Genomic DNA, 72,089 nt, shown 5'->3' on the forward strand with positions numbered 1-72,089 from the left:
AGAATGACTATAAATAAAACGATAAGGTAGAAAGCAGACTTCTGAGCTTTTTTCTCTCTACTGCATGCGCTTGCAAAAGATATTCAAGATTTTCTCTGGCCCTCAAGATATGTTTCAGAGGTATGCTGAAAACATCAGAAACAAAGAATGGTATTACCAGAGAGAGAGGGGGACACACACACACACAGAGGAAGCTGACCCCTCCCTCAGTTGCAGTCTCCATTTGGCTGCATGCACTTCAGGTGAATTATGAACATGAACCGCGGTGTGTACAAACACATCTTACTCCCCGGTGCTTTAATCAAGCAGGAGGCAAGGTAGTGATCAATTCTTTCAGCTTCATGAGTTTTCAGAGTACAAGCTCCTCCTTATTGATGGCATTTCTTTCACCTTTGCGATGCTAAAAAACTAGCGGTTTTAACAGGTGCTTCCCCTGCCCCTCCCTGAATGTTCACCGAATCAGGACCACCTCAGTGCCACCATCTTGGCAAGAAGCCCCAGGGCTGAATTCAGCTCTCCATCCGGTTCCATCACAGGCAGAAGAAATGGTTATCAAGGCTGTATTCACTGAGCAAGTTAAGCTGGCTTCCTGGCATTAAAACCCTGCAGGCTTGGGCAACAGAAAGGTTCTCCACATCTCTCTGTGTGTGAGCATTTGCCGTAAGGATGGCAGAGGCCTCCTCTTTCACACCCTTAGGAGGATTGGAGAGGGGAGTGGGCAACAGTGTGCCACTGGCTAAAAAACAACAACTTTTAATTATTTGCACAGTATAAATTACACTGCTTGGCAGATATTCTGTGGGTTGGTAGAAAGAAAGAAAGAAAGAAAGAAAGAAAGAAAGAAAGAAAGAAAGAAAGAAAGAAAGAAAGAAAGAAAGAAAGAAAGAAAGAAAGAAAGAAGCTTCTCCCCCGCTTCTCTTCCTCGCAGGTGCTCCTCTTTCCCCTTCAGTGCAGGCAGCTTCGCTCGCTCGCTCGGAGACCGAGAGGGGAGGGAAGGGAGGAGGCGTCGCCCTTCGCCGCTGCCTCTTTCCCAGCCGCCGAGTGGCGGTGCCAGAGGCTGCTGGCACAGAGAGAGGCGCGGCGCCTCGAAAGCTACAGAAGGGCGCCCGGAGCTCTCCAAAACTTGACGGGACTTTGCTGTGCCTCGCCATGCCCCGCGCACCTGCCGCGCCTCTCCCGCCGAGCGCGGGCGGCAAAAGCAACAGCGCCGCTCCCCAACCAGAGCCGGGGGCTACTGGACCCGGGACCTGCAAGCGCTCCGAGGCATCCGGAGCCCCGCCGAGCTGAAGCCGGAGCCCCAAGACTCTGGGGATCCGACGGGGCCCACGGCGCACTCTGCGCTCGCCAGCGGGAGCGTCCCCGACCTCTTGTTGGGCCAGCTGGCCAAACGGAGCCGCCGCGCTGAGCAAGGAGGAGCGACCCTACAAGGGAGTCCCAGGAGGCGCCAACCTGAGCCCGAGGAGGAGCCCGGCAGCCCTCCGGCCCTACCGCGGGGCTTCCCGCCGGCTCCCTTCTTCTCCTTCCCTCGCCCGCCCCCCCAAACCATGAACTTTGGCCGGGGGGGCCCGTCGGTGGTGGTGTTGAATGTGGGGGGGACGCGCTACTCCTTCGCGCGGGAGGTGCTGAAGGACTTTCCCTTGCGCCGGGTGAGCCGCCTGCACGGCTGCCTGTCCGACCAAGACGTCCTGGAGGTCTGCGACGACTACGACCGCGAGCGGAACGAGTACTTCTTCGACCGGCACTCGGAAGCCTTCGGCTTCATCATGCTCTACGTGCGCTACGGGCACCTGCGCTTCGTGCCCCACATGTGCGAGCTCTCCTTCTACAACGAGATGATCTACTGGGGCCTCGAGTGCTCCCACCTCGACTACTGCTGCCAGCGCCGCCTCGACGACCGCATGTCCGACACCTACACCTTCTACTCGGCGGAGGATCTCCAGGCCGAGCCGACGGGAGGCTGGAGCAGCAGCAGTAGTAGCAGCAAGAGTAGTTGCCACCCACCCTGCCGAGGCGACGGAGCCGGCAAGGGCGGCAGCAGCGCAGCGCCCCCGCCCGGCGGCGAAAAGAAGTGGCTGGAGCGGATGAGGAGGACATTCGAAGAGCCGACCTCCTCCTTGGCCGCCCAGATCCTGGCCTCCGTCTCCGTCGTCTTTGTCATTGTGTCCATGGTGGTGCTGTGCGCCAGCACGATGCCCGAGTGGCGGGCGGTGGAGAACCGAAGCATGGAGGAGCAGAGCAGGTACACGGCAGACTCAGTGAGGGAGCCCTCAGGGTAGGAGGAATCGCTTATTTTCCCCCACCCCCAGTGTCCCGTCCAGTGTGTCCGGTCTCAATGTGTCTTCCGCTGCCCTTTCGTCGTCGGCACCGTGGTTGCATTGCACTGGGGTTTCTTCACGGTTACTGCACATCCCGTACCTGACTCAGCCCACGTTAGGCAGGCTAGCTGACAGAAGTACATCACACCAGCATCTGCCCAGAAAGTATGGGGTCTTCTCCTGAAAGCAAGACTGGAGGGGCAAAAAATTCACATCAGAATAAAATGGGAGCAAATATTTAGGAGGTGGGGTCAAAGTTATCTGTGCCAAATTTGCCAGTGCCAAACATTTTGTAGGTACCTGTGATAATGCGTGGTCAAATCCCAAGAGTTTTCCTGGGACCCAGCTAAGGTTACAATCCTAAGCATTTTATCTGGAAGTGTGTCCCCAAGGCATCTCTACTAGGAACTGTATCCCACTTAAACAAGTAAAAGGGACTTGCTTAAGAGTAAAGAATGCACTGCGTGAGCTTTGTGCAGTGGTCAGTTTGGGTTGCCACACTGCCAATTTCAAAACCAGTATCAGTTTTGCACTGCTAAATCTACACAAGCTTGTGAGTTTTTTGAATACTTTAAAAACCACATTTGATGGATCTGAGACGGTTCTTCTAAAACAAGAAGCACGTTCTTTGGTATCATGGAAGAATATACTGTCCTTTTTCTTGGAAGTTTTTCAAGAGCTAAGATAAGCATCTACTGGGAAATCTTTATGTGTTGGTTGTCCAGCTCTATGTGGAGGAACTCTATTGCTCCTTCAGAGCTTACCAGATGCTCTTTAATTAAACTAATAGTTAAGTAGCTTTCCTGTAAGACAGATACTGATCTTGCGTGGTGTAGTGGTTAAGAGTGATGGACTCTAATCTGGAGAGGTGGGTTTGATTCCCTGCTCTTCTACATGAGCAGTAGACTCCAATCTGGTGAATCAGGTTTCCCCACAACTCCACATGAAGCCTGCTGGGTGACCTTGGGCTAGTTACAGTTCTCTTAAGTCTCTCAGGTCCATCTACCTCACAAAGGTGTCTGTTGTGGGGAGGGGATTGGCACGCTATTTTGAGACTCCTTAAAGGTAGAGAACAGTGGCGTTTAAAAACCAGCTGTTCTACACAGTTATAGAAGTGTGTTCATGATGATCTAGAGTACACGAGGAGTTTGTACAAATATCTAATACCTGCCCAGCACCCTGTTTGACTATGTACCTTATGTAGCCACAGTGGTGGGATTCAGCAGGTTCACACCATTTCGGCAGAACCAGTTGTTAAAAAGGTTGTTGTTAAATTATTTGAATCCCACCACTGTGTAGCCAGTGTCCTATGCAAATACACAGAGGATCTGTAGCAGTCATGTAAAAATTCTTCTGTATATGAACTACTGTGGGAGGATTTTGTGAAAGCAGAAAGTTTCCTTTTAAAAAAATTCTTTATATATGGTTATACCTCAGGTTACATTAGATTCACTGACAGTGTGATCCAAAGCAGAGTTACGTCATTCTATGCCTGTTACTTTCAAAGGGTATGCCTTTGCTTAGGATTGCACTGATTCTTTTTTAAATTGTAACCCATAGATATGCCCGTACTTTCAAATTATTTCAGCTGGCAGAAATGTTTCCTGACCATTCATCCTCAGTCCTTTTAATTTGGAGGCACTTTAAAGTACACTGTACAGATCTCAAGGTTTCAATCTGGAAATCCTACTTTGAAGCTTGTGATTTTATAGCTGAGAAAGCTTCCTGCTGAAACCTGACCTTTAGTCTAGCTTTTTGGCTTAGAACAAATTTCTCACATAATACCAGCTACCCTAGTAAATACTTTCTTGACACTTTCAGAAAAAAATTAAGGGACTAGTTTTATAATGTTCCTGTTCCATGATATAATGTCTCTCCTCCTAAATTAATATTTTTTGCTAGCTGGTCCCATGGTACAAAAAGTACTTTATATTGTCGATGTAAGAATGTTTAGTCTGTGGAGAGGCCACATTCTTCATTCTGGTCGATAAAGGGGTCTGTGAAAATTGCTTGTTCCTATCATCAAACGGCTATCACCTTAATTATTTTGAATCCCAACTGGGGTGGGGGTGGGGGGAGGATGCCAGATTTGCTTGCTTAAGATGACTGCCTATTACCACACAAACATTGCAAAATAGAAAAGATTCCCTTTATCTCAGAAACTAATGCTCTTCTGAATTTTTGATGTTGTAGAATTCCCCCATAGTTGAAGTCAGCTAAGTATTATTTTTACAGGTCTGTTTACTTGCACAGGTCTGTTTACTTATAGTTCAAAGGCAGTAGATGTCTTCTATAACTAGACTCAGTAGCTGTTTGTGTGTGTGTGTGTGTTTTCCCTCTTTCCACATCACCAAAGTAATTGGAGACTCATACAATCACTTTTATAAAATAATATTTTATTTTGCCTACATAATCCTCCCACATCCTGAGATACAAACTAATTAGGTAGCTGCAAAGTTTGGCATTTTAGAGAAAACTTGCTAAGGATATTCTTTTTTTGTTTGTTTTAAACTTATAAGCAAGTTTTGGAATCTTGACTCAGCTGGAAAAAAAAGGATGTGTGTTCTCATTTGGGTCCCCCTGAAGCAGGGGCATGGGGGTGGGAATGGTGCCCAGGGCAAAATGGTGCCCAGGCCCTGCCTCTGTGGGCTCTTGTCCCCTTGAGGAGCCCCCCCCCCACAGAGCCCCCTGCCCCCTTACTTTATTTCAGCCAGCAGCCATCTGAAAAAATAACCTGCTCCGGCTGCCGAGGCCTGGCTGGTGGGGCAGGGCAAGGGGAAGGGGAAGGGGGGAATGGGGAAGGGGCACTTCCCTGTGGAGCCCTCCCTGTGGAGCCCTGCCCCCACCCACTTACTTCATTTCAGTTGGTACCTGGCTGAAAAAAACAGCATGCTCTGGCCACTGAGGCCTGGCTGGTGGGGCAGGGTGAGAGGGTGAGGGGTGTGGAGGGTGATTTCCACCCCACGTGACCCCAATGTTGTGCGCCTGAGGCAGGATACCCCACTCCTCCCTGTTATCCCTACGCCATTGCCCTGAAGTAAATGGGAAGAAATTCTCTCATATTTTTGAGAAAACTGCCATACTCAGGGCGTTTCCCCACTTACCTTTGCTGCGCGCTACTCTCAGCGCGCGGCATCTCTGGTGCACGCTCAGGCGTCCCCACAACCCCGCGCTCTGCGTGGGGTCATCAAAAGGCGCTGTTTTGAGGAGCTGCAGGGATGCTGTGCGCTGACGGGGCGCGAGAGCAGCAGCGTCGAGGCGGCTGCGTTGTCGCCACCCCTGTAGTGAGGAGTGCCGGGGGACCCCGCGCTACTTGAGGAGAGTAGCGCGGGGCTTAAGGTAAGTGGGGAAAGGGCCTCAGACTCAATTCTCAGACTTTTATAACATGCTTTCCTTGGTACCAGCAATACGCACTGCTGGAAATATCCCTCTTTAGTTAATAATTTTATTCAAAGTAGTAAGATTACTGGAATGATCCTGCAACATAAATAATTCCAGAGTTGTTGCCATGTTAGTCTGCTGTAGCAAAATAGAGCAAGAGTTCAGTGGCATCTTGAAGACTAACAAATTTTTATTTTATCATGAGTCAGAGGCCACATCATTCTGACAGCTAAAGATAGAAAAAAATGTTAGTTTTTAATTTTGTTAGGGTTAGGGACTTCTGTTTTATGTTGCAATAGGAACAGTTAACCCTGGGAAGAGCCCCACAGCAGAAGTGGTAAACTGCAGTACTGCAGTCAAAGTTCTCTGCTCACAACCTGAGTTCAATCCCAATAGAAGTCCGTTTCAGGTAGCCAACTCAAGGTTGACTCAACCTTCCATTTTCCCCAGGTTGATAAAAGGAGTACCCAGCTTACTGGGGGTAAAGTGTAGACAACTGTGGAAGGCAGTGGCAAACTACCTTGTAAATGTAGTAAATGTCAGGTAAACAAGATAATGTGATGTCACTCCATGGGTCAGTAATATATTGTACAAATATATTGTAATATATTTAAGCCTACGTCATGAACATATTTAGTTTCAGAAAAACATTCTTCAAGCCATTGCCAGGTAACCTTTATGAAAGAAATACAAGCAAAGTATCATCATGACATGTCATCATGTACAGTAGCAAAAATCCTTAGGCTAGGAGAAATGTAATGTCCCCTTAGCCTTGGCCCTTATTGGAAGATAGGATCTACCACCTGGATCCTGAAGCTGCTGTCCTCAATATTAGGTTTCATTGTTGAACTTGACTGTGACTCACTTGCAGTTTACGGTAATGTAATGTGCCCGACAGAGTTTTCAGTGGTGAGGGAAGAGGCACATATCCCACCCTGAGCTTCTTCAACCAAGGAAATATAAAACGTGATATACTTTAAGGAGCCCTTGTGGATGCTACAGAGTAATTGAACGGATAAAAGTTATCTTAAAACTCAAGATTGTGATTTTTGTTGTCGTTGTATCTTGAACAGCTAATTTCAGGCTAATTCACGTTACAGTACAAATGATTATACAGTCAAAATTTAGGACCCAGGATTAGGCAATGTTTTTGGGAAATGCTCCCATACAACTTCTACTGTGAACATAAATACTATAAAAATAAATTCAGATATCAGCAAACAAAGCCTTAAGGAAAGACATGGGTTATAAATAGACATAATGGGAGCAGCGCTACCAGTGCCACAGATGTTTGCCTCAGTCCCTTGGATAGAGAACCAGCTGTGTAGACCAAGCAAAATGGTCTGGTGCTGTTTGCACATACGCCAGGAACTAACTACCCTGGCATATTCCCTGAAAGAGCCAACTAGCCATTCTTTTTTATGTCATCTATACCCCATGAAGAGCCACAATTGGTTTTAATACTATGTCTGCTGTATCCATGAAACGAAAGGCAAGTAGATACCTTCCAGACAAAGCATAAATGTAGGGTCTTTTTTTTTAAGTGCTCGTATCCATCACATCATATTAAATGGCCTTTAACCACATTTAATGGATTATAAGCGCAAGAAAAAAGGTTGTTTAAAGAGGAAAAAAGTAAAGTTCTCATTTTGAAGGGAGAAAATTCATCTAATGTCCATTGCCACTTTGGTGTAGAAGATAATATCTTTCCTGTCTGGAGACCGTTACACTTATTTATAAGCCTGCTAGATCTGAGAGGAAAGGCAAGGTATAAATATTTTAAATAAAATAGAATAAATAAAAGATAAAGGAAAAATTCTGACTGCATATTAATAAGTTTCCCTCTTCCCCCTTCTTTCCAGATTAAATTACCCTGTGTCTCTTTTTTAGTACTACCCAAAATCATGAATTTTTTCCATACTCATTTTGAGAATTCATCTATGAGACACAAAGAGACTATCTACAACTGAGTTTTTACGTAGCTCAAAATTGTGCTCCCTCGTTGGTGGGAAAATGCAGCTGTCTCCCTCCCCAAACAGCACTCCTACCGCCAGTGCATGCTTCACTATTGTAAGTGCCTCATTTAATCTTAGAGTGCAAATGTATCAGGCCTCATTGGCTAATGCCTTTGACATCACTGTAAATTAGTTCACTGTCTACACTATTTCTGGCATTTAACTTTTTTGTTAGGATTATCAGTATTCTATTTTGCTACTTTAAGGACTAATATCTCAATCCTTTGCACATGTCACTGGGAATAAGCTCTATTGAATACAGGGGACTTACTTCTGAGTAAACCTGCATAGGTTGGTATTGTAAATACCCTGTAAGCAGAGGTGGGATCCAGCAGGTTCTCACAGGTTCCCGAGAGTAGGTTACTAATTATTTGTGTGTGCTGAGAGCGGGTTACTAATTGGTGATTTTGCCACGTGATTTTTGCCTTAGTTACGCCCCTCCTCTCAGCAGCAGTACTCTGAAGCAGTCTAGCAGGAGGTGCACCAGCGTGCGTGGCAGCCTGCGCCTGTGTGCATTCGTTTCCTGCCCAAGGACCGGCGCAATGGCTGCGTCCTTGCCACAGCCCCGCCCAGGAATGTCCCGCCCCCAAAATGCCCGGCCACGCCCCCATCGTGCCCCACCCAGCCCCATTGGCGCTACGCCACAGTTTGAATCCCACCACCATGGGAACCTGTTACTAAAATTTTTTGATCCCACCACTGCCTTTAAGAACACTTTATTTCATATCTTTCAAATAATTGTGTGATGGTTCCATATAACCAGACCTTAAATAAACTGGTGAACCAGCACATCTATTCCTTCTGTCTTACTTTTAACCATTCCTTTTATTGCTTTAGTACAATTCATCAAACTTGTTAAGATGCTGAACCTTATCACTGGGCAGCCTGTAACAATGGCCTGCCTACTTAGACTTCTAATGTTTTATTTAGTTATTTGAAAGCTGCTTACCCTTGCCCCCTATTCCAGTATGAAGGTACACATTTACCCAACTTATTTTTCAGAAGTAAGTTTCTGACCCAAACTTTGTTCTCCACTGATCCAGAGTACATGGTATCCTTGCACAGTAAGCAAAACATCATCAATGGTGAATTAGCCACGATTTCAACGGGTGTAATCTAACTCTGCATAGGATTGCACTGCTAATCCCAGACCCCAGTAACTCCCATTCTCTCTTAGTTTGCACTTCAGCAGTTTTATGCTTACAAACTGAACTTGCCCCCCATCACATTTAGCACCTTGTGCATAGCTACTCTACTCCAAACAATCTTGTATTCATTAAACTTCTTGAAACTAAGCACTTAAGATGCAAGAGGTAGATTTTGTGTACATGGATTTGCAAAGGAGCAGTGGGATTAAGGTCTTTTTCTCAACTCTGCATGTTTATTTGATAACATTTTTGATGTGAAGAAGAGGCATCTTGTCTCTGCAGACACAAATTTCAATTTTGAAAATTGCAAAACCAAACATCTGTAATAATATCTTGTAGATAGAAAAATAGGCAAAATAGTCTTACAGAAACCTCTGGAAGAGTATGGCATCGTGAATTGATTAATGGAATTCACTTACCAAAAAAATTAAACATTGCAGGAATATCCAGCCTCATGCTACATAATTAAAAACTAATCTTTATTTCATGATGAATACTTCTTGAACTATAATGTATTTTAAATCAAACACTTTTAAAATACCGGTAGATTTTTCCTCAAAAAGCATTTTATTTTTTGAAAATCAGACTTAAATTAAAAAATTGATTTAAATCAAAGAATCTGTTTTTTTAACCCTCCCTGTGCTAAATCCTATAACCTTTTGATTATGTTACTGTAGCCATGGACAAGTTTTATTTAACACCTTTCTGACCACGTAAACATCTCAAATAGCCTGGCTTTGCCCATGCTCACCAGAGGCTGAGAGTTGAGCAGAGGTTTCCATAGTCAACATTTTGATTGAAGACCTCCAAGAATAACTGGGGTTGCTATGCAGAGGAAGACAATTTCAAGCCATCTCTGCTCATCTCTTGTCTGGAACTCCCCATGGACAGGGTAGCCTTAAGTTGGTTGTGCCTCAGTGGCCTGTTCTTCTGAACATGTTGGCTAAAACATAGATTCTATTCTTATAACTCATGTCTGTTGCAGTCACTGACAAGGGCCGTTTCCGCACGGCCCATTTATGACGGCCTGGGGGCGCCAAAAAAGGCGCCCCCAGGCCGCCGTTTGCACAGGCGCCGCTGTTGCAACGCAGCAGCGGCGACCTGACTCTTCTTCCCTCCCCCCAGGGCGCAAGGCTGTCGCCTCTAAACAACAACCCTTTAAAGGGTTGTTGTTGGGAGGGAGCTGCCTTTCCTGCGCGCTGTCTCTTCGCTCGCCCTACTCCATCGGTAGTCCTCGCCGCTTGCGGGCGCCGAGAGCTCCTCGCCACACTGTCCCTCCCACCTCCAGGGGCTCGGAGGGCAGCGTGGGCGGGTTGCAACGCTTCCGCAGGCTTAATGCAGGACACCGTGGAGTGGGCGGGAGGGTGCAGAGGCTGCCCGCGGCGGAGCCGCCTGCCGTCCGCCGCCTCCCGCTCGCTGCTGCATCAAGGAGGCCGTGCGGAAACGACCAAGGATTGATACCCTCCATTGTAACACCAGTGCCCAGGACAACTTCTTAAGGGGCTAATCATATAAAGAGTGAGGGACTTCATTACATTCTCCCCTTCAGCTATTCTAAGCATTGATCTAAGCATTCGAACTGTGATCCCCAACTTTTCTGAGCCTGTGAACACTGTTAGAATTTTGAGAGGCCATAGTGAACACCACTCAGAAATCATTGCCACAGAGCCAAATTGCTGGAAAGCATAAGGGGAGAAAGGGGAACACAGTATCAAGATTAAAAGAAGTTTAAGGAAATCAGTGATAAGAAAATAAGGGAGATTGAGGAAAATATTGCAGGATCTTAAAGGGTTTAAGTTGAAAAAATAGCAGAGGCATGAGATTATACTCCACCATCCATATATAAATGAATGGCTGAAAATAGAAAAAAAAATCTGAAAATGAAGTGACATGGGATAACTCTTTGAAAGATTTTTAGAGTCCCTGAATTCAGAGGGACTCTAACAAGTCCCTAGAAAAATGTATAACTCATACCATTCTAGAGGCAACAATAATAACTTTTTGCCAACTAGAGGTGGTCAGAGAGGCAGGAAACAATAGTAAATTTATCCTTAAGAATTCTGATAGAAAATGAAACTTCTCCTTTAAACTTGGGTATCTTTTGTGCCTACCTCCAGGGGCGAATCTAGGAAAACTGGAGCCCGGGGACAAAATCTGAGTTTGGTGCCTTCCCACCCCAGGTATGGATCTCCACCACCTCCCCACAATGATTTTTTTGCACCAGCACACAAAACACCTCCCTCCCCCCGCAACACACACATGGCTTTCCCCCCACCAACTCTCTTTCCTAATTGTGTCCTCACACCAACCCTATGAGGTAGGTTGTTAGCCTGAGAAACAGCTCCAAGCCAGTGCAAGTGGGAATTAACTTTTAAGCATGTAAATCTCTCACAAGTCACCCCCCATCTGAAGGTTTACCAAGCAAACATCAGCATCATCTCTCACAAATCACCTCCTACCCCCCCAGCAAACACGCATGGCTCTCTCCCCACCACTTTCCTAATTGTGTCCTCACTCCAACCCTGTGAGGTAGGCTAGGCCTGAGAAACAGCTCCAAGCCAGTGCAAGGGGAATTAACTCTCACAAATCACCCCACATCTGAAGGTTTACTAGCAAACGTCAGCATCATCTTCAGTTCTGCTGCTGCTTCTGGGCTCCCTGCTCAGCTTGCCTTTTCCTGTGCCTGCTGCTGCTGGGGAGAAGGCTTCTGAGAAATGCCACACTTAATTTAAGGCGAATAAGGCATGCTGGGTTAGAGGGAGGGGAGGCGGAGCTCCCCAGTCCTGCTCCTGGGAGCCCAGTGGGACTTCTCCCCCGCCCCCTGGACACTCCAGGCCACCGTACAGAGTGGGCGGGGCTACGACAGGCACTGGAAGCAGTCGGCTGCTTCAGTGCCTGCTTTCTAGGGCTTGCTCAATCCCTCGCTCTGTAGGAGGATGTTTTGGCGCCCCCCACGTGACCTCAATCGATGCGCCCGGGGACAAGGGGTACCCCATGTCCCTAGGCAGGAACGCCAGTGCCTACCTCACACTACAGTAGATTCAATATTATACTGTGTCCCACTGAAAGATCTCAGGAGATTTGTGACTTGATCTGCCATTTCCTGAACATGTTCTAGAGTGCTCCGCTGGTGTCCTAGTTCTGTCCCAAGGCACTGGGACTCAAGAACAGCATTCTAGAACATAGACCAGGGGTCAGGAACCTTTTACACTCAAAGAGCCATTTGGACCAGTTTTCCACGGAAAAGAAAACACTTGGAGCTGCAAATACTTTTTGACATTTAAAATGAAGATAACACTGTATATATTGGTTTTTTTTAACCAATTATAGTGTGTTGCTTATGAAATCCATCCTCCCCATGGTTTTTGTGCACTGAGTTCATGCAAAATAAATATATTTTGTAAATATGAAATAAATACCATATATACTCGCAGATAAGTCAACCCGCATATAAGTCGAGGCACCTAATTTTACCACAAAAAAACTGGGAAAACTTATTGACTCGTATAAGTCGAGGATGGGAAATGCAGCATACTGGTAAATTTCAAAATAAAAATAGATACCGGTACCAATAAAATTACATTAATTGAGGCATCGGGTAGGTTTTCCCAGGAGATGAAATGAAACAAATGCATCTGGAGAGTTGAAACATATTGTGGGTGATTACAGGGTATAAACTAGGAATGCAAGACCAATCAGGTGACCTAATTAGATGCTGCTGCCAAGGCGTGTATAGGAGAAAGCATCTCCTCAGCCATCAAATGAAGGAGGAGTCTGGTAAACCTATGGAATAAAGGCTGCACTTCTTTGCATGCTTACCTAGGAGTAAGCCCTCACAATACAGCAGAACTTACTTGGAAGTGAAAATGGAGGGATTCAACTGCACAACACATCAGTCCTTTCCCTCAGTTCTTTCCTGCCGTGGAGCTGAAGGTTCTACACTACAGTTTAAAACCAGTGACTTGGAAATAACCCCTGAATTTAGTTGAAATTTATTCACATGAAAGAGTACACAAGAATGTAGCCTATGGGTACTTTTTAAAATGCATTTTAAAAAATCAGATTTTAAAAATCCAGAACAGAGTTTAAAATGCTTATAAGCCATTGAAATCAAATGTTCTTTGCTTGATTGCAGCTCTGGCTTGAAGATCTTTTACCATACAGATCTTTTGAACAAAGCATTACTGTAAATATATTTAAATACTTCTTACTAAGAGATGGTGTGAATGTGCTGTAACATCCAGGATAATGATTTTAATCAATAGTGATTGCAAAAACAGAAACAGGGAGGTGGTATTTACAGCAGATAAATTATGCTCAAGTATGATATGGTTTACGTCTCTTTTGAGGCACATCATGCTTCCTGTTAGCATGCCCATGCTCTGCAATACTTTCCCATCTTTTTCTGCAGTCTTTCAACAGGCTCGCTTTGCCAGTGAGTAGGAAAGAGCACCCCAACTTCACTGACAACATAGGAACTGGATGAGCGGACTTTTTCAAGGCTTCAAAATGAGTGAGAAAAACCCCACCCAGACAACAACAGAGCGGAGCAAAGTGAAGGGAACCAGCCATTCCCTTAGAAGCGGCCAAACCAAACACATTTAAACCCAGCACAAACAAACTTATAAATGCCTTTAGATGCCTAACTCAGCAAATGAATAAGACAAGGAGTTACATTCTTCTGTCTATTGTTTTAGGACTATTATAGTTAAGGAAGAGGCAATAATTGCAACGGTTAAAACTGGGGGAAAACCAGCAAGACGTTTACTTTGCTTTTTGAGAGGAGATAAAATATAGCAGGGCTATAAACGACTTAAAGAATTTCCTTACCTCAATAAAACTTTAAATTAGACACCCCTTTATGGTATTGCTCACAAGGAGCTCTGATAGGAGCACTTTAAGAGAAGAGCACAGAGAAAAGTGGAAATAGTTGGATAGAGTACGGAGAGCTGTAAACAGCAAGTTAGGAGGAGAAAGAAACGAAACTGAAACCATAGATAAGAGAGACTAAATTAGACGCTCTGGAACGTTACAACAATAAGCTCCCCTAAGTAATCAGTTGGTTTTTCACAATACACATTCTTTTGAAATGAAAATGCCACGCTAAAAGCAAAGAAGACGGCAACAATGAGGGAGGAGACGGAGAACCCAAGGGTCACGGCTGGGCAGCCTCCTCCGTGCAAGCTTGCCTGCCTTGCTGGAGTCTAGCTAGGAGAGGGAGCCAGGGCAGCGGGGCATTGGCCACAGGTTGCTGGTGACTTCCTCCCACTCTCAGCCCGCAGCTCTCTCCTGTCTTCGTTCTCTCCCTGCCTTCTGCTCTGCCTTTTCCCCTCTCGGCCACTTTCTCCTCTTCCCTTCCCTGCACGCCTCCTGTCTTTTGCTCTGTCTCTGCCTTCCACCCTTCAGCCGCTTTCTCAGCTCCCTTCCCCGCGCCGGCTCTTCTCTGTCTTCCTCTGCCTTCTCTGCCCCTTTCAACCGCTTTCTCTGTCTCTTTCACAGCTTCCTTCCCTCTCTTATCCCTCTTCTGCCTCCCTTCCTCTGCCTCAAGAATCCCTAGGTCCCGCTCCTTCCCTCTCCCCAGACCCCTGCACCACCCCCCCGGGCCATAGCCTCCCAAAGGCCTCTGAGGCTACCTTTTTTCCTCACCCCTGTCTTGTGACAGTGCCACGCCAAGCCGGCTGCAGCACGATCGCCAGGCTCTCCCCGCCAAGTTAAGCTGCTCTGCTCTCACTGGGGCCAGGGCCAGGGAGGCGACGCGCGGCGGCGTGATCACCACTCACCCCGCCCCCTGCTAAGCTGCTTTGCTCCTGCCACAGCCGTGGCCAACGTGTGTGTTTTGGCCGGCGTTTCCTCGCGGGGCAGCACGGTGGAGCCACTAAGTCCGGGGCGGGGCCTCCTGGCCGCCCCCAAACAAGCATTCTTTCGGCACAGAGGAGAGGAGGGGAGGAGCCGAGACAAGCCTCGCTAGCCAGCTGGAGCTTGCGAGGCCCCAGGAAGGGGCAGCCATGCCGGGAGCCGCACTCCAAGCAGGAAGGAGCCGCTTGCGGCTCGTGAGCCGCGGGTTCCCGACCCCTGACATAGACAGTCTAGGAAATGGCAAGTTATCCTGCGCTGTATCCCAGTACTGGGGGAGTGTGTCAGTGGCTGCATGACAGTGTGTAGTCAACCCACATGGTCAGCGCAAGAACGAGACGAGACGCGGAGATAACATCTGGTGGAGATCGCCAGCAGCGGGAGCGCGGAGGTCCGTGTTCCTAGCGAATCTCCCGCGTGCTGGTTCCTGGCACCTTTTATTGTGATTCTATCGGGCGGTAGAAGGAGGAACGGAGGGAGTTCAGAGCTGAGGTCGGAGATCATCATGTGATGCATGATCTCACCTGGCTACGCGGAGAGAGGAGCGTAAGCCGCTTGCCTCAATCCTCACCTGGGGGCAAGACCATTGTCCCTGCGCCCGGTGACTGAGCCAGATAGTCTGCGACCCGTGACTCACGGGGTTGAGGAGTGGGCGCGGTGCAACCAGAGCCGTGAGGGTCCGCTGGTGTGCTAACGTTTCATCACGTGCTGCTGGGTCAGCAGTGCATTACTACATCTCCTCCTTTTTTACATTTTAGAAAAGGGGACCAAATTGCTAAGGGGCTGCATTTAGGGGACGCGAATCTCCTCGTTTGGTCGAGTTGACCGAGCTGCTTGTGCAACATTAGAACTTGCTGCGGGCAGGGGAAAGTCGAGGGCTTCTTACACATGTTACAGGCAATATTAGATATACATTGAACGAAACAAGACCCGGACGGCGAGGCATACAATCAAAACCAATGCAGAGCTGTATGATAGCACTCAACTATCTCTCCGCAGCCAGCCTCAGAGGGCTGGACCACCAATTGGGCAATACATCATACTTTAGACTGGATACAACCTTTTGCAATTCACGCACTTTCATATGAATCAATTGGGAGTTATCAGAAAGATTAAAACAACACATTAATGCATTACCCTCACAACCTTGGTGATGTAATAACAATAAGTAATCACTAGCGCACGATTATCTAGGGCCTGGATCTGTTCCTGCACCGGAGGCCAGAGCATCCAGAGCAATGGAGGTAGAGCTGATGGACCCTCAGGCGGGCACAGGCCAGCCGGCCAATAGTCTTAGTATTGTAAGAAGCGAGTCCGGGACTCACTCAGGGAAGGCGAGGGAGACTAACTCCGCTTCGAGAGGGCAACCGTGATCAAGCTCCGCAAGAGGGGTCGAGGGGCAGAGTGGGCGGCGCGGCGCCTGGCTCTTGGGTGGAGCCTGAGGCAGGACGATGGTGAGGCTTAATTAAGGCAACAGAGAGTCCCGCAGAGAGCCGAAAGCAGGATGTAGCTGAAAGTTCTCTCCCCAGTCCAGGAACCAACTCCCTCGAGCAAGATGTTCTAACACGCGGGAATGTCCTCGTGTGCGCAGTTCCAGTTGGGTCAACCGTGAATGGGCCCGGTCGGTTCTCGGCTCGGGCTGCCGAGATGCGGGCGAGGTGTTGGACTCGTAATTGGGGCTTACAGTCTTGGTGACAAGGGAGAGAGCCGCCGGGAGGGTTTGGACGACGGTCCCAGTCAGCCATAGAGTACTGGATGGATGAAGCATTCATAAAGGGGCTTGCCAGACTCCGCTAGGAGTCTCCGGGCTTTGCAAACGGGGAGCAGGCAGGGAGCTGCAGGCTCCCACTCCTGTGTACTGGCCCAGGCAGAAAGATGAGATCGTTGGCAGCGGCAGCAAACTGCTCCCCAGAGATGTTGGTCTGGTGAAAGCTCGCCAGGGGCGGCCGATTGCCACCGGTGGAGGCAGCAGAGCAGGCAAAGGATGGTGGCCGCCAAGTTGGCGTGATGATCGCAAGAGAGCTGCACAGAGGTTCTCGGGTGTTCTCGGGTGGTTTCCTTGCTGCGAGCAGCTCTTGAGCTGGCTGGCGGTCGCCTTGACGCCTCCCCAGGTCATTCGCCTTGGGCGCGGCGACGGGCGTTCTGTTGAGACCGGCTGGGCTGGATCCTTTAGGAGGATGTGTTCCATCTCGATGGGGTTGTTTCTTCCCTGGCCGGCCCATGGGCTGGCCCGCCATGGCGAAGTCGGAGTCCACAGGACCTGTAGGAAGAAGGATTCTCGAAACACACCCCTTCCCCCAGGTTAAGTGGTCATCCCGCCAGGCTCGGTTCTAGAGCGGATGGCGGAGATCAAGATCGAAGCGGTTTGGAGTTGGGGGTTTAGAGTTTAATATGGGAAGAAGGCTTGTTTTGCAGCCCGCGCGGAAGGTTGCTTCTTTTAATGCAATCCTACCGGGGCCTCTACCCTCTTTCTTTAATTGTTTGGACAGGGAGTGGCAGGAGGTAGGCTACCCTGGTGGGAATTGGCTTCAGTGAGCCATCAGGGTGCTGCCAAGGCGAACCGAGCCCTCGAGGGGAGGGACAGGCGGGTCCTGGGGACGTGGGTATGCATGCTAATCAGCAACACAAAAGGGCTTTTGAAGCTTTTGGGGGGGATGGGTATCCGGGGAATGAAGCAATTCAGGCGACAGGAGGCAGATTCCCAAAAAAGGGGTTTCTTTTGCAAGGGAGTTGCACTCCTACCGTGACCTTGGTGGCTAATGCAGGAAGGCCGAGGGAGCCAAATTTCCAGATCTAATTATCTTTGGAGATAGCCGCCTCACCAAAACCACTCTCTTAAGGGCGTTTCGCCAAGCTGCCTTTGTAGGCGATGATGGTGCTATGATACCATCACCACTGGAGGTTTCAAACTGGTTTGTGGGTGAATTTGCGCAGCCCCCTTTTAAACTGGGGCCTGTCCTGGCAGTGCTGCGGTATCAGGATCGCCCAGATTTTAATCTGTGAGGGCCAGTCAGTTAATGGCCTCCGCCTACTGGTCGAAAGACAGAAGGAGAAGAGAAGGGGAGAGGGAAACAGTTTCCACGGAAATTAGAAAGTGAATTTCTCGAAGGCACAATTGGGATCAATGATCTGTGATGCGGCTTTACCATCCCAGACCAAAGTCGCTTTTGACCTGACTCATGGTGTCCCTTCCCAGAGATTGGCTATGGATGTCTAAAAACAATGGGGCGGACTGTGAGCTGCCGCCGAGTCCTGGGCTGTTGACCGTGAGCGGCGGATGCTCCGGCTCAAGGGTTTGTCTCCCCCCACAGATGCGGCAGCCTCGGTCGCCACTGGTCGGGCTACCGCCGCTCTGATGACGGTAACATCAGCTGCCAGGTCCACCAGGCCCTTGAACATACATCCTCTATGGCTGAAGCCCAGGTATGGGCGGAGCTCCCGATAGGGCGCCTCCACCGCGATGGTGGTGGGCTGCGCCATGTTGGTTGCCGTGGGCTTGCAGCCTTTATTGGGTCGGCAAGGCAACGATGGGCAAGTGAGAATCAACTGAGCTGGCTCCGCAGGCAATTCCTGTGGGATTTGTCCAGACCCAGATGGATGGGTCCTGGTGCGCGGAGTCGATCACTCCGGGACGCGAACAGTCCTGTTCAGCGGCAGGCCTTTTGGCAGCACTAGCCCAATAGCCCGGGTAGGGATGGGCTCGTCATACTGGGTTGGGGCGACAAGAACCCTCGTGGGGAACTTAAAGGAGATAGGCTGGGTGCATGCGAGCCAGATGCCACGAGAGGGGGGGGTGGTTTTGGCAGGCCTTGGTGTTTGGGTCTGCTCTAGTACTCTCCCTCCTGGTCCTGCTGGGAGATGCCCGGCGGGAGTTTCCCCGACGGGCAGTCGCTTTCCAGTGGGAAGCCTTTCTGGCATCAGCACCGGCCTTCAGTGGCCTTCCTCCTGGGAGGACCTCCATCGGGCTAGGCCCCCCACTGGCTGCCTACACTCCTTCTCGAAGCGTCCGGTTCGCCGCAGTTAAAGCAGTCATCTTGAGGCTGCTCGCCGTGGAGAGTAAAGGCGGGCGAGGGAGGCTAGCTTGGTGGGCTGAAGATCCGGGATGTCCCGGCAAGCCTTAAGCATGTCGGGCCAGTTCAGGATCTTTGCCCAGGCCTGTGATTGCTCGCGGCACCGTGGGAGGCTGCCTTCAGCGCAGGCGATGAGGAGCCTGCTTTTAGCCTTCGCCATCTACTCCGCCTCCTTGAGCTTCCTGAGCCTGTTCACAAACTCGCATAGGGGCCTCTTGGGGCTTTTGTCGGATGGTGAGAAACTCTGGGTTGGCTACCGCATTGGGACTTTGATAAATGCCTTATAGGCGCATTCCAGAGGCTACCGTAAGGCGACTCCCAGGCAGGACAATCTGATCGCTGGGCGTGCCACCTAAAACCGCAGTTGAGCGGCGTTGTGTAGGGCGCCACCGAGGGCGCTCCTGCTGATGCAATGCTGGCGGAACTCGCCCCAGATCACAAATTGTGCAGGGCTCAGGAGCACGCGAAGCAGCAATTTCCAGTCGTCCGAACCATTAGGTGATTCCTGATTGCCTCCAGCATGCCTCTCTCACGTAGGGGCTAGTGATTCCACGCCCCGCATGGCTTTGGCGGAGCCGGGTGAGGATAATATTATAGCCTGGCTGCATCGGCAACTACCAATCCATGCCACCCTCCCCTCGGTATCTGTGAAATGGACGGGCACAATGCGAGATATCGGCATCGCTCTCCGCCAGGGTTTTCTTTCCTTTGCAGATCGCGGGACACACGCCGGCGAGAGTTTTGAAACCCGCCATTACGCGGGTGCTGGACGAGGTGCGTAATGGCACGAAGGCGGAGCAGAGGGCGGCTGGAGCCGCTGAGAATTCTGAAATGGGCGGTTGGAGCAGGGCAGAAGGAGGCAGCGCCCAATTTAGCGGATAGAGAAAAATTCGGGTTGAAATTGAAGGTGAAAGATCGAAAGGAGGCGCTCTACAGCAAGGAGCCATAGGTCTGCAGGCTGATGGCGACAAAACATTGTCTCCACGCCAGTAGCAGTGGACATCGGCGCTACGAGGCTCTGTGCTTAAGAGGCGCCCGGCGTTTTCCCCAGTCCCGGCGATTCAATGTCCCCTCTGGGTACCATGGACACTGAGCTCAATCTCAACCAATTTGGCGAGCTCCCTCTTTACGGGGACTCTACGATTTCACTACACACTTTCAGTTCGCCAACTGCTTGTCATAAGCCCCGCGAACATACCACCGGTGTTCCGGCCGGACGCAGAGAGTAACTTAGGACGCTGCAGTTCTGGATGCGCCTGACCAGGACAGGCGACAACAAACGCGGTCCCTGGATGCCGGATCCAGCGACTTCGGTATCGCTGCCCTTTCCCCAGGCTTACGTGAGCAGGTGGAGGTTCGAGGGATTCCGGTTCTCGCACCAGCTGTAGTCGCACTCCACGTGGTCAGCTTAAAGAACGGTAGACGAGACGCTGAGATAACATCTGGTGGAGATCGCCAGCAGCCGGAGCTGGAGGCCCCTGTTCCTAGCTTAATCTCCCCGCTGCGGTTGTTCCGCACCTGTTGCATTCATCAAAGTGTAGAAGGGAGGAACGGAGGGAGTTCCGGGAGAGCCGGGAGGTCGGAGATCATGTGATGCATGATCTCACCTGGGCTACGCATGAGAGGAGCCGAAGCTGCCTAAGCTTCAATCCTCACCTGGGGTAAGACCATTGTCCCTGGGTGACTGAGCCAGATAGTTCATGACCCGCGACTCATACGGGTTGAGTAAAAGCGGTGCGACCAGAATAGAGGTCCGCTATGTGCCAACGTTCTACCACGGTGCTGCTGGGTCAGCAGTGCATTACTACACAGTGATTTTACCACTCCACTGAGATAAGTACCCCAGAGAGGCAAGCAGATTCAGCCCCCCCCCCTTTAGATGGGGCTCCCAGTTATAATAATGCTTTTTATTTTGTTCAGTTAGTAAAAGAAGTTTATGCTTGATAGTAAAGTAAGTGTTGCGTATCTTTCAATGTTTTCAAAAAGTTTGTCTACATTTTTCTCAATCACTCTAAAATTTCCAGAAATTTTACATCTCTAGTCCTGTATCCTTATGATATTGCAAGAGGAATATTCTATGTAAAGGACAGGTGCATATCAAAATCTGTGCCAAATATTTTGCCTCTGGGAGAAGTAGCAGCTTTTGGGGACCATTTAATATCAGGAAAACAGCATGGTGAGAGGTTGAAAACTCCCTCCTGTCCTGCCATAGTCCCATTTAAAACTGGGTCATCAAACCTATGATACTTGAACTTAAAAGAGCGAGCAGGAGCTCCAACCACAGAAACTGGCCCTATGAATATCCATCATACTTTGCAAACTTTTTCTAATGATCCACTTTTTCACCTTTAAGAAGAGCCTAGTAGAAATTCCGCAGTAGAGGTTTTTTCACTCTTGATGGCAGTGCCGCATGAAATCTCACTTGCTAAAGTTCTTTCGCTCAAGAGGTGTTTCTTTAAGGCAGAAGAGCAGGCCAATGAAATTTTGCAAACCTATTTGTGTGAAAGTTAAATATTCCAAATCTAATGCTGTAGGGATTTTGAAGCTAGGGGGAACCCAGGTTTGCAGAAGATAAATCCCCTTATGCAAGATATCTTGAGCCATATCTACATTCCAGACTTAAAATTGTTTGTCATCCACTTTTTCCAGAATTCTTTGACGAAGCCATGGTTAACATTGACAGCTTTGTAGTTCTCCCAGTTTGATATGCACCAATTATCTGAAGAGGGTTCCCATGCTGTGCGCATAGACACCTTCTAGTTGCTGTGGACTTACCTCCCCTTAAAAGCACTATTGAAGCAGATGGTTTTAAAAATCCTAGGCCATTTCCCCATGTTGAAAATATGCCTGGTTTGGCTTGGTTCCATAAAATCCCATACCTTTTAATCCTGGTCTCTCCCTCCCCACCGCAGCCTGTGTCTGTGGAGGGGTCGAGTTAATGCCGGGATCAAAACCTCCACTTCTCTTTCAATGAGCCCGTGATCTCCTTCGGCTGTTCGTTGCCGATTGGCTGTTTGTTTTGGGACAGGAAAGTGAAAGAGCATCCCCTCCCCTCTGCTTCAGGAAGCAACTTTTTTAAAACTTTAACAGCTGTGCAGCTACGTAGCCATGCCTTGCAAGCACTCTTATTTTTCTTTACGTGATTGTGGCTTTGTAGCCACGCAGAGCACACGAAAAAAAAAAAAGGCACGCCCCAGCTTGTCCAGAGTCCACCATTCTCAGCATGCCCAGTCCACTACGCTCTGATTGACTGTTGTGTTTGGAGTGGCAGTTTGAATGAAGTGTTGGGCAAATGGGGCAGGACAAATAAACCTGATTGGTCTCCCCACAAAATTGGCCTTGGCTTGGGATTCTCAAAAAGATCTACCGTCCTCGCGATTTTTGAAAATCCCAGGATGAGGAGGATAGCCTGAGGCAGGGCCGGAACAGAGCCAATTTTGGGCCGGGAGCCGTGGGGAGTCCTCACACAAACCAGAATATCTAAGGTGAATATCCCAGGATATTTTGCCCATGGGGATTTGACCCTAATCTAGTCAAACCAGTATAGAGTTGATACAAATGTATAACAGATTTGCTCTTGGGGAGAAGCATCAAGATTTGCTCTTGGGAGAAGCATCAAGCATCGAGCCCTTTGGGGGAGGGCGGTATAAAAGTGGAATAAATAAATAAATAAATAAAAGTTGTTATTCTTGTAATATTATTTTCTGTATTGATAACTTCAAGGGTACCATTTTGCCTTCCTGCCCTAAAGCTAATTATTCCACTGAATAGGCTTAGTTTGACTTTCCTTGACTTCAGCCTTTGGAAATTTAAACTCTCTTGCTTGGTTTTCTCTTTGCTCTCATGTAGCAGATGGCTGATGAAGCATTTTTTGTAAGCATTTTTTACCTGTACCTAGTGTTTTAATTAATCCTGGAGATGTCTTGCTGAAATGCATGCCATGCAAAGTCCATTTTGGGGTTGTTGTTTTAAATCTTTGCCATAACAGGTTATTTTGAGTCATTTGAGGCTGGAGTCATTTTTAAAAAATGTATGCCAATAAAACTGTCATGTGCTTCTAGAAGACTTTCCGCAGGGATGAGCGTTAGTTAGTAAACTATTAGCATCAAGAACAGACTGTCCCCCCCCCCCCAACTCAGCTCCATATGTTGGAATTATGATTTTAAAATTTGTGTCTGGCAGACCACTTGCTGATCATGGAGTCTCTGGACTTTTAAACTAAATTAAAGCCCAAACAGCTGCTACTGTGACCATTGCCCCATTACTGGTTATTAGAGAACATTTATTCCTGTTGTAAAATTTATCTTATAAAAGTTCAGCTGATTGCTTGGCATTCTTCAGAGCACCAATAAACATGTCAGAGAATTGGTAGAACTTCAGAACATCCAAGCATGATCTTTCAAAAACCATTCTAGCCTAGCAGCCATTTTGGCAAGACCTACCCTACAGCTCTCTTTCTGGCCTAAGTTCAAAACTCCTCTAAATAGAGGTCTGTGGGTGGGTAAAATAAACTATAGGTTTAAATATAACTAGTCTTCCATATTTTACAAGATAATGCTTGTACATGTAAGTTAGGAGTATAAAAAGCTTGTTGCTCTTTCTTCTACATACAGCTCAGAAAAAGTTAAAAAGTTTGATGTGGAGTTGCAACCAGTGGCATAGCGCCTAGGGGGAGGGGGCATCCTGCATGGGGCATGTGCCAGTGTGGGGGCATGATGGGGGCGTGGCAGGGGCGCAGAGCATACATGTGCCCCAGGCGCAGTTCCCCCTCGCTACAGCTCTGGTTGCAACCAACTCCTGATGATCCCATGAAGTTCCACATCATGATGTTTTCAAGGGAAGAGATGAGCAGAGGTAGTTTGCCATTGTCTTCCTCTGCATAGCAGTCCTACCGTTCTATTCAAAGACCCACCCTTCTTAGCTTCTGAGCTCAGATATGGTCGGGCTGATCTGGGGCATTAGGGCTGCTACAGACAGAGAGTTCATTCTTAACCATCTCAGTCAAATTATTGTTCTTAAGGTACACAGCTAAGTGATTTGGTCCCACTTAATGACCTAGTCCTAGAGTGACACATATAATGCTGGACCCAGCTAAGGAGAAGTTCTTTAAAGTCCTTTTGACCTCAGTGGAAGAATGATGCATATGCTTGAGAAGATATTTGTATGCATGCTTTCTTGAGCATAAACTCAAGCAGTGAAACATTTCTAGTTCAGGAGAATTTGAGGGAGACTTCAGATAAATTATGGATTATAGCCTTATCAGTTTTCCCCTCAGCCAGCACGGTCAATTGACCATGCTGGCAGGGGCTGATGGGAACTGTAGTCCATGAACATCTGGAGTGCCATAGGTTCGCCACCACTGCTCTAAGTAAAGATGCATGATGATGGAAAGTGTTATCAAGTCACAGCTGACTTATGGGGACCCCATAGTGTTTCAAAACAAGAGTCATTCAGAGGTGGTTTCCCATTGCCTGCCTCTGCATGAGGCTGAGAGAGTTCTGAGGGAGCAGTGACTGGCCCAAGGTCACCCAACAGGCTTCATGTGGAGGAATAAGGAATCAAACCAAATTCACCAGATTAGAATCCACTTCTCTTAACCACTACATTACTCTGGATATCTGTAATTACATACATCAAAGCCAGTGGGAAAGCTTGAATTCTGAACTTGGTGGGATTTCCAGACAGACAGACATGGATGGTATCAAACTGCACCTCTGGCATAGCATGCCTGTGTTGTTCATTGTGCTGTCCTCACTGCTTCATCTGATTCTAGTGAAAAGTTGTGCTTTCATAACAACCTTACACTAGGGATCTGCAACTAAATCCCCTGGGAACAAATCTGACTATTCTCCTTCTAAGGGATGTTGTCTGAGTGCACTACTAACCAAGCTGAGGCAAAAATAGGCTGAATGGCATTTACGTCTAACCCATCCGTCATAGCTATATGTTGCACAAAGGTCAGAACAGAGAGAGAGAGATGCTGCAGTTAGGATGACTGGCATAAAGGAGTTGTCTGTCATTGTCCCTTCCCAAACACACCTCTTATTCATGGCATTCCCTCTGTTATTTACACTCTGTTGCCTGTAGGGGTTTTTGGGACAGGGCTAGTGGTCCTGTGTTATGGGAAATGATTGGATTGAATAATCTTCCGGTTCTTTCAGTATCATTTCTGTGATTACATGATTGATCCGGCTTGCTGTTAGCCAATTACCTGACTACCTTTGATGACTCAAAATTGTTTCCAGGATCTAAAATTGAATCCAGAATTGCTCCTGTGCAAAAGAAAAGAGCTACATGGCACTCTTACTCACCCATCTAAATTCAAAGAATGGATTTATCTTTATTACTAGTGGGACATTATACGCCCCTGTTTGATGCAGTGAGGTGCTGCAGATGAAGTACACCACAACACTGTATGTAGGACTTCCTTCCAATTAAATGGCCTGTATCCAGCCACACATTCTAAAGCAGTGGTTCTCAACCTGTGGGTCGGGACCCCTTTGGGGGTCGAACGACCCTTTCACAGGGGTCACCTAAGACTCTCTGCATCAGTGTTCTCCATCTGCAAAATGGATAAATGTTAGGGTTGGGGGTCACCACAACATGAGGAACTGTATTGAAGGGTCACGGCATTAGGAAGGTTGAGAACCACTGTTCTAAAGACTTGAGGTCTCTTAAGTTCTTTTAGGAAGGTATGGTGATTTCTGCAGACATTCACTTCACCATTCATTTTGTTATTTCTGAGCATCTGCTGCCCGTCCCAAGAACACAATACTGGGGAGCAGCTGGCCCTAGGAGCAGGGTGCACGACGACCAGGTGCACTCCACTTGGGTCACATGGGAGGCTTAAAACTCGGCCCCTCCTCCTTTCCCCGCTTCCCTGTAGTAGTTACCCTCAAGAGCTCTCACATCACTTTTAGAACTACAGGTTGAGAACAGGCTCTGGTGGGAACTACATTTCCCAGGGTCTCCTGGGAAATGTAGTTCCCACCAGAACAGGAAGGCCTGTTCTGCAGCCTGTTCAGTTTTCTAAAGTAAGTGTGGGGGGGGGGCACTGCGGGGGGCCCGGCGTGATTTCCCCCCCACAGCGTCCCCCCCACATTTACTTTAGGAAACTGAGCAGGAGACTGTGGGAAATGTAGTTCCCACCAGAACAGGAAGGCCTGTTCTCCAGCCTGCTCAGTTTTCCAAAGTGGGAGTGGGATTGGGAGTGGAAGTGGGGGGGGGGTGTTGCCTCGGGGGGGGAGCTAAAAAGCCAAAGTGTGCACCGGGCGCACTCTGGCCCAGCTATGCCTCTGTTGGGGAGCTTTAGAACTGTTGTGGGAGGGGGAATAGCTTAAATCACTTCCTCTTGAGAAAACAGAAGACCACAATATTATTCAATCTAAACTGGCGCTTTTAAGTAACTGAGAAAATGCCACATATTTGTCCAAGAAATAAAAGTAGATGTGGGGGCAGATGTGTGCTGTTATTTCCTAGTTTAGTGCTTCTTTGATGCAAGGAATAAAAGCATCCTCTTGCACAAACTGATGTTGACAAGCTTAATCACATGCTGTCTTGTCTTCTGTTTTTCCTAGTGTTTCTTGTCTTGTATACTATGTTTTATTCAGACGCTTTAGCGGATGATGAAGCCAATCCTTTGATTTTTTTCTATTTTTAGAGCTCAGCCAATTCGCTGAAGAATTTTAGACAACTTTTGAAGGGGAAAATGTGCAATTTGCAACTGAAAGATGCTTTGACAGTTCAGAATGTAATTACTTTGCGTACAACAAACTATCTTTATTAGTAATTTTAAAGAACTCTGAAGCTGTCTAAACCAGTCTATATGTAAAATAGGCTAGTCTGTGTAGAATTATCAGATGGAGCAGAAAATTAAACAAAATGATTAATTTATACTAAGGGGGAAAGGAGCTGTAGAAGACCTAGATTTTGAATCCTCAAAGAATGATTTTCAAATAACTTTCACACAAAAGCTGATAAATATCATCAATTAGAGGGTTTTAATATTAGGACTAAATCAACATGCAACTTTGTTTCAATGAATACAAAAGAAAATTGAATGGCATATCTAGTTGCTGATGACAATCTGACATTTTAGCCACCTTTTAGTTTTTGGGTTTTTTAAAATATTAAACCCTGGACTATGGCCTTAATTATGGCAAGATTTAAATGTTAAAATTAGTTCTTTTCACATCAAGGATAGTTCAACACAAACATTTCCATCTAGCTGTGTCATACTGAAATTATCAGTCCTGAAACAGAACATTTCCCCCCCTGTAGGTATCAGAGCCTGCATCAAAAACATGGGAAGCCATTGCATGATTATCTCATGATGCAGCTGTGCTGTTAACCTTGTTTTCCTGCCCCTTGTTGAGAAGAATTTGAACATTTTGCTTGCGTACATGTTTAAGCTGTACAAACCATTTGATAAATTGATTACAGAAGTCAGTATTCACTGTGAATCCAAAATTATACTAACTCAAGCACTTCATTTTCAAACATCTCAAACCTGTATCCATTCATACCATTTTAAAACCTGTGTCACAACTGTACATGGGATCAAGTCCCGTTCTGGCAGCAGCAAATTTCTGAGTGAACCTTTTACTCTGAACAGGTATGCTGGGATCACATTTTTGTAGGCCTGCAGTTAATTCTAATAGAACCAGGAATTCATAGGGGTCAAAAGGGGAAACAAGAGACAGGGGAAACAAGAGTGAATTTATAAGAGCAGTTTGGATGGGAAATGTAAACATGAAATGACAGTTTCCCATAAAGGATTCTTACAAATGCATCTTCCTGTAGTAAAACATATCCACTGAAAATCCCAGTTGGATTGTGTAGTTCTATGGCCTTGGATATTCATGGCTTAGAATTTGATTTCCTTTCTTACATTATTTTACTTTCTAAATATAGAGTATGTATGCTCTGGAATCTTTAGCTTATAGTGGAAGAAAATGAATACTAGCAGTTAAGAAGAGACTTGATCCCTTACCTTGCCCTCTACCTTAAAATGGCTTGCTGATCAATCTTGTTGCTGTAATTGTCCATAGTTGTGCAGAAATAGAAGCATGGTGAGTTTCATAATGTATAACCTGAGACAAAGCCTACAAACCTGCAAACACTGAGAGCATGGTGTTGAGCAATTCCCTGAAAGATTTATTATAAACCACTTCTTATGCCATTGCGTGGTGCCTGCTGCTTCTGTGCTGGACACCCCAAAACAGCCAAGTATTTCATCTCAGTTGCAACATACTGAAGTTCCTTAATTCCTAAGTTTCCTAGTCTCCTAGGTTTTCTTGCTGCACAGACAAGCGAAGTCAGTCCACAGAGGGCAGGTGTACCCAGTGCTTTTCAATGGGCAGTAAACTCGTCTTCCAAGCAGCTAAGATTCTCTTTTGTATGTCTGCATAACTACAAAAATGGCTTCCTGAAAATATGTTTTTTTTTAAAAAAGGAAAACTATATATTGCCTGAATCAGCAGGATGAGCATGGACGTAGGTAAGGGGGGGGGGAGTTTCCTTGGGTTTGAAACCCCCCCCCCCAATTCATGTCCGAAGCTCCATCCCTCCGTTTGTGGGTTTTAAAAACATTTTAGTGCTTTTTCTGTTTTTGGCCTGCAGGGGGCGCATTGTTTGGGCTAGCAGCACCAAGTGTTCAGGGATTGTTTGGGGGACTCTCCTGATGATACTACCCGGGTTTGGTGAGGTTTGGTTCAGGGTTAGGGTTAGGGTTCAGGGGGTCCAAAGTTATGGACTCCCAAAGGGGGTGCCCCCATCCTCCATTGTTTACAATGGGAGCTAATAGAAGATGGGGGCTACACCTTTGAGGGTCCATAACTTTGGACCCCCTGAACCAAACTTCACCAAACCTGGGATGTATTATCAGGAGAGTCTCTTATTGATACCACCCAGGTTTGGTGAGGTTTGGTTCAGGGGGTCCAAAGCTATAGACTCCCAAAGGGGGTGCCCCATCCCCCATTGTTTCCAATGGGAGCTAATAGGAGATGGGGCTACACCTTTGAGGGTTCATAACTTTGGACCCCCTGAACCAAACTTCACCAAACCTGGGTTGTATCACTAGGAGAGACTCCTAAAGATACCCTGAAAGTTTGGTGCTTTTAGCTTAACAATTGCACCCCTGACAGCAGGTACCCCCCAGATTTCCCCAGATTCTCCTTTTAAATCCACCCCCTTCTGCATGGATTTAAAGGGAGAATTTGAGGTTCCCAGTTTAGAAGAAGAAGAAGAGTTTGGATTTATATCCCCCCTTTCTCTCCTGTAGGAGACTCAAAGGGGCTTACAATCTCCTTGCCCTTGCTCCCTCACAACAAACACCCTGTGAGGTGGGGGGGGGGGGGCTGAGAGAGCTCTGAAAAGCTGTGACTAGCCCAAGATCACCCAGCTGGCATGTGTGGGAGTGCACAGGCTAATCTGAATTCCCCAGATAAGCCTCCACAGCTCAAGTGGCAGAGTAGGGAATCAAACCCGGTTCCCCCAGATTAGAATGCACCTGCTCTTAACCACTACGCCACATTGAAAGTGATGCTGTTTCAGGGCGGGGAATAATCCACCCCAAAACAGCATCACTTTCAATGTTGCTTAACTAGGGGGGGTTCTCCCTTTAACGTGGATTTAAAAGGAGAATTTGGGCTCTCTAGTTTAAACACCATTGAAAGTGATGCTGTTTGAGGGTAGATTCCAGCATCACAGCGGCTGCCCGGGGGGGGGTGGGTGCGCAAAACTCAGATTTTGCACCAGGCTCCATTTTCCCTCTATGCCTTTGCCCACAGGGCAGGGGAGGGCAGGGCAGGGGAGTCTGCCATCCCCAACCTCGGAGAGCTGCTTTTATAAGCGCTAGGCAAGGGGCGGGGCTTGGGGAGGCGTGGCCATGCCCTAGGGGTGGGTGGGGGTGTGGCCCCCCCGTAAAAAATCTATACCTACATCCCAGGCTGACGTAGGATCAGAGATTGCAGGGCAAATGTCCTGGGGCAGCCTTCAGCAAATGGTGACAGGTATAATCGTTTCAGCTGCACACAAAATGTCAGGCGCAAAATGGTCGGGTGGGGAAAAGTCTCGTTACCCTTCAGATACCTTTGCTGTCTGGAAAACACACCAGAAGCCATTTCTCATTAAGGTGTTCCCCAGTCGTCTTCTTTTGGATGTGCAGAGTGAAAAGAAGCAGTCACCTCTTTTAAAGACATCCCACATAAGTCTTTTTTGTGCTGTGCATAATGAACCATCACAGGGGCAGAGCGAGAGGGAACTGCGCCCGGGGCATGTGCGCACCCTGCGCCCCTGCTGTGGTGTCGCCCCCCCCCCCCAGAATGCCCTGCCAAGCCCCGGCCACACCCCTGCATTGGTGTGCGTCTGGGGCATCACGCCCCCAGCCTCGATGGCACTACATCACTGAACCAACATGTACCTGTGCCCTTACTGAAGGAAGGCCAAGTTCAGCCTCCTTCAAGATAGCTGGAGTGCCCTTAGGCACAGCTAGAATTTTTTAAAAAAGATTTTGAATAGTCTCTAGATTATTGGTGAGTACATCATTCCAGCCCCAAATATCTGAGGTCCCCATTTTAAACATTGAAAGTGATGCTGTTTCAGGATGGGGGATAATCCACCCCAAAACAGCACCACTTTCAATATTGTTTTAACAGGGGACCCCAGATTCTCCCTTTAAGGTGGATTTAAAAGGAAAATCTCTGCTCCCTAATTTAAACACCATTGAAAGTGATGCTGTTTTGGGGTGGGGGATTTTGCACTGGGCCCCATTTCCCCTAGCTATGTCTCTGCCCAGAGGGGAGGGCAGAAGGGACTGCCAGCTGCCAGCTAGGAGCCCAGTTGGTGGGCGGGGCGGGGGGGCAAGGGAGTCTTCCATCCCTGGCCTCGGAGAGCTGCTTTTATAAGCACTGAGGCTGGGGGCAGGACTTGGGGAGGCATGGCCATGCCCCCTGGGGGGGATGAAGGCATGGCCCCATGCCCTGAACCCCCCATAAAAACTATACCTACATCACTGAGCTGAGGCACCCCAAGGTTGACGACAGATAGAAAGTCACCTGTCATCCTACCCCCACAAGATAATGGAAACCATCTCAGTTTTCATGAGACCAAAGTTTCAGGGGCAAGCCTAGTTATATTCAGTGTGAAGCCATAAAGTAAAGATCATGGAAATAATTCCCCAGAATGGCAGTGGTAACATATAGCAGGCTGGTTACATATATCTTGTAGCAATTACATTGAGCTAGGAATGTATCTCAATCACCTAGATACAATTCCCCTGACACAGGGCAGGATCAATCAGAAGTCTCCTTTGATGTGATAGAATTTAGAGTGTCTGAAGAACTGTGGTTTTATAATTTCCCAGTGAACTTTCCAAGACAATTTTTATGTCTATATATATACATAGGCTTGGTCCATATATTCCAGTGAATACTCATTGTAGATGATTCTGGTATCCGGTACTTGTTCCTCATACACCCTTAGGTACTGTAAGAAGAAAGGTGGGGTAGAAGCTTTTAACCTAAATAAACTTGAAAAGATCTATGGACCAAAAACACATTAGTGGACTAAGGCAGGGGCATCAAACTCATATGTTATGAGGGCTGGATATGACATAAATGTGACTTAATTGAGCTGAACCCTAGGGGATGGCTGCCTCAGCTCAGCTGGTCATCCCCCAGCAGGCTTGCCAGCCCAGATCAGCACTTGGGGAAGTGGTTGTCACTGGGAGGGGGGTGACTGCCTCAGCTTGCAAGCAGAGGCGTAGCTAGGGAAAATGGAGCTCGGGGCAAAATCTGAGTTTTCCGCAACCCCCACCCGCCCCAGCATGGGCAACTGCCCTCCCCCATCATGACCAAACAAAGTTTTTTTGCACCAGACCATCACATTATAGAACATGCCCCAACTCACGAAACTGGGTAAAAGCCTGATCCAGATGATTTTAAACAGATCCTCATGAATTCATATGATTTTTCCATTGGAATGAAATGAAACCATCATGAAACTGTAGAGCATGTCTTAGTCTACAGGCAGCACCAAAACAATCACACATCCCATTCTCTGTGGTGCTACATGATCCTTTTGGGTTTGCGTTGGGGGGGAGGAAACAAAGAACATGTCGTAGTCTACAGGCAGCACCAAAACAATCACGCACCCCACGCTTTGTGGTGCTGCAGTGGTGCAAAAACCTGCTTGAAAAACACAGATCCTCATGATTTTTGCACTGTCAAGTCATTCCAAAATCACCAGCACATCACAACTCCAGCCATTAGCCATTGTCTGAACACAACAATAACACATCCCTTGCTTTGTGGTGCCACAGTGGCGCAAAAACCTGCTTGGAAAACATGGATCCTCATGATTTTTCCACTTGGTCACTCCCAAATACCAACACAACACCAGCACATCACAGCACATCACCCCTGGCAACATATCTGAACACAATCCCATGCTCTGTGGTGCCGCAGTGGTGCAAAAACCTGTTTGGAAAACAAGGATCCTCATGGAGCCTTAAGATTTTTGCACTAAGTCCCCCCCCCAAATCAGCATTAACTCATACCCCAAGCCCCTGGCCTTATGTCTGAACACAACAATAATGCATCCCATGACAGGGGTAGGGTGAGGGTGGCAAGGGATGGCTTGGGGCAGGGTGAGGGTGGCAAGAGGTGGCTAGAGGTGGAGTGAGGGTGGCAAAGGAGTGGCTAGGGATCAGGTGAGTGTGGCAAGGGGTGGGGAAGGGTGGTAAGGGGTGGTGTGGGGGGAGGGAAGGCCTCTCCCAGGCCCCGGTAGGCCCAGGGCATGCTCCCACCCCCCACTTACCTTAGATGGTACAGCAGCAGTCTTGGGCAGCCTGGTAGGGCCGAGGGGTGCCAGAAGGTGGTGCTGGCAGGCTGCTCCTTCAGAAGCAATTTGGTTGGGCGAGGATGGGCTGAGGTGGGAAGGAGGAGGGTGTGGGGGGCATTTTCATCCCCCACAAGACCCAACGGTGGCACCCCTGGGGCGTTTGTCCCAACACCACCCTGTTATAGTTACACCTATGCTTGCAAGTCTGCAGCAGGCTCATCATGCCTGTTTGGTATGGGGGTGTGTGTGGCTTGCCAGGTCCAATCAAAAGCAGTAGGGGGGGCAAAGGGGCAGCGGGTTTGCCAGGCCATATTAGGAGTAAAGTGGGGTGGGTGCATGGATTAGCGAGGCTGTACTTCTCTCTGTGATACACCTCTGAAGATGCCGGCCATAGATGTAGGCAAAATGTTGGGAACAAGATCTACCAGACCATGGCCATACAGCCCAGAAAACCCACAACAACTAGTTGAATCGGGTCATGAAAGCCTTCAACAATACATTAATTGGTTTTATGTTGATAACGATTAAAAGCCAGTTTCAGTTCAAAATCTGCAACTTATTTCAACATGGCATTCAATTTTAATCAATCATCATATATAGTGTGTGCTATTTTAAAGCCTCTATGTCATCTGATGATAACTTGACCTGGTATTCTGATTTTATAATGTGGCTGTGGTAACGCAGTGTTCTGTTCAGTTCAGTGACTTCTGCCACTTCAAGAGGAATGCTTTGTAGCTTTGCACCTGGTTATAACTATTCATTTGGGGAAGAATTGTGAAGCTGATAGGTAATTAGTCACCTGGGGAAGCATTTTAACAGGACCTTGATTAGAGTTATGAAGGGAATCCAAAATACCTCAGCACTGAAAGGGGCAGAGAACATTTTCACACACATTCATACATTTAACAAAATTCTATCCCAGTCATCTGCACCATCCTACCAGCATTATCTACTAATGTCTGCCATCCTTTATTAGTTTTTTATTTTCTGCAAGGGAGCAATTCTAGCAGGTTTACTCAGAAGTAAGTTCCATCTTATCCAATTTTTATTCTTGTATTATTAAAATATTTATACCCTGCCTTCCCTCTTTGCTTCAGACTGCTTAATTAAAAAATTACAAATAAAATACAACCCCAAACACCTCTCTCCCCCCCCCAAAAAAAGTTTGTGCTTACTCCCAGTAAAGTGTTCTTAAGACTTTACTCTAAGCAGTTTAGCTGGGCTTAGGTTCTAGATCCATAACTTTCTTAAATTTTAGAGGACATTCCTACCATAATTGAGAATGGTAAATGGATTCAAATAACAGCCAATTGTACTGTATTGTCTAAGAAAATACTGCAATTTCCCCAAATATGGCCTATAACATAAGGTTTTTAAAAATATGATCAGCCAGTTAAGCGTATACATCAAGATCCATTTGATTATATTAATAGTTTCTACAATCCCAAGTAGATCTAAATAATATATTTGGCTTCTTTGTCTACTACCAGTGCAATTTGGGGGGTATGGGGACCAAAATCCTTCAGGAGGTGGCATGAATGCCCCTTATGCCAACAGTAAGGCAACACAGAGGAACTTGTGCTGGTGTTGGGGAGCCACATGGCAGCATAGCATTCAGGCGCCAGTGCTGCCACAGCAGCAGTGCTCCTTCCGCACAGCAGCCCACCAGTGGCGTAGCTACCACAGGGTAGGGGTGTGTGCTTCACACCGGGCACACGCCTGGGGAGCAGCAAAAATATTTTTGATATTTTTAGTGTTTTTACTTTGTCGGCCGGGAGGGGGTGCAGTTTTTAGGATAGCGGCACCAAAATTTCAGGATATCATCTAGCGACACTCCTGCTAGCACCATCCAAGTTTGGTGAAGTTTGGTTCAGGGGGTTCAAAATTATGGATCCCCAAAGAAGGTGCCCCATTCCCCATTGTTTCCAATGGGAGCTAATAGTAGATGGGGCTACCTTTTGAGGGTCCAAAGTTATGGACCCTCAAAAGGTAGCCCCTTAACCAAGCTACCTTTTGAGGGTCCATAACTTTGGACCCCCTTAACCAAACTTCACCAAACATAGGAGGTATCATCAGGAGAGTCTCCTAAAGATACCTTGAAATGTTGATGCTGGTACAGCCCTAAAAGCTACATTGAGCCAAAAATTGGAAAAACACTTCAAAAGTACGAAAAAACATGAGGAAATGTGGAACATGGGGGAGGGCAGCAAAAGTCCAATTTTGCACCAGGCGCCATTTCCCCTAGCTATGTTTCTGCAGCTCACGCCAGTGCTGATGAAGGATTTCCTGGAATAAGGACATCTTTAGTGGACCTTTTAGCCTGGGAATTCCCTCATTTACTTGTGTAGACTTATGCTGGCAAAATGGTAGGTAACTACCCCTCTTTCCTCAGGATTGCACTGCCCAGGTCTGAGTTCATGTAAGCAAAATAATGTCTCACTACAAGTTATCTCCTACCAGGAAGGCTTATATAGGAAATAAAGTGTTATGCTTGTGTTTCCTTCAACAGGATAATTGAAGCTGTCTGCATAGGCTGGTTCACTGCAGAGTGCATTGTGAGGTTCATCGTCTCCAAAGACAAGTGTGAGTTTGTGAAGAGACCTCTAAACATCATTGACTTATTGGCAATAACTCCTTACTACATCTCTGTGCTGATGACCATTTTTACAGGGGAGAATTCTCAGCTCCAGAGGGCTGGAGTCACTTTGAGGGTCCTGAGAATGATGAGGATTTTTTGGGTGATTAAACTTGCCCGTCACTTCATTGGCCTCCAGACGCTTGGCCTGACTTTAAAGAGATGTTATAGGGAGATGGTGATGCTGCTTGTCTTCGTCTGCGTTGCTATGGCAATTTTCAGTGCACTGTCCCAGCTCCTTGAACATGGGCTGAACTTGGGAAAACCAAATGAAGGCTATTCTAGTATCCCAGCGGCTTGCTGGTGGGTAATCATCTCTATGACCACTGTGGGTTATGGTGACGTATGCCCCATCACTATACCTGGACGGATTCTTGGAGGGATTTGTGTGGTCAGTGGAATTGTTTTACTGGCCCTGCCTATTACTTTCATCTATCACAGCTTTGTGCAATGTTACCATGAGCTCAAGTTCCGATCTGCTCGGTACGGCCGAAGTCTCTCTGCTGAGTTCTTAAATTAAGTAGCATAATACATAATAGCAAATGTTGGCAGCCACTGAAAGACCCATCCTTGTTCCTTCCTTCCTTGATGACAGATGAACCTGCACCCTTGGGGGAAGACATTTTCCTTTTCCACTTGAAGAATGGCCACTTGATATTTGAGAAAAAAAGTTGTAAACAGCTGTATTGGCCCAAACAAATCTTTGGCTCAGACGAATTGAGATTCGGATGAAAACACAGGCTTCATTTCCTTGGTGTCGGCAAGCATGAGAGTATCTATTGATTTGGGCATTGTGGATGCTCTGTACTATTAGGATGAAGCATCTGCACTTGAAATAAATCAGTCCCTGTTTTCAAAGGTTGTTTTTTTTTGCGGGGGGGGGGGGGGGGGGATGTTCACTTGAACTTGAGATTTCAGGAATAAAGTGTACACATAGTCCAAAGATCCAAGATATTAATTGTGCATTTAAGAGTGGTATGATTTCATTTGTTTGTTTGTTAAAAAAAACATTAAACATTTTTAAACATTAACCTGTGGCTTCACATTACAAACCAATCTTGACACTTGATAAAATTTCAAAAGCATTGCCCATGAGTGGGGAAAGGAGGGAATCAAAAGTCCCCGCCCAACAATGATCAGCTCTTTGAGCAGGCTGAAAGGAGCTCATTGGACTATAGTTTTTGTACACAGCCAGACATTTAATGTATAAGAAGTTATGAAGGCAAGATGATAAGCCACTTTTGCTCCTTCCCACTAGTGCCTCTGTTTGCAAAGCCTGAAAATCTTCTGAGGCCAGAAATATCAGTGAAATGAAGAAATGAGCATACAGAGCATGAGAAGTGATTGGTTATATTGCACTATTTATTCTCCCCTTAAAATTGTTGTCTATTTATTACTTTTATTCCACTTTTCCCTCCAAAGTTGTGGTTTATGTAATGCAGACATCTAAAAAATTAAGTAAATAATAAAACATTTAGAAAGAATAAATAGCATAAAACTGTAACTATAGACCCTGTATTAAATAAAAGTAAGTATTTAAAGGATCTCAATCTCCTCATGAAAACCTTGTTCAAAAGCCTAACTGAATAATGCAGATTTAGCAAGCTTCCTAAAAACTGTTAGGATAGAAACTTTCCTGACATTCTTAATTAGGTAGTACAAAATAACCAGCCCTACAACAGACAAGGCAAGTGACCCAGCAGTGGCAATTTGAATTATCCTCACAGAAGACCTAGAAAGGAGAGTTGCTTTTGTGAAAGGGGCCCCAGGGTAGTATATCAGTTAGGAATGTTGGACAATTATCTGGGAAACCCAGATTCAAATCGCTACTCATGCTATGGAAGCTCACGGAGTGACTTTGGGCCAGTCACACTCTCAACCTAACCTACCTCACAAGGTTATTGTGAGGACAAAACAGAAGAGAGGACAATAATGTAAGCTTTTATGGGTCCCCATTGAGGAGAAAGGCAGAGTATTAACTAAATAAATACATAAATAACTCCCCACGAGACTCTGCAAAGCACAATAATTTCTTGGCAGATGAGTAAATGTTTTCTGAAAACTGGAAGTCTGAAAAATACTTGAGTGACTGGAAAAAGTAATCTTCATCATCTATTTGCACATAAAAAGGGGCTAAAACTGGTAGATAGATGTTCTGAGTCCCTGCCCTCGAATCCCCTAGGCTTTAACAGCACTGGAGCAGAATCATTGCTGCACTTAATTGTTATTGTTCCCCCGGTCTGTCTATTCCCCAAGGACATATAGCTGAGGAAATAATCCGTTATAGCCAAAAAAATCTGCATTCACAAAACTGGGGTCAGCAAAGTGATCAGATTCAACTTTTACAAAAGAGATGGGAATTTGCACTGTTGTGCCATATGTTTTCTGCAGCACAAGCATTTTGTTTTTTAGTGACTGGCATTCCAGCCCTAAACACTTTGGAAATATCCAAATGATTCCATGGAAATTCATTTTAAATAAACATGACTAGTATCAGAGACAGATAAGTTATGACAGAAAGGTACTATTAAACTGTACAAAGAACAGAGAAAAATGCTGCTGACAACATGATTGAAATTTTAGTGGAGATTTGCTGTGTGCATAATAGATGAGAATGAGTTATGTTGCCAACTAAGTTCCTTCAGTATGAATTCAATTCTTCAAATGCCTTGATTTACCTTCCAGTTTATTAATTATTATAACAGCAACTGCCAGAGTAGTGTACTGGATAAAGCATGTATTTCTGGCCAAGCTGACAGCCAAGATAGGTTGTTCAGGGATTACTGGGAAAAGAAAATGGGACAGCTCTGCCCCAAGTTCTTTAGAAAAGAAGCAGGATACAAGTGTGATTGACAGATTTTCTAGGGAAATCATCTGAGTTTTATACCTGATTGCAGAATATTTTTCTAACAACAACAAAGAACCTTTATTGGCATAACAACATTATATACACAGATCCACTTAACAAGTAGAGGGAAACCAAAATAAATGTACAGGTAGAGAAGGCTGATGTTCAGGATTTGCTCCTAAAGCGCTGTTTTATATACAAATCCAAAAATTTGGTGACTGCATCGTTTGCATCACTACTGGGGCTGTCCAACAGAAAGGTAATCTTTTGCAAGTCAGATGCATACTCTTTTTTTAGTAGCAGGGGTGACAAGTATTTGACTCTGGGTACTGTGTAAATGGACAATAAAGTAAAATATGGTCTATAGAGTCAACACAATTCCCATTGCATATGCATAGCCTTTGACAGTAAGGGGTTTTAGTGAATCTCTTTGTTGATACGGCTGATGGAAGGGCATTGCAACGGGCCAATATCATTGCTCTACGGAGCCTGGGCACGGTTATCTGGTGCAGGTATTGAGCCCCCTTATTACCAATGTAGGTGATACCTAGAGCTAAAGAAGAACAAGTCCTGGAAGCCTTTTCGAGTAGGATCTGATGTTCCTGGTCAACCAGCCTTCTCTTCAGAAGTTGAAAAGTCTCTTTAGATGGTAGCATTGCCAGATAATCCAAAGAATAGCCTAATTTGTTAATTTTTGTTTCTATAATGCCCCACCATTCCGAGTGACAAGAAGTCTTGAGGGCTTTATATGACAAGGAGGCTGCATCGCAGTTGAAACAGATGCACAGCCAAAATTTGAGCGTGGCAAGCCATGCTCTTTTCTCAAAGGCCGTTTCTGTACGGCCGTTGAGGCGCCTCCACGCCGGCATGAATTCTGCCGGCTTGGAGGTGGAGGCCGTTCGCATGCAAGCATGTGGACGGCCTCTGGAGAGGCCAGCAGACGGCAGCCGGCTCCGCATGGAGCCGCCTCTTCCCCCTTCCCGGTCCAACTCACCTTGTCCCTGTCGTCGCCTGCTGGCCGTCGAAGCCCTGCCCACGCTGCCCTCCGACCTCCAGGGGTCGGAGGACAGCGTGGGCGGGGCTTCGACGGCCAGCAGGCCGACGATGGGGACAAGGTGAGTCGGACGGGGAAGGGAAACAGCGTGTTCCCGGTGGTGCTGTTCGCACCGTGCCGCCGGGAACACGCTGTTGAGGGAAAAACAACCCTTTAAAGAGTTGTTTTTCAGGGCGGCTTGACGCCGCCCTGGGGGAGAGGGAGCGGAGTCAGGTCGGTGCTGCTGCATTGCAGCAGCGCCGCCTGTGCGAATGGCTCCCTGGGGGCGGCGTATTTCCCGTCCCCAGGGCGCCATTTACGGGCTGTGCGGAAACGGCCTAAGAGATGTTGCCCAGTTTCGAGGCACAGGGTGGCGTAAGGCATGCAGTGAGGCATGCCCAAAAGTTTAAATAAAAATATTTTTCTAATTAAAAGACTGAAAGGTGACAGGATAATAAGAAATTTGCAAAGTATAGAAGTTTTTCTAGACAAACTTTGGAAACGGGGGTAGGTACTAGAGCAGCAGCTGGGAACAGCACCACTGTGCTTCTTCCAAAGAAGCAATGGGCAGCGCGGATGCCGGGCAGAAGAAGAAACACCTTTCTTCCCTGGGAAAGCCCCTAGTGAAAAATGACTTATGCCACCTTTTTCTTGGGCGGAAAAGTCCTTTTGGAGCCGATTAAAGTTGGCTCTACACTCAGCACACTCAGCATACTCTACACTCAGAGGCCAATTTCCTGGTTGTCCCTAGCCCCTCTATGACCATGGTGGTGAACCTTTGGCACTCCAGATGTTATGGACTACAATTCCATCAGCCCCTGCCAGCATGGCCAATTGGCCATGCTGGCAGGGGCTGATGAGAATTGTAGTCCATAACATTGGGAGTGCCAAAGGTTCGCCACCACTGCTCTATGATGTGGCTGGCCTCCACTAGGGCCCGGGCCTTTACGGCCCTGGCCCCTGCCTGGTGGAACAGCCTCCCTCCATCTGTTCGGGCCCTGTGGGACCTTGGTGAGTTCCGCAGGGCCTGTAAGAGTGAGCTGTTCCGCCGGACTTTTTTTGGGGGGGGGGGGGTTGGCTGCTGAGGGTGCCCCCGGTCTCCTACCTTCCTCCCCCTTGTTCTCTGTTTGTTTCATTATGTGGCCCATTTTAGTGGGGGCCTTTTGGGTTCCCCTGGGGGAGTTTGGTTTTAGTTCTCGGATGCTGTTTGTATTGCTGTTCATTGGTTTTAATAAGGAGACAGGGTATCTATTATATTTGTACTGGTTTTAACTTTCCCCCTGCCTGTATATGCTTATTTGTACACTGCCCTGAGCCCTCTGGAGGAGGGCGGTATAAAAATCCAATAATAAAAATATACAGATCTATATTTCTAATATTAAATGCAGAGTCTTGCTCATAATCACTTTATAGGATCCTATTCAACCCTTAAGGTTTTAGTAAATTAGCTTACTTTGGTTGTTTCTAATAAAAAGCATTGTGTCATTTAATGTCAGCCAGTGCCATGATTACAGTATACATCCTTTTAGAGTTATAGTCACATGACAGTAAGAAATACAACAGATGTAGCTTTCCCATCACTGTCTCTCTATGAAAGCAATTCATATCTGCTCAATTTCTCATTGGATATTTGTTTAAAGACATAAAACTCACTGCTAGGAAAGGAGTTAGGTGGGGGTGCACTAGTGGGGGTGCACTAGTAATCAAAACTGAGGGGTGGGGGTGCACTAGTAATCAAAACTATGAGCAATGCACAAACAATGGCTAGCGACAGTCAGTAGGACTGAATAGCTTAATACTTTACTCAATCACTAGTATGAACAGAGTCTACAAATGAGGCTATGAGACAACTAATGGCCCAGTCTCCACTAGTATACATCAGAGCATACAATCATTCAACAGTTCACATCAATGAAAGCTTCTCTAAGTTCCACAGAAAACTCACAACAAGCTACCAGTATCCAGTAGCAATTCACTTCAATGAGTCTTTGAAGGCTCGTGGGCACATGGTATTTTCAATGTATGTAAAATTTGTTCTTTCAGCTTAGATCAGACTGCGTTACTCTCTGTGCTGCTATCTCTTTCTGCTGTTGTGTCCTTGTGTTCTTTCTTGAGATTTACCTCAACACCAATCTTTATTACTATCCAAGATCAGAGAATAAACGCAGAGGTGATACATAGTCTACAATGATCACATTGAGCAATACTCAATATATATTACGTCCAACGTTTAAAATAAAAATAAAATACTGGGTTATTGAAATGGAACCACAGTTCTCTGCCTTATTGAGCATGCCATAGCAAAGAACTTTGCTACCTTAAAGGTAGTTTATTGGAGCTCTTGACTAGGAGCAAAAAGGAAGCAGATGTAAAAGTGGTTTGTTCTGCCTGGGTATTTAGACAAAATAGTTGAGATGCACTGGGTTTGAATTTATTGATAAAAACTGCAATATAATAGCACTGTTCAGTGGTTCCCTGCTGGCTCTAACAGTGGCAAAGGTCATAAGGAATGTAGGCATATCTTTCTTCCAATTAAGCTGGTGGAAAGGGGAGCTTTACCTAATCGTTTTACAGCTTAATCCTATGGGTGGGTGGTGTGAGAAACGGCCCATGCAGCAGCTCGGGGTGTTCTGGTGTGTTTGCCCCCTTCACCAGGGTAAGGGGAACCCCCCACCCATCAGTGGAGAAGTCAAGGGTGCCACCGGTCAGGTGCCCCTCAACTCTGCAGCAGCGAAACCAGAAAGTGCCCACCACTTTGGGGGAATGCTGTGATCCAATCAGACACTGGCGCAGCAGTGCAGGAGGAGCAGGCCAGGCCATTGCTGGGGGTGGAACTGACATTAGTTGACTTTCACCAGGACCTTTGGTCTGGGAACACAGTGCCCAGGTCTGAAAAGGTGGCATAACTCCCTGCACCACTTGAAAGCCCTCTGGATGTGGCAGTGCAGAAACAGCACCATTTGGACTACATTTGGATTGGGCTGTTGGATACAAACACAGGTGTGCATTAAAAAGTTAATTCAGTGATAAATATGTAAACACTGAGAAGTTCCATTTATGGCATAGTACAATATGCTATTTTTGTATATTCCACGTCTTTCTAGTTCTCTAGTTAATGTCTACTTCTTCACAGTGTCTGATTGGAAAGGAGAGGCTGTGGTTATTATATATGGAGGTAGTTACACAAATGTTTATTATTAGTTTCTACCGCTCAAGTTGAATATATACCACAAATAATATGGTTAATTAAAATAGAATTATATTAGAATTTGTAAAAGTTACCTAAAACTGCTGTTAGAAGGTTTTATTGCTTTCCTTAAAGGGCCTATAGAATGGATTTCCTTCCAATTTGTGGCTTGCAAAGGAAAAAAAAAACAGTATTTGTTTCCTTTCTAAAAAAAAAATTTTTTAGCACTTTCCAACTGAAAATTCATTGAAATGAATTGAAATGAACTGGACTAGTGCAGGAGAAAATTTAGCATATCCCATCAGTGCAACGAGTCTTCAGCAGTAGACACTGCCCATGAAATATGCTCTTTGTGTTCACAAACCCAGGCTAGTATGATCACTTGTTTGACCAAGAAAATGCTTATAGAAAAAAATCTGTGCTATGTATGCTACGTTGAAGAATGTTGCGTTGAAGAATGTAAAATTGCTTCCTTGTGTATATTTCATTTTTGTATTATAATAAATTGTTATTTTGACTAGGATATTAAGCATCCTTTGATGTGCATAGTTGTGTCGGTGTAGCACGGTGAAACTGAAATGTTATCAATAGAGTTCTTGCCCCAAGCGCCCCCAAAGAAGATACAAAACAGCATTGGGCTTAACTAATTTATTTAAATAAGCAGATTGTCAGAATCCAGAAACTGAAACAAACTCATGTATAAGAACAGTAGTTTGGCTGAATTGTAGAAGGGATCTATACCTCTGGTCATGTACCAGAACTGGGGAGTTTGCCTGCCTATAAAGCCAACCGTGGATTAAAGTAAGCTTGCACACCCCATCCTGGAAAAGCGTGCCCCAAAGAGGAACTGTGAAAGAGAGACCAACAATGATAGAGATATGGCCCAGGCACTTTGACCTTAGGGCCAGCACCACTGGGTACAGTATATAGTATCATACAGAGAGACAGTTGAGAAGTCAGTTAGAAGTGCGGCTCCATTTCCGCCACTTCCCAGCGCACAGAAAGCAGCAACCCCCATAATAACAGGTCTCCTGACACAGATATGCAAATATAAGTCACATTAATATTTAAGTAGGTGGACTGTGCTAGGCAGCCAGGCAATCGGTACTTTTCTTGGACACTCTTACTCCATACTCAGCCTGTGTCTTCCAGTGGTGTTGTGTATCATGACCAGTAATCAATGTGCCAATAGATCCCTGGCACAACCCCTTCTGCTGATGTGCCACTTGGCCACTAGCAGGTTCAGAAAGATGTTGTGGTTCTCAGAACCAAAGGCCTTCCTTCCCAACCATACCCTGCCACAGGGCCAGTGATGCACTGTTTGGGACACTCCGTCCATTACTGCTGTCTCCCTTCCCTTCTGCCAACCTCTTTCTTCCTATTGACAGGCAATTTCAGGCAGCTGGGAACTTTACTGATAGGCCAAAACTGGTATTTCTTCAAAGGTGAACCACCTCTACATTGAAATAGGTGACTTGGGCCATAGCCCTGCATTCTCATGGTCACCCCGAGCACCTTCACAGGACAAAGGTGGGTATGCCCAGCAGTTCCTAAAACCATATGATGCCCCTTGCCCACCTGATCCATTTTGTACTTATGTATCACTAATTGTGCCTTGTCTTACCACAACTTCAGATCCAAAACCTGCAGTGCTCCCTAGGACACATCCCATCAAGAAGTTGTCAAGGGATCCCCAAAGCACAGTGCTGCATAGAAGGCAGTCAGTGCTGCTGCATAATAAACTTCACAATGTAGCCTGCACCAAAAGCCTTGTAAACTCAGGTGTCAAGGGTTGTCATGAATCCTTTACACTGGTGCTTCATGTGCTCAACCCTCAAGCATCTTCCTAATCCTAAAATCACCTATGGTGTCCCTATAACCCTTAACTTTCACTTTGAAAGCTAATGCAGCTACATAATCCTTAATTGTCCTAACAGTCAAACTTCTACCTTTCAACAGCTTTAGACATTGATGGAGATGTGCTACTGGTAAAGCCCAGGTCTATGCCAAGCCTGCTTTCTCTCTACATGGCAAAAACTGCTGACACTGTTTAGCATAGGTCACCCTTGTCCCTGAAACAAAAGCCATCATCACTGCCTGCTGTGCCTCAAACTTCCAAAGGCCTATTGCTTATTTGGCATTGGGTTTGGGGCAGCATAACTTCTCAAAGAAATCCCCCCTGAAACTGGGACAAAGCATCAACAATGCTGTTCCCAACTTAGGATGTGCCAGAACATTAAGTTCTGAACAGCACAAAATGCAGATCTGCAAAAGCTGCACATTCCAAACATTCCTGAGTGTTTTCTTATTGTAACCTGCACTACTGCACTATTATCATAACAAAACACAATTGCTGAATTCCTTAAAATATTGTTCCATATATGTATTGCTACTATTATGGGGAAAAGCTCCAGAAAGGTCATGTCTCTAAGAACACATGCTCTTAGGCTATAGGGTAACACTGGGCTTGCTAGTGGCCCTGCACATAAATTCTAAAACCATGTACCCTGCAGCACCTGACTGTACCTAAAAGTCTTGCCAAGCCAGCAATCCTATTTCCCGTCGTGCCTAAAAAAGTCCAATGAGGAACGCATTACCATCTGCCTTAGGCATGACCCATGACCCTAATTCTATGATGAGCATACCTAACACTTCTGGTAGTGTTTGCCATTTTATGCAAAAAGGTCCTAACCAAGTGTACAACCCTGCAGGCAAAATTCAAAAGCCCAAACACTAACTGCCTGTGCTTCAGTGTCACCTTACAACTATCATATACCTTCATCAAAAACAGTCAATACTATTCTGCCTTTTCTTTAGGTGAACAACAGGGCTCCCTTCTTGTATCTACCTATATGCTCAGGAATGTAAAGCATTGCTTAGGGCCCTCAATCTTTTTTTTCACCAAAAAGGAACTCCCAATTCCACCATTAGTTCCTTAAACATAGCCATAAGCCACGCAGTCCTCAGAACTATGTGAACACATCAACAACAAAAAGCATAAGTAATTTGTAACTTTATCAGATTCTGTTTTTCCATAAATGCCTACTCAGAATGGTATTAAAGCACTTGAAAACCAAGCAAGATATTGAGCAATCCATAAGCAATGTTTTATCAAAATAAAACTGACCCTCAAACTGAAAATCTAATAAATCAAAATCTTCTGGCTACAAGGGCAGAAATCTAAAATCTGATTTTATGTCACACTTTCCCATCACTGTACCTAAACCACAAGACTTAAACATATCCACTGCCCCCTTAAACGATGCATACCATAAAAAGCAAAGTTCATCTGGAATTCCATAATAAACTGACCTGCCCCTTGGGTAAGAATGGTGACATGTAATTCTGGACTCCTTTTGAGCTTTATTCAGAACTACACCAGATAGGGAAATCCTAAGATTTTGTTACAGAATGGGAGAAAAAAGCTGGCAATTCTGCTTTTCCTCCCCCCCCCTTCCCGCCCCCTAGCTTAGAAGGGACCATCTTCTCCAATATACTTCCTAGAGAGCCCTTCACTCATCTGCACTGGGCAACTTACTGGTTCTCCTGGTTCAATGGCCATCTGGCTGTCCTCCTCAACTAAGGGCTAGAGCCTTTCCAACAAGCATGAAGGTTAGAGTTCCCATAGAAGAAGGTGAGCATGTTGTTTGATCAGTACTTGTAAGGTATGACAGAAACCCCAACATTTCTCTAAAATATTTCTGCTAATCTCTTCTCTACATATCAGATAGCACAGATGCAATATAGTTTGATCTAATGTTTTTTTTCCAGGGTTTCCACACTGTTATTTCACTTTGGTGTAGCACTGTACTAGAAGGTAGCTGATTACCAGGGGGCTCTCAAGGGAGCTCTTGATCTGAGGGAGCTTCTCAGCTGGAAAAGGCCCCTTCCTTTCCTAACATAAGGGGTCAAAAGCTGATTTGAAATCCCAGCAGAAGAGACCCTGGCCTGGGAGATGGATGAACATCTGGCAAGCTGGTGAGGTGGAATACTGCAATCAGTAGGTGAGAATCAGCAGTCTTTCTCTAAGAGCCTATCAACAGAGATAATTAAAAGCCAGTGGAACATTTCCGAGAACTGGAAGAGCAAGGGAAAGTGCAGCCACACTGGAAGTGAGTAACATAGAGGTGGATCAGCTGCAGCTTCAAACTGAGGGCAAGCAAAAACTTGTTACAGATTTTGCCAGAGTACGAGACCCTGTGAAGGACTTAGTAGTAGGAATCGGGTTCCTACATCTGCTGTTCCCAAGAGATATGCTACTATGAACTGCAGAAATGTAGAAATTATTGAGGCAGAACCAATGGAAATGGCCACTTCCTCAGCTTGAGATCATATCCAATAAAACTTATTTCAGAGGGTAGCCATGTTGGTCTGCAGTAGAGCAGCTAGATTTGAGTCCAGTAGCATCTTAGAGACCAACAATATGTTTTGGGCATAAGTTCTGAAGAATCAAAGTTTTGACATTGGAAAGTTTATGCTCAAAAGATCTTGTTGGTCTCTGAGGTGCCACTGGACTCAAATGTAATGATCCAATAAAAGCAGTTGGACTAAGATCATGATGAATAGGGGACAGGAGTGGGACTGCCTCACTGGTCTGGCACAATATAACCTCTGTAAAACATTTGATGCAAGCTTCAGTACAGAAATTTGAACCAGACCACAAGTATGGATGAATGAAAAACCAGAGCAAGAGAGGAAAGAAGGGAGAACCTTTGCAGAATTAGCAGAGGATTTGAGAATGACTGTGAGATGCCTGCCAAGGCTAGGCAAATCAAGGACTACTTCACTGAAAGAAAATTCAATTCAGTATCCTTAGACAAACAGAGAAAATTGCCAGAGGAGTGAGGTCGTTCTATACAGTCTCTCAACAAAGAACTCATCATCAACAAAGAAATAATGTTAGGTGAGGGCAAACCTGCCTTGCTAATTATTAGTTATATAATGGCTGAATGAATTCTAATTTGAGACTGGTTAGAATTTCTTGATAGTGAGAAAAATACTGACATTGGCAAATGATTTAGTAGGGAAAATAGCAAAAGATGAGCCACCCAAAAAAAAATTATGGCTATACTTCTGAAGGTGCCCAGAGTTAAGATTTACATGTACCAACAGAAAGTATTTTTCCTGTTTGATCCCTACATGGGAAGGCAGGCACAGATAGTGGAACAGAATTTAAAAGGGAAAGTGTGCAATGTTTTGGAGGTGAATCCAGAAAGTCATGGGTAATGAAAGTGTTTTAGGTGTCACAGATTTCTTTTTCTTGCTTGTTTTGTAAACTTGTTTTCACTTCTAATCATTTAGTGAGCTGCTTTTAGTCTTACAAAACCAAATAAATGCAGGACAGAGGAGAAGCTGTTCAGCTGAGAAGCCTGTTTCCTGCTCTGAATTGGTCCAGGGGGTTTATTTATTTATTTATTTTTCTATAGCTCTCTGACAGGAATGAGAAGGGAAGGGTACAACAAAAGGCTGTGTTGCATACTCTGCTGAATATGAAGAAGGTGGGAAATTGCTCTATAAAGGCTGTTCTGCACCTCAAGATCAGGTTTTCATTGTGACAACGGCTCTTTGCCCAACCTTAAGAAAGGCGATGGAAGATTTACTGGTCATGTTGGGCTAAGCAGGAATATTGGGGCTCTCATCAGACTGGCACAGAGGCAAGTCTTTTTCACTGGCTTCACACTGCTCTCAAAATTAGACTGACTCTCAAAATTAGACTGAATTAGACTGACTGATCCATTCAAACTGGGGAAGCACTTAGTGTGACATTGGTAGTAGTGCAGACTACTATTCTCTATCTGTACAGAACAACTGGCAAACCATGCTTAAGCAGGGGTCCCATATCTTTTTGAACCTGTGGGCACCTTTGGAGTTCTGACCTAAAGTGGTAAGTGCAACCATAAAATAACTGCCACAGGAGGAAAAGCAAACAACAAAGCATAAGGGGGTAAGGTGATGCGTGACTCTAACTGTAACTGTTCAACATGTCCAGCAGAAGTTCTGTTTAACAGGATGCTTTTTTAAAATGAACATATTATTTTAAAAAATTCTATTGCAAGCACAGAGTTTCCTGTTGGCCTGAAAAAAATTGGGAACCATTGATGTAGGAAGAAGGAAGAGAAATTCCAAGAGGCAGTTTCTGCCGATCTTAAATATACAAGGGTCAAATTTTGTGATGTTCATCTGTGAACTCTGTTCCATCAGCATTCCATAGTGGAAAAATAAGAAGACTTCTTTGTTTGCAGCACATATTCTCATATTAAGATTCCTTATGTACCCCCTACTATGTGTTGCCAAAGGCACTTTTCTGCCTGCTGTTCATTTACTCTGCAATAACCTGCACTTTTTTTCCGAAGGCAGATGTGTTAGCAAACTGATCATAACAGTTTGCTATATTAAAATATTAAGACTGTACCTCAGGATATTTAATCTTATAACAGATTTTGTTGAACTTATTATAAAACAACTGTAACTCACATTAAGCCCATTTACTGGCTAGGCAGGAAATTATGGGGGAATGAAAGGAAAGCAATAAAGCAATATTTTGTGACTATGTGCACCCATTTACATGCATGTGATCTAGAGTGACCAACTATTAGGTGAGGCCCGGCAATCTCCCAGACTAAAGAGATCAGTTCCTCTGGAAGACGTGGCAGCTTCTGAGGGCAGACTTTATGGCATGACAACCCCATTGAGCTCCCTCCCCCTCCAAACTCTGCCCTCCCCAGCAACCACCACCAGATCTCCAGGAATTTCATGATCTGGAGTTGGCAGTCCTAGTCCACATCCAGAATCAAGATGTATCCACCACTGAAGATATTTGACTTCTGGAGAATAGAGAGAAAAGGGGTGGAACAAAACCCAAAGAATTCTAGTGTACGTTTCTCCCCCAGAGGCAAAATATGAGCTGTGTTTAATTACAGACAGGGGTCAATAAGTACAGACTTCTTTTTAAAGGAAGATAGTTGGAATATACAAGTCATTCCAATTAAACTATGCTGGATTCTTCTGTTATGATGCTGCTACTTCACTAGAGATTATATCGATGCTGTTCATTGTAATGGTGCAATACTGAGATGGAAAGCAGTGCCTCTTGTCATATTCCCTTACTCTGAGCAAGGAATCCTCGAAGTTGCTATATTCTGTTTCATATAAAGATGTTAGTTTGATCAGTTGAGGTGCAGTGGTTGAGAAAATTGAATAATTCCGCATTAGAATGTAGTACCTAATGAATATGAGAATTATCATTCATTTTTATGCATTGCCTTTGCCAAAACCATTATTTTGTGCATTATTGAACATTCTACTTTGATACAAGAACATTTATGTCAAAATGTATTTTTACTTTCAATCCACCACATCTTCCTGGACCTTTTTTGTGTTGAAATGCTCCACTGGAGTCCTAGTGCCTGCCTTTCCCCGCCCACCCCCCTCCCTGCTTCTGATTATCTTTTAGTGTTAGAGAATGTTATTTAAGTGCCACTTTAATAAAAATCATTATTCCTTACACTGTTAAGCATCAGACTTTGAAAAAAGAACATTTATACTGCCCCAGATGGCTATTAGCAAGACCTACCTTTTTTAAAAAGTTGCACCCACCATTTTGTTTCCCCTGGCAGGAACAGAAAAGAAAATGGCAGGCGCATTACAAAAAGGCAAATCTTGCTAATAGCTGTCTGGGGCAATACAAATGCTCTTTTTTCAAAGTTTGATGTTTAACAGTCCAGGGAATTGTGGTTGTGAGAAAAGCAGCACTTAAATAAGATTCTCTAATGCTAAAAGAGAATCTGCATCATTTTCAGCAGCAGAAACGTGTTACTTTCACTTTTGCTGCAGATCACAGACTACACTTTGATCTTTATGCTGGAAAGGGTATAACATCTTTATGTGAAAAAGACATACCTGGGAAAGACAGGAGTACAGCAGTAGTCACACTCTTCTAGAACTGGCTTTTTAAAGCACACAGTGGAAACAGCTACAAATGATAACTAGGTCTTTTGGTGATAATTTAATACCCCATTACTGCCAATAATGTGTGAAGTGATAATAAAACTACTGTAAATATACCCTACATTGGCTTAATTTAATAGACAGTGCCATTTGAAACATTGTTTTTAGATGCTGTTACTTTCCCTGTGCCTTCCCAGATTATATGTGTTGAAAACCCCAAATATAAAAAAGAAACCTGACTAAAGCATCTGTCATTGTGGTATAGTGGATAAAGGACGTGGCCTGGGGTCAGCTGGGTCCATGAAACCTAGTGAAATAAATAACTGTTTCTTAGCTTAACTCCTTTAAACAGTTGCTGTGAGGATATAACAACTGCTATGAATTCCTTGGAGGACTCAGCAAAATATTAAAAGGATTGGTGACAAATGTGTGAGCTGTAAGTTATTTGAAAACATATTTTTTAAAGAATCAGATACATTGCGAGCAAGGTATTCCTTGCATGGTATCCCACTATTCCATCTGTAGCAAATAACATCCCTTTAAAAAAAGATATAAAGGAAAGTAGATTACTTTGAACATGTACAGAGTGCTTTGTCCTCAGTACTCAAGTAAGCAGGCCTTTAAGGCCAATTCTGATTTGAGAAATTTCTAGAACTTTGTGGGCACTGGCTACGGTAGGCAGAGTTTGGGGAGATAAGGGAGCTCAGTGCAGATGTGATGCCATAGAACCCGCTATCCAAAGCTGCCCTTTTATCCATGAGAACTGATCTCTATGTCCTGGTGACCACTTGCAATCCTAGAAGAACTATAGGTCTAGGGTTGCCATCCAGTGGCAATTGGGAGGAATTTGACAGACATGGGGAAACATTATTACTGAGGAAAACATTATCAAGTGATTTCTCTAGAAATCACCAGCAACTCTATGGTTTTACTCAGAGTCTCAGGCAATTCCTAGAAAGGCATGATGTCAGAAATGATATAATGCCATTGCATCAAATGTGTTATTTAACTTTTTTTGTCTCCCGGAAGCCGCTACAGCTGCTGTAGGCAAGAGAAGCTGGAGGTGGGAAATCTCCCTTTCCTTGCAGGTAACTGACAACCCTATCCAGGCCACACTGTGAAGTTGGCAGCCAAAGACAGGCAAAGATAAAATTAATTGAATTTAATCATCATCTCTGGACCATGCATCTCGATTTTCAATGAAGAGCAGGAGCCGCAAGTTAATAGCATGCCTAGCCACATGCTGTACATGTATCTGGGTTCAAACACAAGCATTTCCACTCCAGGGACCTGAGGTAATACAACTGGGAAAGGCTGATGTATACTCTTGATAGCTACTCCCTGTCAGAGCAGACAGTACAAACTGAGACTCTGAGGTTTTTACTCTTATAACTGCTTCATTTGTCAATGAAGCAGGGGTCTGGGGATGTCTGGTAGCCAGAGGCATAGCAAGGGGGGAAAGTGCCTGGTGCACTGGTGCATCCTCCGCCCCCGCCCTGGAACGCCCCTGCCCAGCCCCATCCTGGAACACCCTCGCCACACCCCCACAGGGGTGAGCGCCCGGTGCATCGCCCCCCTCCCTTGGAGCTACGCCTCTCCAGGTAGCAAAAATCAGCTTTTTGAAGAAGATCATCGACTTTTTCTTCTGCATTATCTCACCATAGTTGCAAGCCTGTTCCTGCCTTCCTAGTGTCATCATTTTTTATTAGACATGGAGTGGGAGGGTTTCTTTCACATATAGCTATAGAGTGAATTCCAACACATCCCTGCTTTAAGGGTAGACATGTGAAACAAAACCTATATATACTACTTAAATGTCTAGTTTAGCCTTCAGTTATACAACTGCTGCATACACTGCTGAAATAATCTGGGGGAAGGGCCTGTAGGACACTGCTACTAAATGAATAAAATCCTCGCAACATAAAAGCAGGAAACAGATAACCCCTCTTACATAAGAGATACATTCCCTGTAGATATTTCCATGCACCCTTTTCACACACCCTCTCCCTGGTATTTAATGTTTTTTACCCTCTGCGAGACCTATTGAACCAATAAGGCTAAGAATGAGCTGGATTCAATTTTGGATCTACAGAGTATATTCATCTTTCAGAAGCTCTGTCCTCAGATAGTCCTTGTTCAGTGAACTTCACTTAATACAGGTATGATTAATAGGCATGGACAGTGGTGGGATTCAAATAATTTAACAACTGGTTCCAGTAGTAGGATTCAAATAATTTAACAACTGGTTGTTTATAAGCATCATTTTAACAACTGGTTCTGCTGAAGTGGTGCAAACCTGCTGAATCCCACCACTGGGCTTGGAACACCAGACTGAGGACTACTTCTGTCTGACTATGGTGACAAATTTCTGCTTTGTGCTCTACCACTTCAAACTGCCAGTGGGGACTGAATATTTCAAAACAGATTTCCTCTGCATATTTAAGTTTTTATTCATGTCATTAATACCTATCCTTTCTTGCTAATGGGAACCCAAGATTATTTGTATCATTCTCCTCTCCTCCATTTCATACAGAGGGAATTGCCATGACAGACAAGTTTCAGCCCTCTCCGCCACCCTAGATTTAACTCGAGAGAGGCAGTTATGATGGGCCCCTATGCCACAAAGTCACCAGCCGCCAGCCATGCCTGGAACTGACACTGGTCCTTCCTACACATTTCTCATGATGTCAAGGGGTCCTTGCACATCCTGACTTTCCCAGAGTTCAAAGGGGCTTTACCCAGTGCTCTCCTGTGGGATTTCTCTGTAGGCAAACAGTAAGTGCTGCAGTGTTGTTTCACACATTAGAATGTAGGAAGAAGCATTCAGCTTCAAGCTCTTATGCCATCTCAGTCCTACTTGTGCCTCTGTTCTTTGCTTTGTCTGTCCCTTCCTTGTTGGGTTTTATACTTACCATCTGGTTTGACAGTGTATGCCCAGCAGAACAGAGAGGAAGCTGATGTTGGTAAAGTGAAGGAAAAATCCTAAAAGTAAAATGTTAATTAAATGCAGAAAGTTCCCATTCTTCCAATATCTCAATTAGTCACAGATTTATGACTGAGATAATGACAAAAAGCCTTTCAGAATGTAGCTAAGATAAAGTCGTGAACATGAATTGAAATTATAGCCAGTTGTCAGGTGCCAATAGCAACAGGACTGGAACCAAATGCTGACTGCTTTTAGGCTGGTCCAGTTATGGCAGCCTGGACCTAATGTCATTTCCTTGGAAGTAAGCTCATTTATTTAAATGGCATTACTTTCCTCCCTTTCTACAATGTGCAGGTACATTTTTCTCTGTCATTTCCCCATCCTGCTAGTGGAAGTCAATGATATTCGAGATACACCCATAAATTTGATCCAGTTTATTTTGTTATTGTATCTTTATTCATTCTCGTTGTGTATGTGCAGATTCCTTTTTTTCTTGTTTGGTTGGTGGGAAACACCTTTTTCTGGATATCTTTTGTTTGTTTTCCACCCAACTAGAGTGAAATTCTTAAGCATTTACTGTCCAGCCATGCGCTCCTCTGTTCATATTTCAGTCACATGTGATAAAGTATTTCCATGTTATAGGAATCTCACTTGCATAGTTGACATAGGCAGGCACAACAAAAGCACTGTCTTCTGAGAAAGTTTTTCCTCCTTTTCCAAAATGTGTACTCTTAAAAATGGAATGTGCAGTCAAGAGGAACTAAATTGCGCCCCACTCCACCTCCTGCCTCTTTATTTTGCTTTGCTCAGTTGATTTCAGTATTTTATTCCTAATCCAGCTGGCTTTTGGCATCTGAGCCAGCAGGGAGAAAGGTGATTCAGACACCTGAACAGGCATGGCACAGGGCAAGGTTTAGCTTCCCTCAACTGCGTGCTGCAGTTTTATGTAAAAATAAACTTCCTAGTTTCTTAGCAGGAGAACAGAGCTGTCTTTTCTACTACATGGGCAGTATCAGGGGGAAACACAGCTATTTTTACAAGAAATTAAACAGGTAGATGATATCCCATATGCTGAATGAGTGGTTCTCTGTCACATAGAAAGATGATCTGATTCTTTCTCATCAACTATCGTTTGGGTTTTGCTTGCATGTGCCCAGCATAGCCCAGCATAGCCCCAGACCATTTGCATGGCTGGCGGTCCCGTGGACAGCCAGTGCATTGGCTGGGGTGCGCACCTTCGCACAGAGGTGCTCCCCCCTTTTAAAAAATGTATCTCCTTCTGAAGCACACCTACGCAGACAGGCACACATCCTTGCCCAGAGCCTTGCTGGAGCCAGCAGTGCCTGCGTGGCTCCGCAGGTGGGAGCAGGGTGGGTGGGGAAGCACAGCCACATAACATCCTCGCAGCCATGGCTGTTCACTCGGCTGCGACTATGAGGCTCATTAAAACAAAAGAATCACAGAAATTATCATTCTTGAATAACCTGGGTTGGGGGGGGGGAATGTGGAGAGAATCCACATTAGGAGCTGGATCTGTGTGACGTCCCCCACAACCTGTTTTTTTACCAGTGTTATCCCAGTTTAATTGACCCGTGCAGAAAGGGCCGAAGTGTGGATCAAAACCACTATTTCAAAATAAAGTTATTATTGGGGTTAAGTGTGATGAATATGGTAAATAATGGATTGGATTTTGATGTGTTACTTTTGAAATGCTGGGCAGCCCCATCCAAAGGACATGGCACCGTGGCCACCCTGCTGTTCCCAGGAGGGCTTTCCAGCAGAATGGAAAGGCAAAAAACACAAAAAGTCCTCCCCACCACTGGAAAGTCCCCATTGGGCTTAATGGACTGACACTGTCCAAAACCCAGGGTGCCAGCGATTGTTGATGCAATTGCTGGTTAGAAGCTGATTAGCACTGGTTTATCCCCCAGACACATCTCTGGACTGCCCGCACTGGACTGCCCAACAGTGGCAGCAGGGTGCAGGCCATGTGCCTCAGGGAGGGCAAATCCACTGGCTCAGCCCTGTGCTACCTCTAGTAGTGTATTCACACACACACAGAGAGAGAGAGAGCACATATTTGGATGGGGCTGTAAGTGACACACAGCAAGTTGTTGATGGGAACTAATGTGATGAAATCACGTCATGATGAAGTATTCCTAACTAGACACAGGGTTCCCATTTGAGGTGGAAGCCATGTGTTGCAACTAACAGGTAGTTCCACCCTCATAGAACAAACTTTCATCAAAGTTCTTGGTTATTAACTCTTCTCTTTTGGCTTCTCTATTTTGGCTCTGGTTTTATGAATGTCTGTGCTATAAAAGAGTCTAGCTGAGCTCTCAACATAGCAAAGCAATTTTATCCTGGGCCTTAATACTTCTGTCAATACATCCTACTGTGGCAATTGCTTGGTGGCATAGGAGTTACACTGTTTGCTGGTTCAAACCTTTTAATGTATTTCTTTGCTTCGTGCTTTTCTCTGAGTTGCTAAATTACAGAATGAAGCAGCCAGTGCTCCAGGCAGAAGTAAATTAGCAATAAGAACAGTAAGCAGAACATGGTCTAATTTGTGGATAGGAAGAAGTGGGACAGGATGTTATTTCTTATCCTGGAAACAAAGATGCTTCGAGTTTTCTTATAGCATGTTTCATTTATACAACATGGGGGAGATCTTGGCATTACTATTAACTGAATTTTGCATTAATGAGAGGTCTTCAGGCTATGATATAGTTAGCCATTTTGCATTTTCTCTCCCACCAGCAGCACACAAATACTGCATTATGACATTAAGATCCAAATAATGGTTTCTGCCATCCTATTTCTGGTTCTTTCACCTCTTAGCTGTACTAATGGTTTCCCAAATACTTACCTGTTTAACTGATATACATGCCTGTTTCTAAGCTTCATGTGATATTGTTTTCTAAACAGCAAGTTCATTAATTAATTATTTTTAAAAATTTCCATGCTGCCTTTCCATCTAAACAGGGTTTCCATAGCAGTGAATATCAAAACATTACAAGATTTCAACATGAATACATTTGGGACATTTAAATAAAATATAAAATATTTAAACTAATTCAACAAAACATACAAAAATATAAGTGCACAAAAGAATACAACCAGGGAGTAACAGTGGGAGGTGGGACATCAAAAAGTACAGAAGAGTGTTCACTTGATGGTGGATGACAACACTAGAGGGAGACAGATGGATATCCCTGGTGAGGGAATTACAACATTTCACTGGTACAACTAAGAAGACCCTTTCTCATGTTGCCATTGACGTGATCAGCCCAGAGATAGGAGAGGATAATAGATAATATAAGGGCTAGAACAACAGCCATGCATCTAGCCTAAGATTGCAGAATAACCTGAAACAGGACTTCCAAAGAAGACTGGAGTGGAAAGGTAGGCAAAAGTTGATCTTTTGCATCTTTCAAAAGACATGTTCTTGTTTTCCACATGTTATAATTCACACTTTTGTTTTGTGATAAGAAAATAGCTAGTGATGGACAAGCAGAAGCGTATCCGGGGGAAATGGCAGAGACAACTCCAGGCGGCCACCCCCATGCCCCCTGTGCTTGAGGGCAGGGCCACCCACCCACCGCCAAGCCCTGCCCCCGGCTTCTGTGCAGGCCGAGCCCCTCCCCCCACTCATGGCCGTTGTGCAGGCCGACAGGGCCTGGGTAGGGCCTGGGAAGACCTGCATGGAGCCTGGGTTTTGGGGCTCAGTGGCGTGCGGCTGGGGTGCATGCCTTTGGGTCACGTTGTGGGGGCAGCCAACGTGACCCCATGTCACTATAGGCTGTATGCCTCTGTGGACAAGGTTCATGGATGTGCAACGAGAAGATGGTGAAGGTTTTGGACACAGGACTCTGGGAATTGGAACCTTATATAATAGCTGAACAGTTTTAGAATATATTGAGAGGTGAAACAAGTGTAAAGACTGGATTTTAAAAGAGCAGTTTCTGTACGTATCTTTATCCTACTCTCAAATATGAATAGATATGACTTCTAGGAAGACCTTAAAGGTCAGAGAGTACCCGCTTCTACAAATAACAACTCCCTCAATCAACTAAAGATGTGTAGCTTTTATTCTCATTTTAAATGCATCATTTGTTTTCATTGAATTTATTACACACACACACTGATTATTATGTTTATTCAGTTTCTGGTTGTCTCCCCGCTCAAAGAAAAATACATTCATGGCTTTGTTTTCCACTTGATTTGGACAGGATGTACAGAGGCTGAACTATACACACAAGGGATTGCTTCTACAAAATTCTGGAGAGATAAGAGAAAGAATCTGTTTTACAGGCAACTAAAATGAAGTCTTAATTTACCAACAACAAAAAAGCTTTTAGAAACAGAATCTGAAGAGCTAATTATCATAAAATGTGGGAAGACATTTATAATCCCAAGAGGACTCTCTCATGGTTGGACAGGCAGAGATAGATATTTGGCATCCTCAGAAAGTATGAAGAATTACAGTAAGCAGTAAGAGATGTTTGGCGACCCAACAATATTAGGGAGAATCCTAGAGCAGCCAGTGACTTATGTATGGCACCCTTAAGAGAGCAAGAAGTATAACAGAATAGGCACTGCAAACCCTAGGAAGACAGGCAATATTACAAGAGTGGAAAATGGCAGGTATTATGCTTGTAGCCCAGGAATATTGACAGGCAGTAGTGCATGGCAGGTAGAAGTTGTGGTCACCCCATTACTATGTAAAACTGGAGTCCCCAACATTTTTGAGTCTGCAGGCACCTTTGGGATAATGACACAGGGTGCTGGGCATAATCACAAAATGGCTGAACCAACAACAAAATGTCAAGGAACAAGACTATATATAATTCTGTTAGTACCTCCTCTGCCTAAAAAGTTGAAGCTCTGTTTAACAGGATGCCTTATGATCTGCACAGCAAATCAGAAGCTCTGCTGAGCAAAAGCTCCATCTAGCCCAACCCACTATCTTTAGAGCAATTCATGAGCATAAGGAAAGATGCTGGTGGGTGCCATGGGGCCCATGAGAGCCACATTGGAAACCCCTGATGTAAAGAAAGACTTACTGCACAAGTCTCTATGGCCCACTCTCAGGGACATAGGTATAGATTTTTATGGGGGGGTTCGGGGGTGGGGCCACACCCCCACCTGCCCCTAGGGCATGGCCACACCTCCCCAAGCCCCGCCCCTGGCCTAGCGCTTATAAAACAGCTCTCCGAGGTCGGGGATTGCAGACTCCCCTCCCCTGCCCCTCCCCTCTGGGCAGAGGCATAGAGGGAAAATGGAGCCTGGTGCAAAATCTGAGTTTTGCGCCCCCCCTCGCGCAGCCACTGTGATGCTGGAATCCACCCCCAAACAGCATCACTTTCAATGGTGTTTAAACTAGAGAGCCCAAATTCTCCTTTTAAATCCACCTTAAAGGGAGAATCTGGGGTCTCTAGTTAAACAACATTGAAAGTGATGCTGTTTTGGGGTGGATTATCCCCCACCCTGAAACAGCATCACTTTCAATGTGGCGTAGTGGTTAAGAGCAGGTGCATTCTAATCTGGAGGAACCGGGTTTGATTTCCTGCTCTGCCACTTGAGCTGTGGAGGCTTATCTGGGGAATTCAGGTTAGCCTGGCACTCCCGCACATGCCAGTTGGGTGATCTTGGACTAGTCACAGCTTTTCAGAGCTCTCTCAGCCCCACCCACCTCACAGGGTGTTTGTTGTGAGGGAGCAAGGGCAAGGAGATTGTAAGCCCCTTTGAGTCTCCTACAGGAGAGAAAGGGGGGATATAAACCCAAACTCTTCTTCTTCTTCTACACTGAGGACCTCAGATTCTCCCTTTAAATCCATGCAGAAGGGGGTGGATTTAAAAGGAGAATCTGGAGAAATTTGGGGGATGCCTGCTGTCAGGGGTGCAATTGTTAAGCTAAAAGCACCAAACTCTCAGGGTATCTTTAGGAGTCTCTCCTAATGATACAACCCAGGTTTGGTGAAGTTTGGTTCAGGGGGTCCAAAGTTATGGACCCTCAAAAGTGTAGCCCCATCTCCTATTAGCTCCCATTGGAAACAATGGGGGATGGGGGCATCCCCTTTGGGAGTCCATAGTTTTGGACTCCCTGGACCAAGCTGCACAAAACCTGGGTGGTATCAATAAGAGACTCTCCTGATAATACATCCCAGGTTTGGCGAAGTTTGGTTCAGGGAGTCCAAAGTTATGGGCCCTCAAAGGTGTAGCCCCCACCTTCTATTAGCTCCCATTGGAAACAATGGAGGATGGGGGCACCCCCTTTGGAAGTCCATAACTTTGGACCCCCTAAACCAAACCTCACCAAACCCAGGTAGTATCATCAGGAGAGTCCCCCAAACAATCCCTGAAAGTTTGGTGCTGCTAGCCCAAACAATGCGCCAAAAACAGAAAAAGCACTAAAATGTTTTTAAAACCCACAAACGGGTGGGCGGAGCTTCGGACATGAATGGGGGGGTTCAAACCCAAGAATTACCCCTTACCGACGTCCATGCCCACTCTGCACAGACCAACAAACGTGGGTTTAGAATGGTAAAAAAAACTTTGGGGGGTGCACCGCACAGATCCCACCCCTAAAACGAGTCTGTTATTTTCCCAGAACTGGGGTTTTTTTGAGAATTGCGCTATTTGCAAGCCTTTTCTAAAACCCCGAGTTGCAGCTGCTCTCAAGTGAATGGCCGGGCAGGAGGCACTTTATTTACCACCATTTTTGCAGTTTACGTCTGTGTAGCCACGCAGGTGCAGATGGCCGTATCGTGAGATGTCAGCATGGATGTGGGGAGTTCATTTGTGCATGCCTGCGTATCTATGCATTGGTAAATTTAAAAAATAGACACACCTCCATGTGAAGGCACGACATCAACCCGGATTGTTTCCTTGGGCTCCAATTGCAGCCAGCACGGATGCATGCAAATACAAAAACGGGTTACTTTATCCCAATTACAACCTGCTATACATTTGCTGTGCAGAGTGGGCCTATGAGTATTCGATCAGCTTCAGCAGGTTATCTTTGCAATAGTACAAGAAGCATAATCCAAAGCACATTTAATTAAATATCTTATTGCAGGGTTTCCTATATCATGCCTGCCAGCATGTTCTTTGCTGGGCATTGGTTATCAGAAAGTCAGTGGGGCCATTGTATGGCAGGATTGGTAAGAGATGTAGATGTTGTTGAACCAGCTGGGAACAGGAGCCACAATGCTATTAAATTCATCATTCATATCAATGGAAAGTCATCCCTAAAGTCCAAAACTGTAACATTTAATTTCAAAAGAAGGAAATTTGCAAAGATTAGAGAAATTATTAAAAGGAAGTTGAAAAGGAAACACAAGAGAGTCAAATCCCTACAGCATGCTTGGAAACTAAAACTACACTAATTGAAGCTCAGATAAATTGGATTCCCAGGATTAGGAAAGGCACTGCCAAGTCCAAAATAATGCCTGCATGGTTAGCAATACAAGTCATGAAAGCTATAAAAAGCAAAAAAATGTTCTTTGAAAAAGTGGAAGATCTACTCAAATTAATTGAACAGAAGGAACCACAGGCTCTGGCAAAAGAAATGTAAGTTAATACATTGCTGCAAGGGCAATGTATTGCACCCCCCTCACAGGAAGATTGGTAAGCACCTGACCTTTCCTTAGTCAGTGTGTGGTTTCATTTCCCCCTTCAGGATTTCTTTCCTCCCAGGTGGTAGGATGAGGGAAGTAATCTATTTGGCTGCATCTCCAAAAGCAAATATTTTGGGTTTGAATCCATCCCTTGTGACAGCCATTTTGGACTGGCACTCACAATCCCATATAAAGATTGCAAAGGTTTCTGCTAGCTTGAAAAGGTTGGAGACCTTTGTTTTACTTATATGTGATCACAGTTTCTATAAGTATGATTGTGCACATAAATGCGTAGACACAAGATCAAAGACAGTCTTACTGATGCTATTGATACAGCAAAAGTACCTGTCTTGCTGATTCAAGATTTCCATGCCTAATTAATTCCTTTATGTCACAGAATCAAAACAGACAACTTTTATACCAGTTTCAAATTGTACTGATATCTCTTTTTACCTTCTTTGTTTTGCTTTCCATATGCTCTCTACCCCAGGATGCTGGGTTCCACAGAAACGGCGAAAGAAATGAAACATGGTATTAATTAATGTGATGTTTTTCTCTTTAGTTTTTGTTACTCCAATGACTGTAACCAACGGTACTTTCTGGGTAATTTAGTCATTATTTGCAAATGAATCCACCTCCCTTCCAATCAACCTCAATAAATCCCATTTATGAATGGATCAAACCTTGTATGACTAAACCATACACAGAGGTGCTTCCCAACTTGGCCAATCAAATACAAACTTGGGTGCTGTGTGGTTTCCGGGCTGTATGGCCGTGTTCTAGCAGCATTCTCTCCTGACGTTTCGCCTGCATCTGTGGCTGGCATCTTCAGAGGATCTGATGTTGGGAAAGCAAGTGGAGTATATATCTGTTGGAGTGTCCAGGGTGGGTGGAGAAACCTTGTCTGTGAGTAACAAAGAAGGCAACCAGGTCAATAGTTGAGGGCATCTGAATAGAAATATGAGTAACAATGAAGACTATAGCATAGGCGTAACACTGGAGATATGCAAGGTCACTGGTGGGAGACATCTGAATAGAAGTATCCACTGGCGCTTTGTTTCTTTTGTCCTATGGTCATTGTCTGTGTTTGTGTGTGAAGCTGGTTTGATACTGTCTTGACTCTAGTATTTTTTTCAACACTGGCAGCCAAGTTCTGTTCATTTTCATAGTTTCTTCCTTCCTGTTAAAATTGTCCATGTGCTTATGGATTTCAATTGCTTCTCTGTATGTAGTCTGACATGAGTGGCTTTCAAGAGTGAGATTCCAGAATTTTGTTTTCAAAATAATGATTCTATGTCCAGGTTGGTTTTATCATGTGTTCTGCTATTGCTGATTTTTCCTGGCTGAAATAGTCTGCAAGTGCCTTTTCGTGTTCTGTTTGTCGTGTCTGTGTGCTTTCGTTTGGTGGTTTCCCTATGTAGAGCTTGTCCACAGCTGCATGGTATCACGATAGACTCCTGCAGTAGCTAAAGGATCCCTCTTATCCTTTGCTGAGCGTAGCATCTGTTGAATTTTCTTAGTGGGTCTGCTAGATTGTTGTTTGTAGGTTGTGCTTCTTCATCCAGTTTTCCTATGCGATCCAGTGGTTCCCCTTTGATGTATGGTAAGAACACTTTCCCTCTAGATGGCTCTTTATCTTTTGTTCATGTGAAAACTTTGTTCTTGGTCTTGCAGCCCTTCTGATTTCTGTATTAGAGTAACCATTAGCCTCTAGAGCCCTGTTTAGGTGAGGATTCAATTCATCTTAGTAGGAGGTGAGGTTCCTAGCAAGATTCTGTTTGCGCGATGTACCAAAGTTTTTATGGTGCTCCTTTTTTGCCCTGGATGGTGATTGGAGTTTTTGTGTAGATATCTGTCTGTGTGAGTAGGTTTTCTGTATACTGTGTGTCCCAATTGCTGGTTTGGTTTGCGGATGACTAAAACATCTAAAAATGGCAGTTTTCCTTCATTTCCTTTTCTTCCTGACCGGGCTATTCGACAGTGGAATTTACTGCCTTGATGAGTTGCAGAATCTCCTTTTTTGGAGGTTTTTAAACAGAGGCTGGATAAACATATGTCTGGAGTGTATTGTGTATTCCTGCATTGCAAGGGGTTGGACTTGATGGCCCTTGTGGTCTCTTCCAACTCTATTGATTCTATGAATGGTTCGGAAAAGCTGAAAGGAGAACTGTGGTGCCCCCCACCCTCGCAGCGCCCCCCACCCCTGCAGCGCCCCCACCCCTGCAGCGCCCCCCAGTGCCCCCTTCTCCCCTTCCCACACTTACCTTAATTCCTTTCCTTTTTCAGAACCTTTTCAGGCTGCAAAAGGCCTGTTCTCAGTAAAAATGGCCCCAAGGTCTCCTGGGAAGTATAGTTCCTCAGCTAATCTACCATTAGCTCCCATTGGAAACAATGGGGGATAGGGGCACCGCTTTTGGGGGTCCATAACTTTGGACCCCCTGAACCAAACTTCACTAAATCTGGGTGGTTTCATCAGGAGAGTTTCCTGAAGGTAGCCTAAAATTTTGGTACTGTTGGCTTAAACATTACTCCCCTGACAGGCACCCTCAATTTTTTTCTCAGGTTCTCTCTTTAAATCCACCTCCTTTAGAGAAGATTTAAAGGGAGAATCTGTTACAATTTGGGAACAATTTATGACTGAATAAATTAACTAAAAATTATAGGTTAGGGTTAAGGTTAAGTCAAGGGTAGGGGCTCAGCCTTGCCTCAGTGTTACATTGAGTTCTAGGGCACAGTCTGAAAATAGGGCTATTTACAATTTTCCCTAGCTATGTCTCTGCCCCTGTGCCATTGGTTTGTGGTCCCTCTGAGGCATCTTGTTATCAAATCTGGAGGATGTTGAACTAAAGAGAGCCAGTGTGGTGTAGTGGTTAAGAGCAGGTATACTCTAATCTGGAGAACCGGGTTTGATTCCCCGCTCTGCCACTTGAGCTGTGGAGGCTTATATGGTGAACCAGGTTAGCTTGTGCACTCCAACACATGCCAGCTAGGTGATCTTGGGCTAGTCAGAGTTCTTCGGAGTTCTCTCAGCCCCACCCACCTCACAGGGTGTTTGTTCTGTGTGGGTGGGGGGAAGGGAAAGGAGATTGTAAGCCCCTTTGAGTTTTCTTACAGGAGAGAAAGGGGGGATATAAATCCAAACTCTTCTTCTTTTCTAAAGGACCATTAGTTTGAGCTAGCTGGGTTCTTTTTATGCTATTGTATTTTTGTCCCAATAAAGAATGCAACAAAATAAATGGATCCTTCAAAACTTCATAAGCTCTACAACCCTCGCATTCTTACTGAAAACAGCATATGTGTTAACTTTTATGATAGATAATTTTAATCATATCAGTAGGCACATTATTTTTAAAAAAATGCCTTCATTTTATACAAAAAGAGAAGTGGACCTTTAATAATAATTTTTATTGCAGAGCTGATATCAGTTGTAACTCATACAGTACAATTATAGACTATTCCTTGCAAATGTAATTACAGAAACATGAAATTTTTGAAAGCTCATTCTTTATTATTCAACATACATTATTTGATTTTTAAAACACATAATAATGAAGTGAAAAGATGCCTCGTTTCATTATCTTTTTTCCTTAACAGATTCCCCACTCTAAAAGGGAGAGACTTCCCACCACTTCGGGTAATACCTGAACCTGTCAGTCTAGGAGAACTGAACAGGAGATCAGTTGTAATTCCAAGGGAACTAGAGGCCCCCTTGGAGGCTGGCAACCTAACCTGCCTGACATTCAGCTCAGAATGAGGCAAAGATGCTTTAAAATCAGGCCAGGTTAAAATCAATGGCAGGTTCTTAGCTGCATCAGGGAAGACTTGTGTTACCACTGAGGAAGGTTGTCGAAAAACAGGGTTAACACAGATGGCATTCTGCTGATGCTGCATTGTTGTTGCATTTGTATGGGGCAATTAATTAATTCCTTTCTGACTGGGGCACCATCCAATATGAGAATTAACTATGAGTCTTCACTTTGATGAGCCTACATTGCAGGGGCAGTCTAACTTACAAGTGGACATTGCTGCTAGTCTACCTTCCTGTCAGGTGGGGCTAGGTTATCTTGAGCCAACCTTGATCCTCCTCCCTTCCCACAACAAACAGGTGTGAGTCAGGCTGAATACAGCTGGCCACACCTTGCGATATGTATAAGGTATGCAGCACATGTGTTTAGAGTATGAAATCGTTGATGGAACATCAGTGTTGGATAATGTGAGGTCATTGATGGGAGAGGGCTGAAGATCATGTTTTCTGAACAATCCCCTCAATAGATTGCTGTTCTGACCACAGAAATTCCTAAGGAGAAAGAATGACTATTAAACCAGGTTAGATGTGCCCTTAGGATACCTACATAGCTGCCTGAAAGAAAGACTTGTCCTTTCATCATTCCCCCCGCTTCTATAGGTTTAAAACTATCTAAACTGCAGCAAACAGTCAGGAAATTCTGGTACATTTACTATATTTTACTATATATTCACTATATATTTACTATATATTCACAGCAAAGACATTTTTTGGGTCTCCTTCCCCATCTCCCATCTTCAATCTATGTATAAATTATGGCTGCATAAAAAGCTGCATATTTGCACCATAATTTCATATTCTAAACCCACCCACTCAGTTGTTCTTTGTAAATGAGGGATGGCACAGCATTACATGAAGCCTGAAAAGCAGGCATCTGTCCTGGGTGGAATATCTTCCATGGCAAGATTTCATTAACTGAGCAATTCAAGAAGAAACTTGAAAGATGTTTTCTACCACAGACGGTCTGAACATTGAAGCTATACAAAAAGGACAAGATAAAACACTATGGAAGGGGTATTAGTATTGTTTACAAATCATTTTTTAATGATACATGCCAGTGATATTACAATCACACCTACTTCTCTTTGGTTTACTTGGACTGTGCATAAAAGAACAAAAGCTAGTTTGCATCTAGATTGCCCCAGGAAACGTCTGTTTACTTATTCATGTATTTATGAAGCAAGAGGATGTAAATCCTGAGCCCCAGACTGCACTTCCCATCACTCTGGGGGAGAAAGCATCATCTACTTGTTCTCTCAGCATTCTGTTTAACTTTATGTATCTTCCATTCATTACTTAACCAGAGGCTCTAGTAACTCTGAGCTAATGACACTTGCACATCCAAGGAAACCATAGCAAAAAGGTAAAAGCATGCTTCAGCAACTTACCTGCAATTAATGCTAACAAAGCCAGCAGGTGAGTGTTTCAAAATTGCCAGGCTGGATATTTACAAGAACTTCTGCTAGTATTTTTTAAGCAGAAACATTACTTTTTGGGGCCAGATTTTGAGCTGTGATTTCTGGGTTCAGTTGATATCTGTTTATTGACCCTTTTGTTAAATTGTTGCAGTTCTGTTGTTTTAGATTCTAATGGCCAGTACTCAGTGGTGTTTCGTGGGAAAGTGTCAATCCCTTTGCAGTCAAACAGTGGGATTTAAATGTATAAGTACATGAAGGTAAACCATAGCAGATTCTGAAATATCTTGTGATACATTGGAGCATTAATGAAATACCTGGTCTGTTTATTGTTACTGGTTAAATTTACTGATTGTTGGTGCAGCTAGAATGTGCCCCCAAGTTCTTCAATAGAGGAGCAAGGAAGGAAGTAAATAAAGCAGAAGCAAATCTCCACACACCTGGTTTGATGTACAGCTCCCTGTAGCACAATTGCTAAGGATGAGCTGTGTTAGCAAGGCTTAATTGCTTCTACAATTCTATTCCCCAGGTTTTATTAGGTGTCATGCTGTGGCATGTTTATTTTTTCCCTTTCCACATACTGTATTACAGAGATGATAAAGTCTTTGTGCCAAACTACACACTATGTGGGAGATTATCCACCATTCTAATGTGTTTCTTAACCTAAAAAAGAAAAAAGCTGTGGAGGGCATTTATATCTGAGTCACAGCACCGTGTGTACATGTGTGTTAACTGTTCTTCTCATACCATTTTTTCCAATAAAAAAAATCAGGTTTCTACAATCTACTGTTAATTCCAGTAATAATAATTATTGACAATATCTCTGGAAGCAGCAAAGTGGAGTAGCAGTGGAAAAAGAGGTGTTGAACAGAAAGTGCTAGGCTTCTGAGGGGTGGAGTTTGCTGAGAGGTGGGGCTTGCTATTAGCTCTGTTGCTCAGTCTCTGGAAGCAGAAGTTTTGTTACTTAACAAAGACATGTCTTGTGAGGGCTAGTAGAAGGTACATTGAAGTCTTGACAAGGGGGCAGGGCTTCAGCCATTAATTCTTGTCCTTGGAGTGCAGTAAACAAGGGCTTGTGTAAACATGTAGGGGGAGCACTTTTGGGGTTGAGAAATTCTTACAGGAGGCCCTGCACTACTTAACGGGTAAATATGGTTGGTGGGGGGGTTGCTGCAGTTGCAAAAGCTGTGGAATTGGGGGGGGTTGCCAGTTGTTGATCTAAGTGTTGTTGATCTAAGTGTTTATCCATTCGTTTTTTTCCCTGCAGGACTTTGCGTCTTATAGCCTTGGCCTAGGCTCCAATTCTGTTGCATGAAGAGGGACTGCTGGCAAAGGATGGGTTGCACCTCACGCCTGTAGAAAGAAACATCTTTGCCAAATCTGATTATAAGGGCTTTAAACTGAGTTATGTGGGGGAGGAAGACAATATTCATACAGATAGAAGTTCAACAAATGGTAGTGATGATAGTCTTGTGAGGTTTAAAGTGGCTGCTTCACGCCACTCTGGGACCTCCTATGCGAACGCTTCCCCAGGGACAGCTCTCGTGAGGAAAGTGTCTCAGTTAGCAGAATACAACAGTAAACCAGCATAGGCTTTACAACCAAAGACCAGACAAAAGGCCTTCTGATAAGCAAAGGACATGATCAAAAGGGCTCCAGGAAGACAGTATTCCATAGCATGAGACAAAAGCTGACAGGGCAGAAGAATTCAAGGGGGGGGGGGGATCCCAATTCCCCACAATTGTTCCAATGAAAAAAATGGAAATTTGGAGGAGCACTAGGGGAAAAAACCCCAATGGAATGTTTTCTCTTTTAAGACAAGGTGTGACAAGAAGTGTATAGTATGAAGACTTTTACATAAGCCAGTCAACAACAGAGAATAACAATTCTATTGTATACAGCAAAAATGTACAACTTATTGTTAAGGATATGCTTATTGTTTAAATGTGTCTAATGTTTTTTTATTTATTTATTTATTATTTCGATTTTTATACCGCCCTGTCCCCGAGGGGCTCCGGGCGGTGTACAACAATTAATACAGATAAATACAGATAAAATAAAACAACAACAGCCCATAAAACTCCGACATAAAAACATACTGAATTTCATTAAAACAGCGGTAATTTCATAATAAAGGCACCCGGAGAATCCTTTCCTTTAAAACCCTCCCCTGGGGAGTAATCGGACTCCTCCATAGGAGGATAATCTTGATAATTATCGAACAGGGGCGCCATACTCAGCGGCTGGTTGCTCCAAAGGCCCGGCGGAACAACTCGGTCTTACAGGCCCTGCGGAACTCACCGAGATCCCGCAGGGCCTGGACAGCTGGAGGGAGAGCGTTCCACCAGGCCGGGGCCAGGGCCGTGTTGCTCACTCTTAATATGTTACACTGTATAAGAAGAAAATGCACAACTGTTGAATTGTGTGGTTCCAATGTTTATAAAGTTTGCCTCTCCATCCAAATATGCTGATAAGATTGAGATTATTTCTGACCAAATAATTCACTTTCTTTTGTTTACTACAAAAATATGCGTTCAAGGTTTCCAACTTTTTGTCTGCCTCTCTGATGGTAAGAATTAAATGCAAGTGCTTAACTGGGGACCACACTGTAGTATTGACTATGACTGCAATTTTGATTGCTGAAATTTTAAGTTCCTTTTTAATTTCATCAAAATGTCAAATACTAAAATTAGGTTTGATAAGAAAGTAAATATTGCTTACTTTCTTAATTTTTCCTAGAATTAATATTTCTTATGAAAAATGAGCTAGCCAACCAACCAACCAACCAACCCATCACTTCAATAACTTTGGATATTTAACACCTAGAGGTGACTATGAAAAGGTTCTAGCATCATGGAAACTGTTCCTGTCTATCCCGTGCATTCCTCTAAGGAACTCAAGGCAGCCTATGTGGTTCTGCCTTTCCAATTTTGCCCCGAGGTCAACCAGCAAGCTTTCATAGCTGAGTGGGGAATTGAACTCTGGTCTCCTTGATCCCAATAATAAACTGTAACCTCTATACCACACAAACTCTCCACACTAGATTCTGTGACATTCATTCAAGTACATTTTAGACAGCAACTCAATAATCCTCCTTCCTGGGAAAAGAAACACATTTTCTCTTTAATATTATAGTATCACTTCAGAGCTTCCAAAATGGAACTACTTCCTTGAGGCAAAATATTCTTTGTGAGAAAAGAATAATAACTGTCCTTTGTTGTGTTATAAAATGAATTTCCTAGAGGACTTCAATGTTCTATGGAATGCAAACCATCTCTGGTATGGTGCATTTTGTTGTCTACCATCCCGAAGGTCCTTTACCTAAGAAATGAAATTTCAGTACACCTAGTTCCTCAAACTCTGTAAACATGAATCAGCTTTCTTGATCCAGCATCACATTACACTAGCAACCAAAAGAGATATTTGATTGATATGTTTCATGATAATGTTTAAAGCTAGGACAAAGCAGCAACTGGTACACAATGATAAAACAGGTTCAAGTGGCAGAAAACAGTGCTGCTAAAAGGTCATATATTTTCCTGCTTCTACAACATTCTCCACCTGCCAAAAACCTTTCATGCCGGTTTATTTTTTCTCTCCTCCCCTCCCCCTCAGTTTTCAACTTGATAATGAACCAGTTTTTCTCTGGATGTCATATAACAGCCGTTACAATAGGTTTAAAATAGAAGAGACAGTTAAGGGGTGACATGATAGCCATGTTTAAATATTTGAAGGGATGTCATGTTGAAGATGGAGTTAGCTTGTTTTCTGCTGCTCCGGAGATTAGAGCAAGGAAGAATGGGTTTAAGGGACAGGAAAAGAAATTCCACCTAAACATTAGGAAGTACTTCCTAATAGTAAGGGCTACTCGACAGTGGAATACACTCCCTTAACCTGTGGTGGAATGTCCTTTTTTGCAGGTTTTTAAATTGAGGCTGGATGGCAGTGGCATACTACTAATGGGGATATGGGGAATCCCATGTCCCCAAGCCCATGCCATTTCATCATGTGAGAGCCCAGCAGCTCCTTCCGTGCTGCTCAGGTGGGTGCCACAGCCACAGGCTGGCTCCTGCACTTCCCGGCCTCCCTGCTGACAGAGAGACTGGCTGTGGTCGCAGCACCCGCCCAAGCCGCCCTCTGGTGAGCCTCGCCACAGGCCAACTCCTGCCTGAGAGCCAGTATCCCTGTGAGCTGCAGCTGCCTGAGAGCCAGTATCCCTGTGAGCCGCAGCTGCAAGTCGGCTTTCAGACAGGAGCCAGCCTGCGGCTGTGGCTCAGCAGCAAGCAGCTCGGGAAGGCAGCTCCTCCAGCTGAAGGAGCAGCTTGGCTGGGCCACTGCCAGGCCCCGCGGCCCCACCAGGCTGCACAAGACCGCTGCCGCTGGAGCAGCCGCCAGCTAAGGTAAGTGGGGCGCATGGGGGGGGGGGACCTGGAGCAGATGTTACCCCCGGGTGCCATTTTCCCCTGGTATGCCTCTGCTGGATGGCCATCTGTGACGAGTTCTTTGTGTATTCCTGCATGGCAGGGAATTGGACTTTATGGCCCTTGTGGTCTGTTCTGCCTATATAATTCCATGTAAAGAAAACACCTCTTTATTCGAGTAACTAGGAAATTATCTGCCATTGAACATAATGATGACCATGAGCACTGAAGTAAAAGGAGTCTAGACAGATTCACAGAGGATAGGTCCCACTATGGCCTCTAGTCATACTGACTAAAAGGAATTTCTGTATCCAGTTGCAGCAAGACAGTATCAGGGTAAGGCCTTGGCCTCCACGCTGTTTGTTGGCTCTCCAGGACCCATTTCACACATGCAGAATAATGCACTTTCAATTCACTTTCAACATACTTTGCGGCTGGATTTTACTGTGCGAAATAGCAAAATCCACTTGCAAACAATTGTGGAAGTGGATTGAAATTGCATTATTTTGCATGTGCGGAAGGGGCCCAGGCAGTGGTGGGATTCAAACATTTAACAACCGGTTCTGGAGGTGGGATTCAAATAATTTAACAACTGGTTGTTTACAAGCACCATTTTAACAACCGGTTCTGCCGAAGTGGTGCGAACCTGCTGAATCCCACCACTGGGCCCAGGTCAACTAGCTGGCCACTATGTGAAACAGAACTAGATGAACCACTGGAATGATCCAGCAGGGCTCTTATGTTTACTAACTGAATATCTGTTTCGAAAGACTCAGCCACCAGAATGAATGCCGGTTTGTACATCAAGGACACCTTTCTACATTTCAAATGCCAACCACTGGTTCAAGCCTTCCACACTTGTTTTCAAGTGTATCAGAAAAGAAATCTCTCAGTGGGATATGGAAACATCGGAAGGAAAGGAAGTGCTGAATGTTCAGAACGGCACACCTCACGTTCAGCCCAAAGCCACTGTTTACAACCAAGAAGAATAGCAACGTCTCCTCCTAATTCTGCGCTTTATTACACTGCTTAGCTATATTTGTATTATTTCTAGTGGAATTCCTATTTTGCGGCTTTGTCGCCACTACAACTCGTTCCTCCCAGTTCCACCCTATCGTCGTCCTGTGTCCGTTCTTGAAGTTCAGGCGGCTACGAAGAGCAGCGCCACATACCACTCTGTTCTGACAACAGTTGACAGCCTGTCCTTCTCAACGGTGATTGGCCCATTTCACGTCCTTCAATTTCACGCAAAAAATGTAGGGGAAAGGACAATAAATACGCGTGCGCAGGGCAGTTGAACGTTCGGGCTGTCCATATATTGCCTGAGTCAAAACTTCGCTTCTTTTCAATTTGTAAACAAAACCATCTGCGGTACGTGAAACGTTATTTCACAGGCTCACTTAAATATCATTTAAGCGGCTGCATTCTTTTTTGTGCGGACAAAATGCTCAGGCATTCGGTTAAACCTCCTTCTGTCCTGGGGTCCAAGAAAGAGTTGAACATAGAAAAGGTCCTTTCCTTACAGGCGTCGCAGGCGTGTGCCCGTGTGCTTACCGGGCTTGGAACCGGAGCGGCGTGGATAGACCCGGGGAACTGTTCCCACCTGCCGCTATGTATTACAAATTC

The 72,089-nt window shown here is 45.0% G+C and overlaps 2 protein-coding genes across 3 annotated transcripts in view; both read left to right on the top strand.

The window, feature by feature from the left end:
• The first annotated feature begins 1,072 nt into the window (after positions 1-1,072).
• Positions 1,073-35,998, top strand: KCNG3 (potassium voltage-gated channel modifier subfamily G member 3). Of its 2 annotated transcripts, none has more exons than XM_048506622.1 (2): positions 1,073-2,272; positions 35,134-35,998. In XM_048506622.1, exons 1-2 carry the CDS (start codon positions 1,545-1,547, stop codon positions 35,777-35,779), a joined length of 1,374 nt encoding a protein of 457 aa, XP_048362579.1. In that variant the 5' UTR covers positions 1,073-1,544; the 3' UTR covers positions 35,780-35,998. The 2 variants fall into 2 exon arrangements, with proteins under 2 accessions (XP_048362579.1, XP_048362660.1); XM_048506703.1 differs by having other exon boundaries at positions 1,073-2,239.
• A 35,967-nt stretch (positions 35,999-71,965) lies between these two features.
• Positions 71,966-72,089, top strand: part of LOC125432570 (cytochrome c oxidase subunit 7A-related protein, mitochondrial) — a 10,292-nt gene continuing 10,168 nt past the window's right edge. Inside the window, exon 1 of the mRNA XM_048496664.1 lies at positions 71,966-72,089. This exon is cut by the window's right edge and continues 57 nt beyond it. Within this exon, the coding sequence (XP_048352621.1) occupies positions 72,075-72,089 (15 nt within the window). The 5' untranslated portion in view covers positions 71,966-72,074.

The sequence above is a fragment of the Sphaerodactylus townsendi genome, linkage group LG01 (genome assembly GCF_021028975.2).
Source record: "Sphaerodactylus townsendi isolate TG3544 linkage group LG01, MPM_Stown_v2.3, whole genome shotgun sequence".
Lineage (NCBI taxonomy): Eukaryota > Metazoa > Chordata > Lepidosauria > Squamata > Sphaerodactylidae > Sphaerodactylus > Sphaerodactylus townsendi.

What these genes read in the sequence shown, in the direction of transcription:
- KCNG3 (XM_048506622.1), top strand. Translation starts at nt 1,545, where the DNA reads ATGAACTTTGGCCGGGGGGGCCCGTCGGTGGTGGTGTTGAATGTGGGG. An exon ending in TCAGTGAGGGAGCCCTCAGG is followed by an intron (nt 2,273 to 35,133) that starts GTAGGAGGAATC and finishes TTCCTTCAACAG; the next exon opens with GATAATTGAAGCTGTCTGCA.